The 72089-nt window shown below is 36.1% G+C and overlaps 3 protein-coding genes and 1 pseudogene across 13 annotated transcripts in view; 2 read left to right on the forward strand and 2 right to left on the reverse strand.

Moving 5' to 3' along the window:
• Nucleotides 1-21387: 21387 nt before the first annotated feature.
• On the reverse strand, nucleotides 21388-26422 carry LOC143587600 (common plant regulatory factor 1-like; annotated as a pseudogene). Its single transcript, XR_013144920.1, has 12 exons — nucleotides 26406-26422; nucleotides 24903-25021; nucleotides 24761-24811; nucleotides 24564-24659; nucleotides 24418-24486; nucleotides 24186-24331; nucleotides 24014-24062; nucleotides 23391-23439; nucleotides 23098-23285; nucleotides 22927-23005; nucleotides 22718-22843; nucleotides 21388-22000 (listed from the first exon to the last, which is right to left on the reverse strand). The product of XR_013144920.1 is annotated as a common plant regulatory factor 1-like (transcript).
• Nucleotides 26423-54257: 27835 nt separating this feature from the next.
• LOC143587609 (protein CURVATURE THYLAKOID 1A, chloroplastic-like) lies at nucleotides 54258-56845 on the forward strand. Its single transcript, XM_077068857.1, has 5 exons — nucleotides 54258-54465; nucleotides 55631-55725; nucleotides 55813-55920; nucleotides 56038-56109; nucleotides 56624-56845. The coding sequence occupies exons 1-5, from the start codon at nucleotides 54309-54311 to the stop codon at nucleotides 56687-56689; spliced, it is 498 nt and encodes a 165-aa protein (XP_076924972.1). The 5' UTR covers nucleotides 54258-54308; the 3' UTR covers nucleotides 56690-56845.
• A 5663-nt stretch (nucleotides 56846-62508) lies between these two features.
• LOC143587601 (BTB/POZ domain-containing protein POB1-like) lies at nucleotides 62509-67836 on the reverse strand. 2 transcript variants are annotated; one of them, XM_077068848.1, is made up of 7 exons: nucleotides 67504-67836; nucleotides 64707-64775; nucleotides 64279-64404; nucleotides 64070-64191; nucleotides 63914-63977; nucleotides 63543-63822; nucleotides 62509-63462 (listed from the first exon to the last, which is right to left on the reverse strand). In XM_077068848.1, the coding sequence occupies exons 1-7, from the start codon at nucleotides 67760-67762 to the stop codon at nucleotides 62649-62651; spliced, it is 1734 nt and encodes a 577-aa protein (XP_076924963.1). In that variant the 5' UTR covers nucleotides 67763-67836; the 3' UTR covers nucleotides 62509-62648. The 2 variants fall into 2 exon arrangements, with proteins under 2 accessions (XP_076924963.1, XP_076924964.1); XM_077068849.1 differs by lacking the exon at nucleotides 64707-64775 and having other exon boundaries at nucleotides 62511-63462.
• A 2738-nt stretch (nucleotides 67837-70574) lies between these two features.
• Nucleotides 70575-72089, forward strand: part of LOC143587602 (DEAD-box ATP-dependent RNA helicase 42-like) — a 5288-nt gene continuing 3773 nt past the window's right edge. For 8 of the 9 annotated variants that reach the window (XR_013144921.1, XR_013144924.1, XR_013144922.1 and 5 more), the window contains exons 1-3: nucleotides 70575-70779; nucleotides 70870-70922; nucleotides 71305-72089. The exon at nucleotides 71305-72089 is cut by the window's right edge. Coding sequence is in view for 5 of the 9 variants with exons in the window: in XM_077068854.1 (XP_076924969.1) it covers nucleotides 71318-72089 (772 nt within the window). In the remaining 4 variants the exon portion in view is untranslated. Of the gene's footprint in view, nucleotides 70780-70869; nucleotides 70923-71299 lie in introns of all 9 variants that reach the window. The other variant, XM_077068851.1, reaches the window with a different exon arrangement.

Genomic DNA, 72089 nt, shown 5'->3' on the forward strand with positions numbered 1-72089 from the left:
CATCTTATGAGAACTATATCAAAGGTAAAATAGTCGACCCTGCAACTTTGGATGAAGACTATGATCAGATCGATGCTGATGATTTAGAAGAGATGGATTTGCAGTGGCAAATGGCTATGATAGTAAGAAGGGTTAAGAGATTCATGAAGAAAACGGGTAGAAGTTCGTTGGAGAAAGACCAGGGTTTGACAAATCAAAGGTTAGATGTTACAACTGTCAACAAAATGGTCACTTTGCCAAGGAATGTGCAAATGAGAGAGTCGAACGCAGTCAGAACAGGCCTGCACAACAGAATGGGGGAGGTAGTGAGAATAGGGCTATGGTATCTAGACAGAATGGTGGATACAACTGGAATCTGCAAGTTGAGGAAGTGTTCGAACAGGCTAATTTGGTAAACATCGAAACTGGAGGGAGCGAGAGAGAGACGGGAGAAAATCAAGCATATATGGCAGAAGTGAACGATCAGCTCTCTGAGGTAAGTTCTGAACTTCATTGTATGCAATGTGAGAATCTGTCTGAACAATTGAAAACAGTAACAGATCAGTTTGTTAGTTTGGACGCACAATTTAAAACGTTAAAAGAAGATCATCACTACACTAAAACTAGAGAAAACAGTTACTCGGTAAAAATAAAAGCTAGTGAAAAAGATATCAGAAGTCTTAAAGCCAGTCTAGCTGATAAAATTCAAGTAATTGATCTTAGTTATGAAGTGTTAGAAGAAAAAAACCAAACTAATTGCTGAAAGAGATAAACAGATAGCTGATTACCAGGTAAAAGTGGTGAACTAAACAGAAAAATTGAACAATTTAGAAATTCCTCAGCAATGCTTGATCACATCATAAGTGTTCAACGTTCCCCAGTTAACAAAGGGGGAATTGGATTTTCTGAAGTTCCACTACCGTATAACAATAACTATACTTATAATCCTAGTAATCAGAAATCTGCTGATATTGAGATTAGTCAGACAGTTCCAGTCAAAATTTCGACTAAAGAACCTGAAGTTAATAAGAGCGAAACGAGTAAGCCAATTTCTAATGTAGAGATTTCTGTTCCTAGCTCTGTCTCATCAAATTCGAACAAGTCATCCGAATCGGGTGAGATAAAAGATGAGGTAGTGTTACTGAAACGAGGGGAGGGATATAAGCCAAATGAAAAGAATTCTTCCCTAAATCCGTTTGTCCCACCATATGTTAGACAAACGGGTAGTAATGCAACCTCAACATCTGAAACAACTGTTGAGACGAAAGTTGAACACAGAAGTTGTTTTAGATGCAATCAAGTAGGACACCTTATTGCTGATTGTCCTTTAAACCAGAGAAAATTTGGAGGTATGAGGCCTCCGAAAACTGAGAATAAAACGAATAGTAATTATTATACTGGTAAGAATGCTACCTCACCAAATTTCAGACAATGGACAAATCCAAGATTTCAAAGAAATCGGTCTCATTTTTCCCGGCTCACAAAAATTATAATTCAGTCAATTCACTAAGGTTTGGAAGGCCTCATAGTCAATCCTCGAGAAGGTTTCCTTTCAGAACTTACAAAAATCATCCTCAAACTGACTTTGGGAAACCAAAGTACTGGATGCCGTTCAACAGATTTAATCGACCCAAGACCAGTAGGTCTTGGGTCCTTAGATTTTAATCTTTTCTTTAACTGTGCAGGAACAGTTGAACAGGGCAGTAAACAATCTGTGGGTTGTGGACAGTGGCTGTTCCCGGCACATGACTGGTAACAAGAATTTGTTACATTAATGGAAACCTGTTCAATGAGGTAGGTTTAGTTTCGCTGGAGAGAGTTGAGGTAGAATCACTGGTATAGGAACTGTGACAAATGGGAAAATGAAGTTAGAGAAGGTGAATTTTGTTGAAGAATTGAAGCATAATTTGTTGAGTGTGTCTCAGATTTGTGACAAAGAATACACGGTGCATTTCACTAAAAATGAGGCAATCGTTCTTTATCCTGGTTTCAAGATACCGGAGGCATGGGTGGTGATAAGAGCTCCAAGAGAAAAGAACACATATGTAATGGATATGAGGTCAACTGAGATAACAACCGAAGAATCATGTCTTCTGTCAAAGGCAACTGAGTTCGAGTCCGAGTTATGGCATCGAAGAATGGGACATATACATCTTCGTAAAATGAATTACATTGTCAAGAATGGGCTAGTGCTTGGAGTTCCCTTGAAGAATTTTAACTTTGAAGATCAATGCTTATCGTGCAAGAAGGGAAAGCAACACAAAAAATCTCATTACTCCAAGAAGGTTAACTCAATTGTCAGTGCCCTAGATCTACTTCACATGGATCTCTTTGGTCCCGTGAATGTAAAGAGTCTAGGCGGAATTTCATACTGCTTGGTAGTAACCGATGATTACTCTCGATACTCTTGGGTATACTTTCTGAAGGCAAAAGATGAGACGGTTCAGTTGGTAATTAACTTGATTACCAAGGTTGAAAATATTGTTGGAAGAAAGGTTAAGTACATCAGGAGTGATAATGGGACAGAGTTCAAGAACTACCAGATGGATATTTTCTGCTTACAGAAAGGGATAGACCATCAATACAGCGCCCCGTATACTCCGCAACAAAATGGGGTGGCTGAGAGAAAGAATAGAACGCTAATTGAAGGAGCCAGAACTATGCTGGCTGATGCTAAACTTCCCGTGGTGTTCTGGGTTGAAGCTGTTGCCACAACCTGTTATATCCTTAATCGTGTTTTAACTGTTAAAAGATTGAATAAAACTTTTTATGAACTTATGCATGGTAGAAAGCCAAACTTGAATGGTCTCGAACCTTTCGGGTCCCCATGTACGATATTAAAGACAAACTCAAAATTTGGTGAGAAAGCCGACGAAGGTATTTTAGTCGGATATGTTGTTGGTACACCCAACAGAAGAGTCTTTAATTTATCGAACAGCAAGGTTGAGGTGGTATGTAACACGGACATTACAAGTTACAAATCACCAAAGCCTAGCACGGGACCCGCTGAAGCTTTCGACTACGATAAACTTTTCAAATCTTTTAATATGCCTTACTTGGATTTTGCAGAAGTTGATGAGAAAATTGCTTCACAGATTCTGTATGACGAGGAGGAAAATGTTGTGCAACGTCCGCGATACGATGAAAGTCAACCTTCTTCGGTAAGTGTTGTTGATACTTCAGCGGCCCCTACTGAAGAAGAATTCTACAATCCATTTCACTCTCAACATCAATCACCCATAGATGAACTCTCTTCGAACTTAGAAAACAATCTGGAGGTCGGTCCGGTTCCGACTACTGGAATTCACAAAAATCACCCGTTGGAGAACGTGATAGGTGATTTGTCTGACGGTGTTCAAACAAGAAGAATTTTGAATGAGCACACCTGTGTTTACGCTAGCATTAAAGAAACGGGTATCCTAAATGAATGCGTGTACACCTGCTTCATCAGCCAGATTGAACCGAAGAACTATCAAATGGCTCTAAAGTATAGCTCGTGGGTCGAAGCCATGCAAGAAGAGTTAGCACAGTTCGAAAAGATGGAAGTATGGAAATTAGTTGCAAAACCGAAGAATGTACATGCTATTGGCACAAAGTGGGTTTTTAAATGTAAGAGAGATGAGAAAGGGATAATTATAAGGAATAAGGCGAGGCTGATAGTAAAAGGATTTAATCAGCAAAAAGGAATCGACTACAATGAAGTGTTTGCTCCTGTGGCAAGATTGGAGGCAATTAGACTATTTTTGGCATTTGCTGCACACAATGAGATGAAGGTGTTCCAGTTAGATGTGACAAGTGCCTTTCTTAATGGTAAGTCGATGAGGTGGTGTACGTTGAACCACCTCCGGGTTTCCCTGACCCTGATTTTCCTGATCATGTGTACAAACTAAGTAAAGTGTTGTATGGGCTACATCAGGCCCCTCGTGCCTGGTACGCAACCTTGTCTGATTACTTGCTTGAGAATGGGTTTGAAAGAGGAAAGATCGACAGCACGCTGTTTGTCAAGAGAAAAGGGGGAGATTTTCTACTAGTGCAAGTCTATGTGGACGACATCATTTTTGCTGCATCAAAAGTCGCCATGTGTCAGGAATTTGAAGAAGTCATGAAAAAGAGGTTTGAAATGAGCGCAATGGGCGAATTAAATTTCTTTTTGGGTTTGCAGGTAGATCAGAAGAAAGATGGGATGTTTATTCATCAAACAAAATATGTCTATGATGTGCTCAAACGCTTCAAGATGGAAGATAGCACCCCATTTGATACTCCAGTTTGTGTCAACCACAAACTGGGTGCTGATTCAGACAGTGATGAAGACGTGGACCCCACCCAATATCGAGCAATCATAGGTTCTTTAATATATTTAACTGCATCGAGACCTGATATTATGTTTGCAGTTTGTCTCTGTGCTCGTTTTCAGGCAAGTCTAAAGGAATCTCACATGAAGGGAGTGAAGAGAATATTGAGGTATCTCAAAGGCAAGCCTAAGATGGGATTGTGGTACACGAAAGGGGGAGAACTGGATTTTGTAGCTTTCACAGGTTCTGACTATGGAGGTTGCAATCAGAACAGGAAGTCGACAACCGGTGGATGTCAGTTTCTGGGAGAAAGATTGGTGTCATGGCAGTGCAAGAAGCAGACCTCAGTAGCCATTTCCACCTGTGAAGCAGAGTACATGGCAGCATCAAACTGCTGCTCCCAGGTTATTTGGATACAACAGCAATTGCGCGATTACGGTCTGAATTTCACTCAAACTCCTATTTGCATTGATAACACTGCCGCAATCTCAGTAACTAACAATCCCATCAAACACAGTAAAACTAAACACATTGACATTCGTCATCATTTTATACGGGATTGTGCTGAGAAGAAATTAATAGTACTAGAAAAAGTTGATTCGTTGGATAATTTCGCCGATCTTTTTACTAAAGCGTTTGACCGAACACGTTTTCAAAATCTTGTTGAACTTAATGGGATGATCAATCCCGAGTAACCTGGTTTTTCGTTTATTAAAAAAAATAATCTTTATCGCTTAGAATTATGTCGGTTGTTTCAGTTTGAAGGACATATATTCGGATACGTTTGGTCCTTACTTCTACTAGTAGATTATGAGGATAGCCATTAACCAGATGACTGAACGTGACCGGGGCGGTTTAAGATGTGTTTTTATTCTTTCGCTGAAAAATAGTCGTTCATACTTAGTTAGAAGGACACATACTCGTATGTGGTATGTCCAGCTGATCCATTGGATCTTCAGGATAGCCGTTTACCTGAAGACTTTGACTTGATCGTGGCGATAGAATTTAAAATTTTTTTGGGAGATGATATAATTTTTCAAGTCTATAACTTCGTAAGAAGTTTCAATACAATGTTTAAAAGAAAATTGATCCAACCTTGGAAAGTGATAGAAATACTATTTCTGTGTGCTGAACTAGTGAAGTAATTAGGCCTAAAAGACTCTAGAACAGCCATTGTATGTTATGATAGCTTTTAATGGTGCGTAAAAGTAGAAGTGATACTAACTAAATCTCCTCGATTTAAAGTGGAGACTCATTCAGAGCTGTGCATGTCTCCATATACATCTTTCCGAATGATAGACAGAAAAGTGATTACCCAGTCATACACGAGCCCGTGAGTGTTCTGATTCCCGAGAAGATAGTGCGTCAAGTACCTGCAGTGATCCAGATTCGGGACTTGCAGTCGTCTACTATTTGAAGTTGTAGGAATATCTTTATTAAAAAAAAAGTGTTGTTAAGCCTTCTGGAGCTTATGTTATTTCAAACATCAATCAAGAGGCAAGAAAGAGAACGAGAAGAAAACTCTAAAGATCGATATGTACTTACTGTTTAATCAGACACTACGGGTCGAGGTCAACTCGGGGTGACTTGGGGAAAACCAAATACGCTTTGAGAATAGATAGGAGGCATCACAATCTCTAATGTGATGTCCATCTAAAATTTTGAGCTTAATTGAACCTAAATCGTATCACAGAAGCGATGAAAACCATACTAAGTTGTATACCTGCTACAACCTGTTTCTTTATGTCATAATACCGCTGAACATGGATCTATGTGACAGCCTTTTAATTAGTATGATTCCTGTTCGGATCTTTTCTAAAACATGTTGGTCCCCGTCAAGACTGAAATTTGATCCCGTTTATTTAATTACTAAAATTTAAAGTTGCGTATTTTATTTTATAGTTTAAAACTTGGTTACTTGGTTCTTTGATCGTAAAGTTTAAATGTTTAACGAAGAATTTTAAAAGAATGTTGAACTTTGATCTAATGTATAAGGGCCTGTTTTGTAAGTTTAATACTAAGCGAAGTTGTGCAGGGGCGAAGTTAAGGGCAAGCGAAGTTAACCTTAACTTCGCCTGTGCATATTCAAACATATATAAGGGTCAATCTAATCAAACCCATTATTTTTTTTTTCAAAACAACAGCGAACTTAAACTCCTATAAACCTCGGCGAACTTAATCCTCGTATCGAACCAAACCTTGTTATTATTTGTTTTCAATCCAAGTTAAAGGTGTGTAGGGTCGGTATTACTTATAATTCTTGTCAATGATGTTAATCAGATGCCGTTTTGGTCCGATTTGTAACCTCGTTCATGCAACCCTTAAACACCCGCTAACCAATCTCTTTCTAAAATGTTCATAACTAATTTGATCGTCTAGACCTTCATAGTAACATCCTTGTATATTATCAATCACCAATTCTCTGATCAAACCTTGATCTGACCTGTGTTAATATGCCGTTTCATATTCAGGCGAAGTTAGCTTTAGGCGAAGTTGTTCTCAACTTCGCCCAAGGCATAACTTCGCCTGCCTTTTAATTAATTAATTATACTAAGTTGCTCAGGGGCGAAGTTAGGATTAGGCGAAGTTATCCTCAACTTCGCCTTATACTTAACTTCGCCTACTGATCATCTTATTGACTTAAAGGTTTTACTTTGTTATCAGGCGAAGTTAGGGTTAAGGCGAAGTTGTACTCAACTTCGCCGTATGTTTAACTTCGCTTACACATTAGAAGTTATCATAACTTCGCTCATGGTAACAAGCGAAGTTATGATCTGCTTTGTCGATGTTCTAACTAAGACCGTTTGTTGTGCAGATATGGCTGCTGTAGCAGGAGCTGGTGGTGCTGGTGGTGACGAAGGGGGTGACAACAACCGACATTTTTTTCCGGGTCACAACATGTATATCACGTTGGATCCAGATGCTAGTGATGTCGATGATTATCGCGAGATCATCTCCTTCCTTGTTCGCTCACGTATCTTCCACGCGATTACTACAACTCTCCCCATTTCTCTACCGAATATTGAAGATTTCTGGCGAACGGTAGAGTATGACTGTAGAGTTGAGCCCCCGGTTATGCGCGCCACAGTGAACAATCAGGTGGTGCAGTTCTCAGCAAATCAGATCAGGGCCGCCTTGCAGTTCGGGGCTGAATCTACAAATGATCCAACCGACTTTCCGGCTCCATTCAGAGATGGTGCATTTTTACGAATGGGCTATTCGGGTCCATTGGGTGACACACAGAGGAGAAAGGGGTTCTTACTGGATCAGTGGCGTTTTCTGATGCACGTAATGATTGTGTGCATGTCGGGTCGTAAAGCTGGTACTGACGGTATGAGAGAGACAATGCAATCTGCCATGACCGCCCTGACTTACAACAAGCCATACAACTTCAGTCAGATGGTGTTTTACGAAATCGATCGTCAGAGACGTGCGGTCGCTCGTGAAAGATTCTTAATGTACCCAAGATTCTTACAGATGATCTTGAATCATGTAGCTCTTATGCTACCTCAACGCCGTCCCATTCGATATGTAGAGAGTGTAAGTAAGAGGATCTTTGCGCAATGCAGGTCGTCGAGTGCTCGCAGTAAACCGGAGCTTCGTCCACGACATACTCCATTATTTGGTTATTTGATAAATCCTGCTTATGTTGCTCCTCTTGGAGATGAATTTCGGTACCCGGCACCGCAACAGGCTGATGTTCCTCAACCACCACCTGTGGTACAGCAAGCATTGCCTGCTGATCCTGTTGTGGCACCGGAGGAATAGGTAGACCTTGAAGCTGCTTTTGGTGGCCAAGGGTTCTTTGATATGGAGCGAGTTGATCCTGCTACAGAGGTTCAAGTCTCAGTAGCAGAGGTGTCTGGTGTAAATGTATCAATGGTAGCTACGTCTGTAGCTGATTCTGAGAGAACCGACTCTGACTCCTCCGCTGATGATGTTGCTGAAGCACGACAGATTCTGGTCACACAGGAAAGAATACATGGAAAAAGAAAGAAAAACTCGGATGACAGTGAATCTGACTTTGAGGAGGAGTTAGACCAGTTGATACGTCAATCGAAAAGGGTCAGAACTGGTGAAGGTTCGGGAGCTGGTGAAAGCTCAAGGGTGGTGCGTTTCTCCCCACCCGCTCTATCTGGTATGACTATGGTTCTTGCGTCGATGACTGTGACTTGACCGATCATCTCAAGTGCTCCCGTGATAACTACATCATCATCATTTGGCATTCCACCTACCACATTTCAGTTTTCGACTCCAGAGATAGTTTCCTTGCCACCTCCTACCCTTACTCCATCGGAGGTTGTAGCAAGATTTGTTGAGTCGACATTAGTTGCTACTGCGGGGTTAACTGTCACAATACCACCCGCGGTTACTTTTCAGCCTGTTTCAGACATTCCAGCTAGTTTGGGAATACCTCCACCTTATGCTCAAGACGTTTCTCATATGCAGTTTGATTTTGACGCTACCTTATCTGATTCTGAAAGGATAGCGGCTCTTGAAAGGGTGGTGGCTGAACAATCAAGAATCAATCTGATCCAGACTCAAGCTATCCAGCGCCTTGTTGCAGAAAATCAGATTCAGTCGTCCTTCCTGGTTGAGCACGGTAAACTTTTTGATGCTTTAAAGCAATTCTTAGCATCTCAGGGGGAGACGAGCTGCAAGGGCGATGAGTTGAGAACAAAAAAAAGACATGATAGAGACGATGATCCCAATGCATCGAAAGGTGCAGGTGGTGAGTTGCCAAGAACCGAACAAACTCTTGGGACTTCCACATCTCAGGGGGAGTCAATGGGTACAACAGGTGGATCAGGAGGTGAAGATGTTGTGGTAGTAGATGATGAGGAGATATTGGATGATGATGTTATGGGTGATGATGATGTGTTACCAATTGAGGAGATTGAAAAGATAGGAGCTGAGATTGTGATTGATAGGGAGATTGAAGAGGGAGAGATTGTTGATGACAATGTTGAACACGATATCCCAGAAGTTGATAAGGAAAATGTGGGTCAAGATATGGAAAGTGATGAGTCTGAATGGGAAGAGCAGCCGAGATGGAAAGAAGGCTACGCTCAGTGGTTTGTAAAGACTAAGAAGCCAGCGGTTCCGACCATGTTCAAGAAAAATTACAATATCAATGGGTATGATGAGTCAAAGAAGGGTATTATATGCTGGTTGTATGATGAGCAGTTGAGATTATTTGTGATTAAATGTTTTGATGGGATTCAATACTTTAAGATATTGTTGAGATATTTGAATACCTTGTCTGAGTGTGAGGTGAAGGATGTGGCTAAGTTGGGGTTGATTAATAGAAGTGATGATAATATGGCCAGAATCATTGGGAAGATTGTGTGGAAAGAAAGTATCAAAGAGAAAAGTTTGAGTTGTTAAAGCCGCAGAAAGGGAAGCTAGTTGAAGATAAGGAAAGAGGAATGAGAGCTGATGGCAAACCTTGGATGGTAATGAAGTATAAGCCGATTCGGTGTTTGAAAGAAGTGCCGATGAAGACAATACCCAAGGATGTTTTGAAGAATCTAAAGTGGTGGTATGTCGATAGCCAAACAGCTGAAGCGGTCATGGAAGATGAAGATGAACAAGAAATTCTGAGAGTGTATGATCCCATGCACTTGGTAAATTTGTCTCAAGCTGACTTGCAGGTGCTAAACGAGAAAAAGATATTCTATATTCCTGCATGGAAAGATGAAGCCAAGAAATATCAGAGAGTGGTTTCTGTTTGTGTCAAAGAGGGCGTTCATGCTTGAAGACTGGTGACTCGAGATTTTTGGATTACAAGACACGTGATTGAAGATAGAGATATGAAGCTACTGCCAAGGTGGAGTCTGTTGGTGCATAATGTCAGTAGTTCAGTATCTAGTGATTTGTATGTGTCTGTAATCGTATTAGAGTGTTTGTTTTGGTTTTAGGTAAGTTGTTACACAAGTTCGCCTGATGTAAGCGAACTTGTGGAGAAGCGAAGTTAAGACAACTTCGCCTAGTCTGTTAGGCGAAGTTGTCAAAGCCTATATAAGGTTAGCTTACGGCTTGTGTTGAAAAATGATTCCAGGACGTGTTTTTGTGATTGAATATCACGTGTTGAATAGTTGCAATACAACGTGTCTTATCAGTATTGTAACGTGTGTTTGTATTTGGTTTTAACGTATTATACATCTTACGCTCGTATCGTGTTACGTAGGGATTCCGCACCTACGTACTACGAGATACTCCTGTGTAAATCCTGCTGGGAACCTACAATTGTATTATCTAAAAAATTAACAAAGGTGGTGAATGAAATCAACCAAAAATAATAAAATATTCAAATTGAAATTTTGAATATTTAGTTTTCGAAACTATAGCTACGATTTTAAAATATTACATTAATTAGAATATTCAAAATGAAAAATTAAACATTAAATAAAAGATGAAAGATAATACTTTAATAGCATTGATGAATCTTATTTTGATATATTATTGATTTATTTTATTAAAATGAAAATTAGAGAAGCCATTGATATACATGGAAAGTATGAGAATCAACCAATAAGAAGGGGGAATTGACTTAAAGCCTGTTACTTTAATAGTATAGTTAAATATCTATACCTTTTATACTTGAAGTATTTACCAAAAAAATTTACTGACTAATTATTAATCTTTATTTATTTAACACTATTAGTTAATTTATTATCAACATATATTTAATGAATATATTACTAAAATATAAATATATATGCTTTAATCTTGGCAATTTTAAGGGGTACTTTGGTATACATTTTTTATGTTTTTAATTGACTGGTCATATATTTAGGTAGTGTTTGGTATGATGGAATAAAATGTGGAATGGAATGAATGATTTCAATGGAATGAATTAAAGCATGTTTGGTTGTCATATGTTAAAGAATTGGGTTATTCCTTAAGGAATTAAACTCCTTTCATTTATAGGATTTTCATTCCTTTAAGAATGGGTGTTTTTTTCATTCCTTCAAGGAATGGAATGAACCAATAATAATAATAATATATATCAATATTATGTTATAATTATTAATTTATATATTGTTATTGTATATTATCAATATTATTATAATAATATATTATTATTAGTTTGCATATTATAATATCACTGTTATTATATTTAAATTTTGAGAAATTAACATTTCACAACGTACATGTGTGATTCAACGTTTTTACGAGTATGTTTATTTGGTTAAATAATCTCGTTGTAAGGCGTGGGTCTTAAAAACTAGTTATTATGAATAATAATATTAATAATTAATATTATTATTATTATTCAACATTTTTACAAGTATGTTTATTAGTATTATTTACTAATAATAATATTCACTAATGATAATAATTATTATCATTGGTGAATAATTATAATAATAATAAAAAGTGAAGAATCATTTCATTCTTATATGGTAACAAAACATGACAGTGGAATGATAATAATTTATTTTATTTCTTTGTTCATTCTATTACCATTTTCATTTCATTCATTCATTCATTCATTCATTCAATTACCTCATACCAGACAGAAACTTATGAGTATAATAAAAACAAGACAGAAATACAAATTTTGTCCTTTAAACATAACAGATTTACGGATCATGTCCTTTAAAAAGTTTACTTTCAGGCGGCGTCCTTTATATGCTATGTTTATTCGTTTTTTGTCCTTTAAGTTAACTGTCATCCATTCCCGTTAAGTTGATGTGAGGGTGTTTTGGTCTTTTAACATTTCTCTTCTCCCTGTTCCCTCTCAAACACCAGATCCCAAAAACCCTTTTAACCCCCTTTCTTTTCCCAAATTCCCGATCAGTAACACAATCTAAACCCTAAAGTGCTAACCAAGAACATTCAGATGAACGATTGAAAGAATCATGGAACCTCGATTCTACATTCGTGAAGCCCTCGATCAAGCAGAAGTTGAAGGATTCTATGGTAAGTTCAACTTTCTAGGGTTTACGATATTAATGTTCTAGTCCTATTTAGCTAAAATTATGGTAGTTACTGACTAATTAATGTTATTTTTGTGGAGATGATAACAATCATCAACCTACAAATGAAGGTAATTGTGGGGGAGATGATGGAAGTGGAGATGATAATAATGGAGATTGTACAGTTGATGAGGGGGGTGATGGTACTGATGAGGAAGATAGTGATTTCAGGTTTGAAGACGGTGACATAACAAATGATGTGGAAGTAGATATGAGGGATTTTAGGTTGCATACTGATATTGATGTTGATCACCAAGATACCATTGGCAGTTTGGAAATGGAAATGGAAGAAGTAATGTTGGATAATGATAAATTTTATGGAGAAGAAGTGAATGAGAGAGACATAGATTCTCTTTTCTATAAGGGTCAAGTGTTTGGTACAAAAGAAGAGGTGAAGAAAATGATGCTGTGGAAACAATAAGACAAATTAGGATTCGAAAAGATGATCATGCCATGCTGTAGTGTAGAATTAATCTTTTGGGATGTAATGTTTATCCATGGAACAATATTTTGGGTTGTCTTTTAGGTTGTCTTTTGGGCTGTAATATGTATTGAAAACTGTTTTTAGGTTGTTACTACTTTGAATTGTCCATGGAACAATTATAATTTGTTTAGTATTAATCTACCAGGTACTACTTTGAATGGTTGATGTTTATTTTGTCAATATTTGGTTCTTTAAATTTTTGGTTGTTCATATACTTGAATACATTTATTAAATTGTTGGTTGTTGATGTGTTGCTACCAGGGGTATATTGGTCATTTGGACAACCATTTGATTTCTGGGCACATGGTCAATCTTAGCATTTTTAATATAGTTGACTTTTTTGGGGTTAAACAATTATTCTAGGCATCTTTGACTTTTTTTGGTCACCATTGGATTAGCAAAACTGATGGTACTACTTGGTTAGATTATAGTGGGCAGCTTATGAACCTGTTGACTTTGTCTGGATCAGTTGACTTTTTCTGGTCAACTGATGGTACTACTTGGTTAGATTATGTCACCTTAAGAAATTGTTGTTTAATTATGATCAATATGCATTTTGTATCTTAAAGGGCAAATTGGTCATTTGGCCAGTTTGTGATGATAAATTTCATGACAGAAGTGAAGAGTTGGTTGAATTGGAATGGTAGTAAGATATGGATTAATGATAAAGAGTTGGTTGAATTGGTCATTTGGTCATAAGTATTAGATCTAGTCATTCCATGAGTTATTTTACCTGAACCACAGGTTGTAGATAACGCAATTGAAGTATTAAAAAAATATACTTTGTTGAAAAGCCGAGTCACATTAGGACCTACAGTTTGGTATTAATCAATATATAAATGGAGCAATAGTGTTATTAATCAAATATATAAATTCATTGATCAAACATGTTTCTGCAACTTGGGTTATAGTTTATATAGTTTGACTCTCATTTGGTCAAACATGTGTCTGCAACTTTCTTTTTATTTGTGACATAATTGAATGGACTTCCTTCCTTAGGTAACATAATCAAATTTAAAATGGTCGTGTACCTGCCAGCGCGTTGGCTCATGCAGACACCAAATTACAAAGAAAAACCAACCACGAAACCAAACCGACAACGGGTGGGCTGGGTCGGGATGGCTGCGAGTCAACATGGGTTCGGGTCGAAACGGGTTGTTTTGAAACCGGTTTGTAAAATAACCATATAAATTTTTAACATCACATGAACATGGTGTTTTCACCATTTAAAAGTCAAGCTAACATTCAAAATACTTCCAAACTAACAACCAAAATACATTGTATAGTGATGATTATAGTCATCGGAACGAGATTACATAAACAGTCAATATTGCATCGAGCCTAATTTTGGATGTATGAATTGAGCCCTAGTTGGGATCTGAAAGGTGGAAAAGAAAGGGGGTTAAAGGGTTTTTGGGATCTGTTGTCTGAGAGAGAGCAGGGAGAAGATTAACATAGCATAGACACCGCCTTAGAGTAAACTTTTTAAAGGATATGATCCGTAAATCTGTCATGTTTAAAGGACAAAATTTGTATTTCAAAAACCAAAACTAATATAACTTATTCGTGACTACATGTCCTGGTCCTATATATGTGAAAACACGATAACCACATGTTGTATTTTTTAAGGAGCGAATAATTTGAATTAATATTCTTTAAAAGCAATTAGATTATTTTAAGTTTATTAATATAAAAATATATATATTATTCTTTATTACAGAAAATGTTATTTTCTTATAAACGTCACTCCTCAGGGTAACAGCTTCACATGGAGTAATGGGTTGCCGGCGTTTATTCCGCGACGGTTTTGATGGTGGTCTCCGGCATTTTTTATTTTTCGTATGGACACATGTGTGTAATTCACGTGCATGGACTGCACACTGCACAATCAACAAATTAGCAAGTGTTTTGAATGTCTATACCATATACTGGACGAATGTCCGCGCGATGCAGTGGGAATACAAAACCTTGATAATCACGTAATAGATTTATGGGTGTTCATTGTTCAGTGTTCCATTTTAAACCGTGAAACTGTTTATTGGTATAGGTAGATTAGTAATTCTTATTTTAAACTCAATTTAGTATCGAAGTACAAACGAAACCGGAACCTAACCATTGCTAATGGTTTGGTTTTGTTGAGTTAAAATTTCAACGGTCCGGTTTTAATTTTTGACGACAAAAACGTTATTAACAGCTTGACTCACAGTTTAGTTTAAAACCATCAAAAACGAACCACAAATACATATACGTAAAATGTTATTTTTAACTGAAAAAAAAACTATGACAATATCATACTCAAATTAAAGAGAATTAAATGCTCGTTTTTATGGTGCAATTTTTTTTAAAAAAATATTAACGTACGAAAAAGTTATGACCGTTTAAAAATCGCGGGTGAATTTGGGTTAAAAGTGAAAATATAAAGAATACATGCATAAAAGATGAAGGATCAAAATTGTAACTATTATTTAATTTTACAAAAGTTAAGGAGTAAATATTGTAAATGTTTTGGAAAATTATGAAATGCACGTACGTTTTTATGTTAAAAAGACTACTTTATCCTTCTTTATACTTGTACCATATGCTTAAAAATTTGTAATTCCTTTAAAACCACCGTCTTAATTTACCCTTCACTGCCACATTATATATAGTATAGATAATACACCAAACAACGGCAAATTAAGACACACATTTTTAAGTAATTTACAACACTTAAAGCATGAGTTACATGTGTTAGTAAGGGTAAACATGCATTTTAAACACAATTCATTCAACTTACAAGTTTGGTCCCTCATCTTTAATTATATTATGTTTTTAATTTAACTTGTAAACTAACTTCCTATCCATGATTTTTAAACGACTATAGCCTTTTGATACGTTAATATTTTTATAAACAAATTGCACTATAAAAACGAGCATTTTATTCTCTTTAATTTGGATATGATATTGTTGTATTTTTTCATTTTAAATAAATTAATATGTTACGTAAGGGTGTTCAGTGTCGGTTTTGATGGTTTTTAAGTTAAACTTGTGAGTCAAACCGTTAATACTGGTTTTTTGTCGTCCAAAACCAAACTCAACCATTGAAAGTTGAAACTGAATCGTTACTAACGGCCTGGTTCCAGTTTGGTTTCACAGTTTAAACTTTAATCATAAATTTAGTTTAAAATAATTAATAATATAAATGTACCATTAATTTTAACTAAAAACCAACATAATATGATACTTGAGATGATCATAAGTAAAAAAATGATAATTTTAACCACATAAATGGTAAATATTAATGGAAGATTTAGGACGTGAAATAATAACAACAAATATTATAAAAGGAATCGTATTGCAATTAGGTTAATTTACACTCTTTTCTGATTTCATATGGCCGGTTGCCGATATAAACCGCGAACCAATCGTTCACTACGTTTTGAAAATTTTGAAACCGACCAACAAATCTAAAGTAATAAAGAAAAAGAAAAAAGAAATCAAACCAATGACCGATTTAAACAATTTCAAGGTTTTAACCGAACCATAAACACTTATATTTGTACGTGATTAACATGTTCAAACACCCGCTGCATCACGCTGGCACACGTCTATATATATACATAGTCCTAATATTTCTTTCATTTGCTTCCACACATGAAAACGGAGTAATTAAAACATGTAAAATTTATTACAAGTATGTAAGAGCATTTTCATCCAATGTCCTAGTTTATGTAAGGATTTTTTATAATTTAAAAAGTGATTTAAGATGTTGTAAGAAAAGAGTTTTTATGTTTTAGAAAATCCAGTTATTTTTCTGCACATTTGAGAAATTATTGTTGACAAACTATAATTTATTAAATATATTTTGAAAGTGGTTGTGAGTGAAGGAAAGAAACTGTAATCATAAAGGTATAAAAAACTATTTATTTAATTGCAATGAGAAAAAAATTTAATAATTTTTAATATAACTTTTTATTTGAAGATAGGGATTGGATGTGAATGCTTTAAAAGGCACTCACTTTCTTTAAAAAAACACATGATTGTTAAACTAACAATATAATTGTTATTTAATTTTTTTTTACATATAAAGTTGTGAGTGATTACCGGTAATTACGACTATGAGTATTAAAAAACTACAAAACAAAACTATAAGCAATAATCAATGTGTAGTTTACCGGTAATTAAAAAACTACAAAACAAAACTATAAGCAATAATCAATGTGTAGCTTACCGGTAATTACGACTATGAGTAAAACTACAAAACAAAACTTTGTAGAAGACATGTTTTATGATATTTTAGTGTATTGAAATAAAATAACTGTGCAATGAATTAGTGAAATGCTACTTTTATTCTCGCAATTTTGTTGATATATTAAAAAAAGCATGCCTTAATATTAAATAACAATTTAATGACGAAAATAACAATAAATGCATGTTATTAATGATATTACAAAACTAGCTTTTGAAGTTTGAACCCATGGATTTGCTATATAAAAGTTGATAAAGTAAATTATTTGAAATAAAGACACACAATAAAAGATAAAAAGAAATTAAATATATAATACAAATAATAAGTACATAATCTCAAATTTACATTCATATAGAAAATATATAAAATTATTAAATATTGTTATGAATTCAATCCTGCTATGGGTTCAAGGAAACAATAAAAACAAATCAAGCGGATTCACAACAATAATAAAACCAAATAATTATAAATACATAGAATAATTTGGTACATGTTATATGAAATTAACTGTCATGAAAAGTTATTTTTGTATATGATCCTAATTATGTTGTTCAAATTGAGTGCGCGATAAATATTTGTGAAAAAATAAAATATGGAATTGATGGTTTCCAAAAAAGAAACAAGTTGGATTATAATTTTTCTAAAAAAACATGAATTGCAGGGTCTAAAAATGTTGAATTCACGAGACCTATCTTAATTTCACATAAGTTACATATCACTCATTTTTTTCTCTTTCACTCTATGTCATCCAAAGGAAATGGTTTAACCCATTTAACACATAATTAATATAACAAATCAATTAGTAATTAATACATAATTAATACATATTGTTTATTTTAACCCATTAAAAGCATAACTCATGGGTCATTTTAACACACTTAACACAAGTGGGGAGTGGTTTAATCTATCTTTAAAGTGTCATGTCATTTTAACCTATTTAGGGGTTAGAGTATACCCCATGGCCTTATTGTTAAAAAAAAGTTGATTTTTTAATAAGTAAGATATACATTGAACATAGTTGTATTTTAGGTATTGAATTGTTGTAAATGATCATTAATGTTGTCATTAATGTTTTCACCCATGACTCATGGATAGCATTGATTAAGGAAAAGAGATATTAGAAGATTAAGAGGGAATTTTATGCTAGGATTGAATGTGGTTTTTTTTTTTTTCGAACGGTGACTTTCGCAGTTAAGATATATCACACTACTCGGTCCAACAGGAGGAGGAGCCCCGCCACCCCACTCGGGCCAGACTATGTTGACATAATCGGGATCCACGCTGGTATCCGAGCTTGGCTTGGCCGTTCCCGGTAAAACCCAGTTGGCTCACCCCGCCAGAAGGCACGACAGGTTGTTTTGCTCTGGGAAAATCCGGTCGGAATCAGGACTCGAACCCGGGACATCCAGGTCATCCATCATGTTCCTAGCCATTGGGGCAAGCCCCGCTGGTTAGGATTGAATGTGGTTAGGACAACTAATAATCATTATTTATGTTTATTAGTATACCGGGGAATCCCTCAATGGGTGGACCGCTAGGGGCTCCGTCCGTCCGGACTCGTGGCCAGCTCGGGCTACAGTGGGGGGCGCGTACGGAGTACCCGGCGTTACTTAGTTGGTCGTTCCAAAAAAAAGTATAGTAAGATAAGATAATAAGAAGTGTTGTATAACAAATACGAAAAATAAATTATTAATATATTAAAAAGATTCACAAACTAATCCAACGAGTATTACTAAGTGACGAAAAATATTTAAGTGATATTCTTTTCACAGAGATTTTAAAGATAAAACATTATATTATATTATTAAATGTTGTGCAATTATATAAAACAAACATAATATTATTCAGCATACACTTATACTAGAGTGTATGTGACACTTCTTTATAAAGACGTTACCGACCTATTACGGCGGTTTCAGTTAATAAGTTTTCAAGGTTATAGCAAGTTGGTGAATCGTAACCAAAAAATTGTAAGCGGTCTAAAAGTTGGGCACATATATAAAAAAAATGAAATAACATAATCATGTCAAAATATATAATTTATAATACTAATACCAAATATTCAAAAAAGGACATTATATATTCCAAGTTTCCAACAATGAAATTCAAGTTAGTTAGATAACAAACTTTGAACTTTAAACATCAAAATGATATAATTAGATAACATGTTTTATGTTTGGTAGAAATTAATCTCAAACATGCTATCGATTAAACAAATAAGTCGGATTACAAACGTCATAATATTCCCTACTTTTGGTAGTTTTGTCTCGAAATAAAGAAGAAGACGTGGATACTTGGTCCTTATTTGGTCTCCACGTTCCTAAGTAAATTCCACTTCACGCTTCAATTCCTAACGAACTTTAATAGAGGAATACGGTTTCTCGAAGTTTGCTTGTCTTTACGATCCATGATCTCAACAGGTTTCTCTACAAAGTGCATGGTCTCATTAACTTGCACTTCATCGAGAGGAATGTGAAGATTCTCATCGGCTAAACACTTTTTGAGGCTGGACACGTGAAAAGTGGAATGAATATTGCTAAGCTCTTGAGGTAGCTCGAGTCTTTATGCCACATTCCATCCTTTTCAAGAAATTTGAATGGACCAACGTATCAGGATGCTAGTTTCTCTTTCTTCCCGAATCGGACATGAGCACGGTTGATAATAACAAATGATAGCCTAGATTTGGATCAACTCGATCTCTTTGTCGTTTTCTTTCTAAACCTGAGTAACACGCTAACACTCATGACAATGTGTACATCTTTGAACAATGTTGTTGGAACATCATTAGCTTTGGGGAAACCATAACTGACTTAAGAAGGATCAATGGGAGCAACAATCGATTTTAACATAGAACTTTCAAAATTCTCAAACAAAGATGTTTCGAGTGGCTTTACAAATTCAACCATATTTTAATGAGTTTTGACATAGTGATATGCGGCTTTATGATCGATCTATTGCTATAAGATCCATCACTACAATGATAGAAGAGGTCTTGGGAGGTCCTAAAGCTTTGTTATAAGAATGATATGCTTATTCAATAGTGTGACACCTTTGATTACTTAACAAAGTAACAGTTGGTGAAGAATAAACAAGCATCATTTCAATGACTTGAGTTAAAATTAGTTGTCATCGTTTTGTTAGATTTGTGAAGAGGAATTGGGCTCTAAATTGAGGGCTGTTTTAGGCCCATATTTTGTTATTTTGCTAATTAAGTTATTAAAGCTAATTAGTCTCCATTTTAGATACTCGCTAGGGGTGAGCAATTTAACCATCATAACCGTTAATCGAATCACAAACGTCATAACCGAACCGATTTTAACCGATAACCGTCATAACCGGTGGGTCGATTTTAATGAATTTTTGAAAACCGTCAAATACGGGTCGGTTTTGGTTAAAGATACTTCCAAACCCGCCATAACCGAACCGACCCATTTATTTAACCAACAATATGTTTGGGATTTATTTTTAACAAACATATTGTCAGATTATACCATTTTGATGTGTTCGGTTCAACTTTTGTTGTCAAATTAACTTAAATTTCATTGTTAGATTATATAATGTGTTTTTTTCAATATTTGATATTAATATTATGGATTATGTATTTTGTTGCTTAATGTCAAGTCATTTTATTCTAATATTTGGCATCAAACTTTTAGGCCCAATTATACTGTTTTGGTTACGGTTAACCGACCCTAACCGACTCTCTTTAACCTTTAAAACCGATTAACCGAACCGCCATAACGGATCGGTTATGGTTATGATTATCCATTAACCGACATATCGGTTATGGTTATGGGTTTGGCTCAAAACAACTCTAAACCGACTCATGCAAACCCCTAATACTCGCTATTGTAATTGTAATATTGTCTAAGCTAATAAAGAAGAAACCGTATTTGCGTCGTGGATGCATGTTACAATGATCGCACCACGTCATTTCTTGTGTCTTTTATTTTTGCTTTCGTTTGCTTGTGTGATAGTGTTTCCGCTAAATTGTCGCTCTAATAAGTGCCTACCATGTTTAAACTTAAAACATTCCCTAACGCCCTTTCAATAGCAACGTCCAAGATTAGGCTAATACTACCATATGAGCTAATACATTGAATGTGAGATCAAGAAGATTAGCATATAAGTTTTAATTTTATTTTTATTTATAATCTAGTATGATATTTTTTTATTAAAAAATAGTATTTACATAAATACAAAAGACATAAGACCAGGTAAGAAGTTGTTTAAAATAACATTCATAGGATGAGAGTAACTTTAAAGGATCTAATCGGTGTAGACCTGTTAATAACGTTATGCTCATTCAGTAATGAAACCTGACCCATTGTCATCCCTACTTAATGCCCACTCCCATAAACACAATACACATCCGTCAAAAAAGGCATGTAGCAAAACCAAGACAGCCACAAAATCATATTTATGCAAAACCATCATTAAAAATATAATTGAAGTCACACCCATCCAATAATATTATCATCCCATGTATTACACACAACATATATATAATATATGTTCCATCAGTATTCTCATCTCTCCAGTTCTTAACAATCATATAAGATAAACCGTCGGTGGCTAATTTCGTAGCAAACTCAGAAACTAAAAACACGTTTCAGGTTCACCAACGAAATTTCAAAGCACAACCAGACATGTTTAAAAATCGCAATCGCGTCATCATTTACTAACGTTAGCATAACAGCAATTTCAGCTTCAAAATGACGCCGAAATCACATTAATAATTAGCTTTAAAAAACTAAGGTAAGCAAACAGGGTACTTATTACGGTGTCTTTAGGTTATTTCTGATTTCATCAATAATTAGCTTGCAACAACAGCATCAGCCCGTGGGCTAGCGTCCAGAAGTTGACGCAGCTTTGCACCAGATTTTTGGTTATTATTGTTACTTTCGTAAACTTCACCTTCTCCACCAGAATTTGAACTTGACCCGTTGTCGACCCGTGAAAGTAGGTTAGCTGTCGGGTTGGGTCTAGGGTCTTCGGGCTCTTGTTCTAGCTGAGCAGTTTTAAGTTTCTCCTGTGGTTGAAAAGGAAATGTTATATTAAGAAAAGAACTAATCGAGCCCGCTTAATATATGATTATGTTTTAGGGTAAAGTTAAAATACAAAAGGGAACAAAAATGAGAAGGATGAGAAGGATTTGTGACCACACAAAAAACCCCTTAAAAATAAATTCAGAAAAAAAAATCATAACTCAAAATATAAATAAAAAACGAAAAAAATTAAAAAAACTAAAATGTTTCCGCCATCATTCCCGTTCAAAACAAAAAACAAAAAAATAAAAAAAAATCGACGAAAAGACACAATGACAGAAATGAACAAAAGACACAATTATAACTAAAAAAAGACACAATAGATTGCAAAATATAACACAATGCCGAACAAAATATAGCACAATGTTGAGTAATATAACACAATATATAGAAAAAAAGACATAATGTTAAGAAAAAAAGACAAAATCAATGACGAAAATAAACACAAAACACAATGATAAACAAAAAGACACGACTTTTTTCACTTACCATTGTGTGTTTTTTTTATGAGAACGAGAAAAACGGTGGAAACATTTTTATGTTTTTACTTTTTTCATTTTTTTATTAAATTTTGAGTTATGAATTTTTTATTTAATTTTTTTAAATTTTTTTTGAGAGATTTTTTTGTTTGGCTAGAAATCCTTTCATCCTTCTCATATTCCCCTTTGTAGAATAACTTGACCCTATGTTTTATGTCTTACCATTAGTATAGTATTTTGAAGCTTCAGTTTCTCTGATGTGTCGGTCAACCGATTAATCTCGGATTTAAGGTTCAAATTTTCAGAAGTCAAGGCTTCAACTTTTATTGCAAGTTCTTCAGCTTCAGCCTAAATATTTGAAATTTTAGACATTTAAATAAATAATTTCATTTTGATATAAATTTTAATATTATAAAACAAGAAACCGGTACCTGTTTCCTTAATCTAGACCGCCTGGCAGATTCTCGGTTAAGACTGTTTTCTCCTCTCGCGTTTAAGTTCTCGCTCGCTCTATCACAATTTACAAAAATGATATAAATTCAGAAAACAATGTTCTCGAGGCAACGAGCTAGTATTACCAAATAAAAATTAATAAAACGGACCAGTAACAGGGCTTCACTTGGCACTACTGCAAGAGTAGCTGATGCCATCTCGGTGGGAGATTTCTTCATTTCAGAATCAGAGGCCTTGTAAGCGGTTACAGTGAGTGGAGTCAACTTCTTGGAAGCTTCATTTTGGTCAACAGGAAAGAGTTGATCGGTGAATGGCTCGGTCCTGCCAACTTCAGCAGCTGGTGTAATCATGTAATAAGCAGAAGAGTTGTAAACAACAAGTATGTACAGATCAATTCCAAATAAAAATATTAGTGAAAAACTTGATAGATTGTTGAACTTACGCGCATTTGGTGATTCTTCACGGCTCCTTTTTCCATTATTTTGACCACCCTGAAAAACAAGTGAAAAGATTTAGGATTGATTTCATAAATACCCTTACAAACTTGAAAATTTTCATATATACCCAATTAAAACTAAAAATATTATATATACCCAACTTCAATGAATTTTTACTTACTGACCATACTACCCCTTTCCATTTTATATGTTTAAACCTATTTTTGTTTAATTTTTTTATCGACTTTGATGATAAGCAAGATGAGCATATATGAGATTTTAAAGTTTCAAAAAAGTAAGGGTAAAATGGTCATTATTAAATTGTTTTTAATGATATGCTCATCTTAATGACCATTTTACCCTTACTTTTTTGAAACTTTAAAATCTCATATTTGGGTACATTTAGTACTTTAACTACTTTGTATGGGCATACATGATATTTTAGATTTGCATGGGTATATATGATATTTTCCAAGTTTATAGCGGTATATGAAATTGCCTTGTGTTACTTATTTAGCTAAAACATTGACCCTAACATAACCGTTTCTTGTTAGCTAAACTGTGATTCAACCCGAAAGAAGGTAAATGATTTATATCTAAGAACTTCAACTCTTTGTATTGTCATTACCTCAGTTGTATTGCCATCACTTCCTTCGCTAGAACCTTCCGTCTCTCCACTGTCATTAAAAAATGTTATATATCTATTAGATAAGCTCAACTTTATGTAGCTGGAAATAGTTATATAGTTGAATATATGGTCAACGTTTTGAATATATTAATACTGAGAAAAAGGTTAGTACCTGTGAGAATTCCCATCTTCATTAGCATTACCATTTCCATTGCCTATTGACATTGCCAATCCGTCAAATCCTTTCAGTTTCTTCATCAATCCATGGTCAGAATTCCCTGATGACTTAGCAGGAGAATCAATGCTCATAGGACTCGCCTGCATCATAATTCCAAAAATGATTTAACAACTAAATTTACAAGTTCTAATATAATACTTTAAATTATTTTTGATAAAAGACTTACAATAGGAACTCCAGGATGTGGATAAACACCTCCATGTGGATACATCGCAGCATACGGTGGCATCATATGCTGAAATTACAATCACAGACAAAAGTCAACAACATATATACTTTCAACATACATAACCGAACCGTATCGTACTGTACCTGTGGTGGTCCCCACATGTACGGTGGAGGGGCATGACCAGATGCAACTGCCGAGTTGAAGTATGGTGGCACCGCCATTCTAGGCCCATAATAAGCCTGCAAAAAGAAAAGATCAAATTAGATTCGGTTTCAAGTTTCATGAAACAAAAACAATACTTTAGAATTTAGATGACAATAACATGTGTAATTAAGCAAACCTGCATGGCTGCCCAGTCGGGATACGCATGAACACCAACCTGCTGATGCTCCTGCAACAATTAGTAATAGATTTTCATAAACAAAATACTTACTGAAACAAATCTAAATTAATTGTGATATATGAATGATATTCAAGCTTACAGGTGGAGGAGGAGGTGAAGATGATTTTTCAGGTTTACAAGCCTTAGTTTCTTCACAACTGCCCATGGGCAAAAACGTCAACAGATTCAAAGAATAACCGGTCAACGCTGGTCAAAGTCCTGCAATGCAAGTCAGAAATGTCAAGGCATCAATAATCTTCAGCTACAAACTTAAACCACTACTAATCAACAAAAAACCATAAACAAAATATAATGTGTCGGTACTCGGTTTCTTCTTCAAGACCATCTTTTACCATATTTTTTGCTTCTAAAGTGTAATACTCTGTATTTGTTACAAAGCATATATGGTCTTATGGATAATATTATCATATAGTAACATTCAAAAACTATATTTACTAAACTGGAAACTGTAACTACCAGTAACAACAAGAGCGGTTTCACAACGTAAACTAGCTTCAATTTTAATCTTACGCTTCTAATCAGTAGGGGTGTACACGAGCCGACCCAACCCGACCTCGAGCTTGGCACGTTTTGACTTACGAGAGCTCGAGTTCGAGCTTATGAGAAGTTTTTTCAAGCTCAAACTCGGCTCGATCATTATTTATTAATAAATTTATAATTTTATATACATGTTTAATTATTTTATATATATTGACAATAACCTTAAAACGCGCCTAATCTCGGCTCGAGCTCGTGTACAGTCCTTAAACGAGACAAAGCTCGGCTGTGCAGAGTGTAAAACTATTGGTTAGAATTTCAAAAGAGTTAAAACTTAAAAATACACAAGGCTCGAGCAGTCAAGCTCGGTTGCTAAAAAAAGCTTCGTTTGAGGCTCGAGCTCGGGCTTGAAAAGACTCAGTTCATTTCAAGGTTTTTATCTCGAGTAGCTCAGCTCGTTTGCACCCCTACTGGTTAGAAGCATAAACTTAAATCCAGTAATCACTAATTAATCGGTTTCGACGTATCCGTAACAGTTAATTAACCGGATCTGGTAAATCTCAATTCAAATCAAACATGTGGAAAGTAACAGACAGCATCCAACAAACTCCAACAGAATTACAGTTACCGATCCAATGAATCAATTTACAAAATTGCCCTCGAATTCATCCCAATTATTACATAACCAAAATTTAATAATAATAATAATTACTTGTCCAATTTCATAAAACAAAATAAAATAAAATAAAACAAATTCAGTTAGTTTTGAATTTTGATAGTTGGTGCTTATTTTGCCCAATTATTATGAGTCTTCTGAATTCTGATCTTCTTTCTCTCTCTCCCACACACACACACACACAGTCACATGTATGTGAATTTATATATCAATATATTTTTCTAAATAATAATAATAATAATAAACATGAATCAGTTATAGATAAATCAACAGAAAGAAACAATAAGGGCAGGAATTTATTTCTACACCGATTTTTAAAACAAAAATAATAATTACATAAATTTGTGAGGACTTATGAGTAGGTAATTAATTGTGTAGTATAGAGCATATAACTGTAGAGAAGAAATTTGAACGGAGTATAAGGCGTACCTGAGTTGGAATAATAATGATAATAATAATAATAATAATAATAATAATAATAATAATAATAATAATAATAATTTGATAGTTTTTTAGAAGCATATTTTTTCTCTCTCTAGAGTTTGAGTTTCTCTCTCTAAAAGGAGACGGAGGAAGAGCGGATGGAGGAAAGAGGGTGTGGCCATTTTGCAGCTGAAGCTAGTGAGAGAAAACAACGTTCCACGTCACCAGACACGTCTTCCTGGGTAATTAACATAAAATACTTTATATATGGGTATTGAAAATAATTTATCTTTACGGTCTGTAGAGGACTATACATCTGTATAGGATTTGAGTTATGTCAGTTTGTGTTGGACTCTATTTGAGTTGTTGAATTTTTATACGGTTTGTGTAGGGGCTATACAGAGCGGATATGTGGAATAAACTGTTTTATTTCCCCCTACATACACTTGTTAGTTATGTGTAGCCGTTAGGGTGAGCAACATAACAGTATTAACCTTTAATTAAACCGATTTGAACCGATAACCAACATAACTGGTGGGTCAATTTAGTGAACTTTTGAAAACCGTAAAATTTCGGTTTGTTTTGGTTAAAGATATTCTAAACCCGTTGTAACTGAACGATCCATCTATGTAACCACCAATATGGTTGCTGGTTGGGATTAACTTTCACTAATCATATTGTCAGGTTATACTATTTTGGCGTTTTAGGTTCATCGTTTGTTATCGAAATAACTTGATTTTCGTTGTCAGATTATATAATGTCGTTTTTTTGAATATTGGTATTGATATTACGGATTATATATTTTGCTAGATTATGTCATTTAGTTTTTTTTAATTATTATTATTATTTGGTACCAAACTTTTAGTCCCTATTACATTGTTTTGGTTATGGTTAACCGACTCGCTCTAACCTTCAAAACCAATTAACAGAAACCATCACAGCGGATCGATTATAGTTATGGCTATGTATTATCTGACACGTCAGTTATGGGTTTGGCCAAAAACCTCCCAAATCGACCAACTCACACCCCTTGGCTCTGTATATACCTGTACAGTCACAATGCGTAAAAAAGACAAACCGTATGTTGTTCTAATTATGGCGGTACACTACCGGTTCGAAATCGATATTGAAAGACGCTTGACAATATTGAACCAACTAATTTGAAAACCACTAAAATGATGAATATTGGTACCAATGTTGTTCTCTTTAGTACCGGTACGTTATGAGCACTTGATAAAGAAATGTTTGTCTCTATTTGGAAATACTTAGCACTCGTCTCAACAATTTTTTCAGTGTTACAATACAAATAACATTAATACTGTATTCTTGAATTTTTTATTTAAGGGTTTAAAAAAAAACTTCTTTTTTTTATTCTTGAGTTTTTTTATTAAAAGAAAATAAAGGGAATGCAAAGAAAACTTAGGCCTTTTTTTCTTCAAAACTTTCCTGTCAAATATGGCATGATTGTGAAGGAAAGTTTATAGACCATTACAATATTACTAATTTGCCCTATTTTAATTATATTTTTCATGTTACTATGAGGACATAATTGTAAAGTTACAATTTCTTTCCCTATCGTTTACTTCCGATCTAACTCAAGAATGTAATCAACATTTTCTTTTCTTTTCTTTTCTTTTAATTCATGAATTCCTTTTAACTAAATGAAATCTTTTCATTTCTTCTCCTATCTAATCTTATCATTTTTTTCTTGTATTTTAAACCCGATAATACAGTGTAAGTAGTTACATACCTTCATTGGGTAATCGAAGTACGTGATTACATCTAGTCGAAATATCAGACAAAACACGTGGTGAAAGGCATTTACTATACAAAAAGTTATTTAACTTTGACTACTGTTCCCTTTTTAATCATTTGTATCGGAACGTCGATAACATTTTTTTAACGTAATTGTATATTTAGAACATTTTAAAATGTTAACGAACAAAGTTATTAGAGAAAATCAAACTATATCATAAATGAAATTTATTTAAAAAATTATTTAAATAGTCGACCGTATTATTGTAGTAATCGCTTCATTACTCATATATATATATATATATATATATATATATATATATATATATATATATATATTTGTTTGAATAGATAGTTTCTAAAATGTATATAAAACAAATACTGGACAACATAATAAATAAAGATCAGAAAAAAGAAAACGTTAAAAGTTTGAAATCTTTTTAAGTTAAAGGTGATAGTATGAAACCTAGATCTTTTTTTCTTACTATTAGTACACTACGCAAAACATAGTGCGGATAATATTAAGATTTTTGTCTATATAGATTATGATTTTTTTTCTCTCATTAATTGGGTAATGCGAAAGTATACGGAAATTAAATACATAGTATTATTATTAGTTTGAATTAAATAAAAATGAAATTAACATGTTAATTATAATAATCAAGTATAGTAATTAACTAATTATATATGCATGTAATATAATTATGAAATTACATTATAAAGTTCTTACATCATTACTATACTTGTATATATAATTACTCTACTTGATTCTTACAATTAACACGTTAAATTCATTTGCACGTTAATTTTCCACGTATTATTATCAAAGGATTTGTTATTTTATACAGTCCTTTATAAGTTTAACAACGTAATTAACATGGTAATTATAAAACACAAAAATATCAAATCATAAACAAATAACACAGGTTGATGCTAATTATATAAAAACAAGGTCAAAGGTTTATTCGACGAGTCACTATATTAAAAAATGCTCTTTTAAGTAAGTTTAAATGAACATATTAAATCCTTTCAGAAAAATAAAAATAAAAAATAACATATTAAATTATGCAGCGAGAAAAGTGGTCGTTGAGCTGGCCCATTGATATCGTGCTGGCCGTTCGAATTGTTTTCTAAATAATTGTTGATACTGATACAAATAAACCTTTCAAATTTACCCTCTCTATATTGGCTATAATGACTCTTTAGTCCTTTTAAAGTTATTATTTACACCATAGAGCATCCGTCACCCGGTTTATGCTTTTGGATGGTAACTTTGTATTGGTTAACAAAGTTGAAGTTCGGTCCTCTTCGTATACTTGTCAGCTATCGTAAAGTATTGTTCAATAGTAGATTTCCCGTAGATAATTATAAAGTTTATATACATTATATGTAATCAAAACCTTTGTAATCTAAACCGAAATATGTTTGATCTTAAACCATTATTAGTTTACTCATTTACTGTTCATACATTTTCAGAATGTGGTGGTATTCGTTGAGCGTATGTAGCTAGTTTAAGATCATATAAAAACGGAAAATTGGTTTTGAATACTCCCAACTATGATGTGTTAGCAAATAACAGGCCCAACTTTACACTTGGCTGGTGATGGTCCAAACTAAAAACGTATTTGTTTTTAACAGTCCGCGACTAATGGATTCATAACTCCGTTAGTATGATGTTGAGTTGGCCATCCTAGCTGTTAAAACCATTTGACGTGGAACGTTTACGTGGCTGTAAACTCTATATAAACATCAGTGACATAATTGAACAAAATTATAACCCTAAAATCACCCAATTGAGCAACTGAAGAACACTAAAATACCCAATTTTGTGGCCGTTCACTCATCAACGACTCATCCTTTGCCGTTAAAGTTATTGAAAAACGTCCACTATAGATCCGTCAATGGAGCCACGTCTAGTCCGTGAAGTGGCCGCTATGCAGCGGCTGAATCACCTCAACATACTCAAACTACACGAGGTGTTAGCAACAAAAACGAAAATTTATCTAATTATAGAGCTTGCCGCTGGCAGTGAGCTGTTCACGCAGCTCGCACGCCTGCGTACGGATGAAGGAAGCCACGACACAGCGGTTTTTTCAACAGATTATGTCGACGCTGCATTTCTGTCACCCAAACGGTGTAACTAACAGAGAATTTGAAGCAACAAAATTTGATCATGGATAACTATGGTAATTTGGAGATATCTGGTATCGGACAATCAGCGTTGCCTGAGTCTTGTAAAGATGGGCTTTTTAACATAGCGTGTGGGAATCCGGCGTACACTGCGTCAGAGATTGTTTGTAGGAAAGGGTATAACAACTAGGATTCTTCAGTTGCTCAGTTGCTTGATTTTAGGGTTCTTCAGTTGCTCAATTAGGTGGTTTTGGGTTATGATTTTGTTCAATTATGTCACTGATGTTAATAAAGAGTTCACAGCCACGTAAGCGTTCCACGTCAGATGGTTATTAACAGTTAGTCGCGGACTGTTAAAAACAAATACCTCTTTAGTTTGGACCATCACCAGCCAAGTGTAAAGTTGAGCCTGTTATTTGCCAACACATTATAGTTGGGAGTATTTAAAACCAATTTTCCTATAAAAACACATTATCGAACTTTCACCTTAAACGAGGTAAAGTTACACGCATATATCCCATAAAGATCTGTTTGCTTGACTTAAAGATCTATTTTAAAAACTCTACCCACTGTTTTTATTCTACTAATGTTTGTCATTACCAAAAGCACCACCACTATGAAGTCTACATCTGAATTGACTAAAAGTTTTGTTTTGTAAAACCGTATTCCATCACATTGTAGTGTACACATAAACAAAGCATCAGATTCTAAATTAACATGTTGCTCGAAATTGATGAAATAAACAATATGTAACTTACCCATACAAGTTATAACCATACGTAATCATATACGATCATCACTCTTACACTGTTAAATTGTTTGTTATCAACTGATATCAACATTGTTCATACACATACATAAACTTTATGTTCACAAGTACTATTGTCGCCTTAAATTAATAAAATAATCGATGCTTAACTAAACCATACAACCATACGTAATCAGATACGATCATCACTCTTACACTGTTAAAATGTTTGTTATCAACTAATGTCAACATTGTTAAAACACATGCATAAATCTTTATGTTAAAGTATTATTTTCAAAACTAAGGGACCATTTATGTTTATTATAAAACTAAAAGGAGGCATATCGATCAATTTAAATAAAAGGCCGGTGCAACGTGTAAATAATAAAATGTGTACGATACTTACACTGTTGATCACCGTACACGTGTCCGAATCTGGGTCGATCTACGCGTCGTGAAGAATTGGACAACTAACGCCACCAGTGGTCATTTTAAGCCACCTTATTAAATTAAAATAAATATTAAATTATAAGTCAAGATAAATAAAATATTTATAAAGTGTATTTTATGAAATGTTTCACGTCCGGATGTGTCATCTGATTGAAAATTACGGTTTTGCCCATGGATCTCCAACTACTCCCCCCTCACAAGTCCAACGTTTTTGTGACACTTTATCTTTAGTTTTATTAATAGAGTTTAAATAATGTTTTTAGTATCTTTGTGAATTACAAATGTTTATTTCATTATAAAATTTGTATTTTAGTAATTCCAACTTAACTCAATTGGTCGGTAATGATTTCAATTTGGAAAATATCACTATTTGTTATCAATTTGACCTCCGTTAAAAAAAGCTTAACGACGTTAGGTTTTTTTTTCCAGATTTCAGATTGATGTATTATGACTTTTGATTGGACTGAGATTAGGAATCGATTGATGTAAATCTTAACTCGAAACAATGCTCCAAACAACTTGATTTTTGTTAATTAAAAGTTTAAACACTAGCATTGAAGCACCCTTTAATGGTTTGGACTATTGTTTCGAGTTAAGTTTTACATCAACCGATTCTTATTCTCATTCCAATCAAAAGCTATAAAACGTCAAATTTAAATTTGGAAAAAAAATAATGTCAAATTTATAAAACGAAGGTCCAATAAAAACAAATAGTTTGAAAGTTGGTCCCAGCGGTGATGGTAGTGGTGATGAAGATGATGATTACAACGAGCGGAGTTGTTGCCAGCGACGCTTTAGCTGACGACCTGTTTATGCCAACGATGCAATGTTTTTAAAACATGTTCAAATCGGCTTGCATTACCGGATGTATTTGCTAAAGTAGACATCATAGGTATAATAGATCTCGGTCTAATTAGAGTGTCAGTCTAGTTTTCGAAACCACAAGAAAATCCAGTATTATCGGTGCGTGCATATGAACCGGTTTATACTAATGTTAAACTTTTGAGTTTTTATTTTCAAACTCTCCGTTATAACCTGGCGGCTTTTCAATTCCCATCACTCAAATTTACTATATTGGTAACTAAAACTTCTTATTTCATATTGTTGAAAGTGAAAAGATTGATGTTCATGTTAACGGTGTAGACAATGATGGTGAATTTCATCTTTTAAACGGTCATGAGCTAGATGCATTCAACACCTAAATGTCATAAGCGTATTGTAGACGTTTAATTATAAAAAAAAACTTTGTTGGAAGTTGATTATTGATTATGGAATTATGTAGTATCGGACATTTTTTTAGTTGAAGTTATATTTTAAAAACTAGTTTAAACCGGTCGGTATTACCGATTGTGTCGTTTATGAGCCCGACCCCGTACGGTAAAATCCGAATATTAAAACATTGTGATGGTGTTAGTGGCGACGACGATCAAGGTAAGAGAAAGACAATGGTCATGAACAATATCGACCCTTGAACATATTTAAGTTAGCCCGATTTATAATAGTTACTCGTTTTAACATGTATGATTTTAGTAGATCCAAACTTACATGTCGTGTGTGATTATTCTACTGAATGTGTATCAACTTTATAAAACAAATAATTTATTTTTCATAACGTGATATGATTGCCACATGTAACATTAGCGTATAAAACCTACAATTTAAGCTTGCAAAGTTAGCCAAATGTCTTTTAGGAATACAAGAATTGTATCTATTATGTCTACAAATCATTAGTGATAGGCATGAAAAATTATTGATCATCATGTGATGCATTGTTGATCAACTTTGATATAAATGATGAAAAATACATGCATGTATAACATATATGATATATGATGATGATATGAATATCTAGTTTAGCCATTTGTAATAACTTACAAGTTATAATCACAAATCACGATTTATTCTCTGTTTTCTCTCTAGATTAGAGTAGTTTATTTCATAGATTATATTTTGCTTTATATAAAGTTTACATTAAAAAAAACAAGGAAACCAATACTGACTTTCTAAAACGAATCGGGTTGACGGTCCATTAACAAAGACATAGCTTTTAGAAAATATTAAAGGGTTAAGAAGTCTTTTATTCAAGTCTACCCGATGATAGAAATACGCAGTTCAACTTCAAATAAAAAAGAAATATTGGCTTTCAAAATATTAATTTCGATAACTTGTTTTATCAAGGTTAACACATGAAAATAGTCAAACATGGTTTACGCTGTTTGGAATTTGGATTTTCCACATGGTTTATGCTGTTATGGTTTTCAGTTGTAAAACTAATGTTACCGTGCTTCATGATATTATTTGATTAGATTTTCTCAATAATTGTTTTCGTGAAATCAAAATATAAATTATTGATTAGTAATTCATAATATCAGTTTTCATTATTTAATTTGGTATTAAAGCTTAGAGTTGTTGACTTATTATTTCTCTTCCTTCCTTCACGTCTTGCCTTAGGGACGTTTGTACACACATATAATAGGTTTTCGATACTTTTCACCATGCTAAGTCGCCTCCACCTAGCCACGGCCCAGATGGCGCCTCCAAATCTCCAATCATCTTTGATTGGTTAATTATCGCTAATATCTCTACAATTTGTGTCGCCACAGTTGTAGCTCCTCCATCGATGCCTAGTCGTAATCCTTTGACCATGATCCATCTGTTGTCGATCTTCTTTGATCGGCCAACCAACGCTGATCTATCTTCATTTTTCGCCACTAGAAGCATAGTTCTTTTTGGTTGTCACCATGCTCAGTAGCGAAGCCTGAACATACACGTCGAGGGCCAGCCTCAATATTTAAAAAAAAAATTCATAAACTAGAGGGGGGTGATCTAAAATTTCCGTCAGAAACGGGTAAATTACACCATGTATAAAAATTTTCGGTCGAAAAAGGAAATTTACACTACTGAGCGAAAAACAAAGGGGCCGAGTTCAAAATTTCGGTCGGAAACGAGAAAATTTACACTATGTATACAAATTTTCAGCTGAAAAAAGATAATTTACACTACCGAGCAAAAAACAGAGGAGGCCGGACTCAAAATTTCAGTCAGAAACGAGTAAATTTACACTATGTATACAAATTTTCGTAAAAGGATAAATTTACCCTAACAGGCGAAAAACGGATGGAGGCGAGGCCAACCCAACCCTGGCCCCAACTAACCCACGCCCCTGACCATGCTCAATCGTAGCCAACAACAATGTCCTTCTTGTATCTTCATAGTCTTTCACTCAAACTTGAGCGCTTGATTTTCTCCCGCTTCTACCGTGAGGGAGTATTATATAAAAATATCAAGGTTTATTATTATATAATTATCATATTTTAAATATTGTAGGGGTATGGTACTAAAACCCGGTTCTACGACCCTAAATCTATTATGTTTGGCTTATTTTATTATATGGACTAATACAATGTTATTGGGCTGAGGGGGTTTTGTGGAGGTAACCCTAATTGGGCTAGGCCCATTAGGGTACCATGATGGTGGCCATGAGACTCTCTATATAAGGAGGTCTCCACCTCCTTGTTAGAGGGCATGCTCAATAAGAGCCACCACCACTTTTTGTGTCTGTAAACAAGAAATCCTCAGGATATCTTAGCAGTCGCCTCCACACCCCCAAAAGCCATTGCAGGTCCGCCGCAGCTGATGAAGAAGATCAAGACGTGGTTCGTTCATCTCGAAAATCCGTGGAAACATAGTCATGGATCAGGTTAGATTCATTTCGTGCTTCGACATTGGCGCCATCCGTGGGACGGCAACGAACTGGCCCTTCGATCTTCATCTCGGCCGTCGGATCTCTCCCAGGAAAAACCCAGATCTGGAGGTTTACAGAAAAAGGCTTCAAGGCTTGTTCTATCAAAGCTCAAAAAGATCCTTAGATCTAAAAAGAGGCTTCCAGATCTGGGCAAGAAGAAACGACCTGATTCGAATGATCAGGTCTCCGGATTTGTGATGGTTTTAAATCTGCTCCGGGCTTCAGGTCTGTCCAGATCTGATTTACAGATCTAGGTCTAGATTACAGACCTGGATTTTAGGTCTAAAGTTGCAGATCTGACTCTAAAATTGCAGATCCAGAAATTACCAGACTTCCGCCGCCATGTACGCGCGCCCGCGGATTCTCACTCCGTAGCCGTGCATGTGCCACCGCGGAAACCACCATCTGGGTTTTGCGCAAGAGACCTCCGCCATGCACGCGCACTCACGGGTCACCACTCCATCGCCGTGCATGCGCGCATCAGGCCACGCGCCAAACTTAAAGGTTGGGAACCCTCATAATATCCCATATGGCTCCGCGCCAAACTTCAAGGTTGGGAATCCTCATAATATCCCATATGGCTCCGCGCCAAACTTAAAGGCTGGGAATCCTCATAATATCCCATATGGCTCCACGCCAAACTTCAAGGTTGGGAATCCTCATAATATCCCATATGGCTCCGCGCCAAACTTCAAGGTTGGCATAATATCCCATATGGCTCCGCGCCAAACTTAAAGGTTGGGAATCCTCATAATATCCCATATGGCTCCGCGCCAAACTTAAAGGTTGGGAATCCTCATAATATCCCGTATGGCTACACGCCAAACTTAAAGGTTGGGAATCCTCATAATATCCCGTATGGCTACGCGCCAAACTTGAAGGTTGGGAATCTTCATAATATCCCATATGGCTACGCGCCAAACTTAAAGGTTGGGAATCCTCTTACCACATGCTCATGCACCACATATGCTCACGCATCACATATGCTCACGCATATTACACATGCTTACGCATCACATGCTCACACATCACAGTCTACACGCACGCGCATGCAACATCTGCGAGTGGCGCATAACACAAAACCAAAGTCTACGCGCACGCGCATGCAACATCTGCACGTGGCGCGGGACATAAAGTAGCTTTTATTATTCTTACAAGCTCGTAAGTCGCCTCACGCGCAGGTTTTATTATTCATATAGCTCATAAGACGCCTCACGCGCAAGCTTTATTATTCACACAGCTCATAAGACGCCTCGCGCGCAAGCTGTTATTATTCTTACAAGCCCGTAAGTTGCCTCACGCGTAGGTTTTATTATTCACACAGCTCATAAGACGCCTCGCGTGCAAGCTGTTATTATTCTTACAAGCCCGTAAGTCGCCTCACGCGCAGGTTTTATTATTCATACAACTCATAAGACGCCTCGCGCGCAAGCTGTTATTATTCTTATAGCCCGTAAGTCGCCTCACGCGCAGGTTTTATTATTCACACAGCTCATAAGACGCCTCGCGCGCAAGCTGTTATTATTCTTACAAGCCCGTAAGTCGCCTCACGCGCAGGTTTTATTATTCACACAGCTCATAAGACGCCTCGCGCGCAAGCCGTTATTATTCTTACAAGCCCGTAAGTCGCCTCACGCGCAGGTTTTATTATTCACACAGCTCATAAGACGCCTCGCGCGCAAGCTGTTATTATTCTTACAAGCCCGTAAGTCGCCTCACGCGCAGGTTTTATTATTCATACAGCTCATAAGACGCCTCGCGCGCAAGCTGTTATTATTCTTATAGCTCGTAAGACGCCTCACGCGCAAGCTTTATTATTCACACAGCTCATAAGACACCTCGCGCGCAAGCTGTCATTATTCTTACAGCCCGTAAGTCGCCTCGCGCGCAGGCCTTATTATTCTTAGCTCGTAAGACGCCTCCCGCGCGCAGGCATTACTATTCTCATAGCTCGTAAGGCGCCTCACGCGCAGGCTATATCATTCTCAGCTCGTAAGACGCCCCTCGCGCGCAGGTTTTATTATTCTTAGCCCGTAAGTCGCCTTACGCGCAGGCATTATTAGTCTTAGCTCGTAAGACGCCTCACGCGCAGGCTTTATTATGCTACAGCTCGTAAGACGCCCCTCGCGCGCAGGCTTCATTATTCTCAGCTTGTAAGTCGCCCCGCGCGTCAGCTTAATTATTATTCTCAAAGCTCATAAGACGCCTCTCGCGCACAAGCTCTGTTATTCTCATAGCTCGTAAGCCGCCTTACGCGCCAGCTCAATTATTATTCTCAAAGCTCATAAGACGCCTCTCGCGCGCAAGCTTTATTACTCTCACAGCTCGTATGCCGCCTCACGCGCCAGCTCAATTATTATTCTCAAAGCTCATAAGACGCCTCTCGCGCGCAAGCTTTATTATTCTTAGCTCGTAAGTCGCCTCTCGCGCGCAGGCTTTATTATTCTTAGCTCGTAAGACGCCTCTCGCGCGCAGGCATTATTATTCTCATAGCTCGCAAGTCGCCTCACGCGCAAGCTTCATTATTATTACAGCTCGTAAGCCGCAACTCGCGCAGGCTCTATTATTATAGCTCGTAAGCCGCCTCACGCGCAGGTTTCATTATTTTTACAGCTTGTCACCATCATGGGGAAAACCTCCCAAAACTCAGATAATAAAGACAAGGCCAAAGAAAAGGAAAAAAACCGCCTCACACCTTATAAAGTCCAGCGCTCCACCTAGACGCTTGCGCGCCCAGGAGCAACACTGGACTTGGGGGGGCTTGTAGGGGTATGGTACTAAAACCCGGTTCTACGACCCTAAATCTATTATGTTTGGCTTATTTTATTATATGGACTAATACAATGTTATTGGGCTGAGGGGGTTTTGTGGAGGTAACACTAATTGGGCTAGGCCCATTAGGGTACCATGATGGTGGCCATGAGACTCTCTATATAAGGAGGTCTCCACCTCCTTGTTAGAGGGCATGCTCAATAAGAGCCACCACCACTTTTTGTGTCTGTAAACAAGAAATCCTCAGGATATCTTAGCAGTCGCCTCCACACCCCCAAAAGCCATTGCAGGTGTAACATCCCGAAATTTTAAGATAATATTAATTATATTACTTAATAATAGAGGGAAAGTTTACTCGGGTTATCAGGAAATAAATAAAAGAATAGGAGTTGGTATGGGTCGGGCTAGTGTTGGGTAATGGATGTGGGTTGTGGACTTGGATTAATTAGGATGGGTTAAATGAGAATGGGCCTTAGGTCCATGGGATCTCAGGGATATAAATACCCTAACACCCCAAAATATCTTCATTCTATCTTTGTCCAAGCACACTCCACACACATACACACACACCAAGCACACCCAAAACCGCCGCCGGCCGGGCCGAGAAAGAAGGAAGGATCGAGCGAGGTCCGGGTAAGAGAGAAAGATTAGTGGTGATACCAAGATAAACGAGATCCAAACAATCTCAAAAGGTATGATTCTTGATCTTGGAAGTTTAAAGATCTGAGCTTTTAGTGTATAAACGACCGAAAATGGTCGGGAAGTGTAGTGGGTGGTATTGAACCTTAACAAGGGTGTTAAAATCGCCCGAAATGTTGATCAGAAACCGAAACAGCGGACATCTGGGCAACCTCGCCTTCATCTGGGCAACTTCGCCTTCATCTGGGCAACTTCGCCTTCAAGCGATGAACTTCGCCTGCAAGCTAAGTTCGCCTGATGAACTTCGCCTGCAAGCTAAGTTCGCCTGATGATAAGTTCGCCTGAGGTTTAACTTCGCCTAAAGCTAAGTTCGCCTGAGGTTTAACTTCGCCTAAAGCTAAGTTCGCCTGAGGTTTAACTTCGCCTAAAGCCAAGTTCGATTAGAAAATAAATTAAAAACCTAATGAAAAATGTGTTAAGACAGTTAATGGAAATAAAATTTTTTCAAGCTGACCTGGCAGCTCGACCCCAGCCAGGGGCTCTGCCCCTTGGACCCTGCTAGGGGCTGCCGCCCCTAGACCCCGCTGCCAGGGGCGCTGCCCCCGGACCCCCGTTCGTTGTGGGTAGTAGTTAAGACTGGAAAGATGATATGAGTAGTGATAGTTGTTTGATACGTGTATTTGTTATACAGTCAGCCGTGCACAGCTGAAGGAAGGGATTACGATTAACGGTGAACGTAACCGTGTTCAGGTGAGTTTCTAGCCCCATTCCTTGTTATGTTTTCGGGGCTGTGTGCATACTCGATGTGTTGTTAATACATTTATCCTAAGTGATAAGTGTATGTCATATGTGATATGTGTGATAGATATGAATGATTGTTTGTCGGTACGCGAACGATCTTCGGATATTGCGCGTACTGTCAGGTTAAAAATAAAGGTACGAATATTATATATCGAAGATGTATGAATATTTCGAATGACTACTTGTCGGGGCTTGAACGATCTTCGGATATTGCACGTAACGACAAGGGGTATGGTTGTTAAATGAATGAGGTAAAGAATGCCTAGAGTGTTCTTATGTTATAATGTAAGTATGTGTATTTAGGTACACGAATGGCATGTGAGTTCTACGTTCGACATAGTAAGTTAGGATGGCAAATCCCTCTAGCTTCTGTCGGACATAGACTCGGCTGGTGATGGCGTAGTTAAGGACTGCGAGCCTTATACGTGAAGTAGATGATATATGTAAACGTAGATAAGGACTGCGAACCTTATACGTAATGTAGATAGGTGTCAGCATAGGAAAGGACTGTGAACCTTATACGTGCTGTATTTGTAGCATAGGGGAGGACTGCGAACCTCGTACGTGCTATGAATTAGGTTGCAACATAGGGAAGGACTGCGAACCTTGTACGTGTTGTGGATGTATGTCAGCATAGGAAAGGACTGTGAACCTTATACGTGCTGTATTTGTAGCATAGGGGAGGACTGCGAACCTCGTACGTGCTATGAATTAGGTTGCAACATAGGGAAGGACTGCGAACCTTGTACGTGTTGTGGATGTATGTCAGCATAGGAAAGGACTGTGAACCTTATACGTGCTGATTTTGTAGCATAGGGGAGGACTGCGAACCTCGTACGTGCTATGAATTAGGTTGCAACATAGGGAAGGGCTGTGAACCTTGTACGTGTTGTGGATGTATTATGGTATAGGGAAGGACCGCGAACCTTGTACGTACCATAAATGGTGAACATAGGTAAGGACTGCGAACCTTGTACGTGTTCACGACCTTGAGTGCAGGTATAGATGGTGAACTATGAACGTACTCTCGGTAGACTGAGGTTAGTGATTGTAGATATGTATGTATGTATGGTAGCAAGTATGTATGTAGAACAGAAGGGTAACTAGTGAAGTATGGATATGTATCTACGGATATGTTTGTATGTGTATGTATTGTATGGCGTTCGATTAACTAGAACTCACTCAGCGTAGCTGACTTTTAGTATGCACGCAGGTGAGCTGATTATAGAGTTAGCATGAGGATGACACACGGCATGGATTGAACGGCTGGCATCTGAAGAAAGAAGTAAAGATGTTTTAAATATAAAGTTTTGTGTTATGGTATCAAAGAAAAGATTTAATGTTTTGTAACAAATGATTGATGTTTTATATTCCGCGAAAAGTTTTAATAAACTCTGATTTGAAGAACTGTGTTTATGAGTAAATCCGACGCTAAATTAGGGCCACCGGGTTCGGGGCCTTACAGCAGGTCCGCCGCAGCTGATGAAGAAGATCAAGACGTGGTTCGTTCATCTCGAAAATCCGTGGAAACATAGTCATGGATCAGGTTAGATTTATTTCGTGCTTCGACAAATATGTTATTTGATTTTGTTTCATTCTTAATCGTTGTCATTATATTCATATGTATAATTGATTAACAATAAGCAATATATCTTATATGGTTTTCATTATTATATATGGCTCATCATGTATCCAATTCTTACGTGTTAATCCATACATTATAATTTAGTACGTGTAGCTTTAACTTATGGTCTTTGTAGTTGCTCATATACACCAAACTTAATTTCATTTTCAATGCATCTCTTGTTTCTTTTTGTTCTTTAAATCAAATTGAATTAGGCCTTTCTATATTTAGATGTTACTTCACTAATTAGCATTATGCATAATTAAATTACGTATTAAGTTTCGACGATGCTGATGACCGTCGTTTGAGTCAATCAAAAATCTAATTATTCTAAATAGATAGAGCAAGTAGGGTATCGTATCACAAGGAGTATGTGGTCAATGCAATTCGTGTAACAGATTTATAATTATGAAGTAACTGGTTTTAGTGCTGATCACACAAGCAATATTTTGAATTAAGAAAACTGAGCAACGAACAAGTAAACGAGTTGTAAGCAATTAACAAAGCAAACCACACCCGGGAATTCAAGTAAGCAACCAAACAATATCTCATGCAACCTAACAAATTGATTATTAACGATTAACTAAAAACTGATCAACCAGACAAAACCTTAGACGTCAACAATTACTTTACACACGACACTGGTTATCAAATAGTCCTTGCCAGTGTGACTCGGTTAATGGTAATTGTACGTTTTATCGTATTCAATCTAACCAAACAGTTATATGACTAATTATCTAACAACTGGTAACAGATCGTTCAGACCAACGTAAACCTAAACCGATCGAACACACAGAAATATTAAACATCAATAATCATATATCAATCTTCAATAACAAAACATAAGTATTCTTAATCACATGAGAAAAACTGTAAATGGTTACAAACTATACATCCAGGTGCGATTCTAGGAGATTAGCCGAGCCGCGACATCATCGAATCTTCAATAGGATGATATAGATCATAGATATATTAACACGAGCTAGGGTAGTGGAAATCGCCTCTTGGTTGTAAAAACGGAGTTAGGGTCTTTTAGGATGAAAAATAACATATAAACCTAACATTCCCTACCGCGACGGGTCTTCAAAGGTCAATCGCGCACCGCGATTGACCAAAAAGTCAACACAATTATTTACTACCCATCGCGGTACGCGATGGGTACTTCAGCAGGCCCATCGCGTACCGCGATGGGACCTTGTTATAGCAATCTTCATTTTCTTCATCGTTTTGCGTGCTGGACATCCTGGGTCTTCATTCCGTGTCACAAAAGGTCCATAATGAGGACTTTAACGCCTGTGACCTGAAATCCAATGAAACACGTATGAAGTATCGATAGTTCTCGAATTAACAATTAAAACTAAATAATAAACGAACTAAAACATATACAAATTAACCGACCATCAGATACATGGTTACCAAAGCATATTGTGGAATTTTCTCGTCATTGGTGAGTGAAAGTTGTCGATTTGATTGTTGTTTCATAACAAGAAGTTTAATCGGATGCATGCTATTGATTTGATCACCGCTATTTCGATAAAGATACGATTATCCAAAATGATGGGTCATAGGAAACATATGTGATATGTTTAATTAAGGCACTCTACGGCGTACATTCTAGTTCCAGTTAAAACAAAATATTTATACTAGGAACAAGTTTATATACACATTCGTGGCTTCATGCATACTTTTATATTAACTGAATAAAAAAATTTAATATCAAACATGCTTTATTACATAAAATTAATGATGTAATAATTATAATCGATCAACATGAAGAAGCCACAACGGTACCTAGACCCCCCCCCCCCCGGGCCATACATGCCTTGTCACCTTAACCATTTTGCTTCTTCATCCGCTCCATGTCCCATCCATATGTTATTGTTTTTTCGTTATATTTCGTACTTTCGTATTATATTACAAGTTATATTTCTAACTTTCATATCATCAAATATCCATATGTTATGTAGATATTATGATTTTTTTAGTAGATAATACGATGGTATAAAGCTTTGGAAAATTATATTAAACTGTCCATTTATATAACTTAATACATAAATTAAATTTTAAAAAATGTGTTATAATTTGTATAAAATATAAGGCATAACTTGAATTACATCGTAACGTTTGGACAATACTGACTTTAGGTATGAGTCTAGTGTCGAGAACTTCAATCTCATGTCTGATTATAAAATATGCTTATACCGGTTGGGTAGCCAATACTCGCTTTCATTAGGTTCATGGGCATCCCGTTATCTATAGTAGTTAATTACTATTCATTGCAGATGCCCATTACTTGAAACAATTTTAAACTCACTAGAGTTTGTATTTGTGAAAGCTAACTTATGTTCATTTATGTTTGTTCAGTTATACTCATTCATGTTAAATTGTTTAAATTTTAAACGAACAGTTTACGAACGTATCTCATTTTCTAAATTAACGGATTTTAAAATCAAATTTTCAATTATAGGTTATGTTTATTCGATTCGTTTACAGGACTAACTTATTGACATGTTTTAACTTTTACTTTAGCTTTCTGAAGTGAAATTGCACTAATTTTGAGGTTATTTTACTAATCTCGTGAAAATAACGTTAAAAGTGACGGACGGTTAATCAGGCATCATGTAGTGGCGTTGATAGCCGAAAGACAAGGGTACATGCACCGATCAGCCGTTGTCTCGATGATTGAGTGCTATGTGCCTTATGTCCAAGGCTTGATGCAAAACTACTATCGAGCCGGGGGTCTCACCGAAAGCAGCCTCTCTATTCTTATAGGGTAGAGGTAAGGCTGTCTACATCTTACCCTCCTCAGACCCTACCATAGCTTTGCTATTGGTGGGATATAGTGAGTACGATGATGATTAGCTTTCTGAAGATAGAAAAAGGTTATGAAGTGGGACCCACTTATCGAAACAGCCGACGCGGCGTGACTCAATCCCAGCCGTCCATTTGCTTATGCTGAATCAGCACGCTTTCTATCTCACCACCTCCCACCAGACCAATAGTTGATCCCACTGCCTTTATCAAACCATTTTTATTTTTATTATCCTTTATTCTTTTTAAATTAATTAATTAACTAATCCTAAACGATAATATTTGCTACATCATCAACTAAATTATTTGATGCCCTGCTTGCGGTGCGCGCATATAATGTATATATGTGTGAACCCTCGGGTGGGTAAAAGTAAAATTGCACTAATTTTGACGTTATTTTACTAATCTCGTGAAAATAACATTAAAAGTGGCGGAAGGTTAATCAGGCATCATGTGGTGGCGTTGATAGCCGAAAGACAAGGGCACATGCACCGATCAGCCGGTGTCCCGATGATTGAGTGCTATGTGCCTTATGTCCAAGGCTTGATGCAAAACTACTATCGAGCCGGGGGTCTCACCGGAAGCAGCCTCTCTATCCCTATGGGATAGAGGTAAGGCTGTCTACATCTTACCCTCCTCAGACCCTACCATAGCATTGCTATTGGTGGGATATACTGAGTACGATGATGATGATGATCAACTAAATTATTTGGCAGCAACCAACAATTCCTTTACAGGTTTTTGTAGATAAGTTTTTAATGACATTTGTTATTTTGGCGTCACTTGTGAGAACTTGAATGCCAATTTAACATGGTAGACCCATGAACCTTAAAATGACTAATGGATTTTAGTAAAAGTTTATTTTCTTGCATTTGTTTTATATAGATGGTATGAAAATAAAAAAGTTTAATTTTGTAAGCGAGCTTATTACGTTTGTAAATTTTAACGATTAAAACTTAAAATTCACAGACCCTAAAAAAAATGGCTGCTTTATTTTATTTGCCCTAGGGTCGGCCCTCGGCTCAGCTAATCAATGTTGTGCTTGGCAGCGCCCTTGATTCTTAATGAAGTTGAGAAAATTAGAATAAGATTTTCTATGGGATCGCGATAATTTAAATAATAAAATAGTTTGGGTGATGTGGGAAAAGGTAATAGCTCCAATGAACGTCGGGGGTCTATTGAGGTGGGAAGTCTCTTGTCGTCTAATCTCACTCTACTTACTAAAGTGGTGGTGTAGGTATAAGTCGAAAAGTCTAGTACTTGTGGAAAAAAGTCACCTTGTCAATCCACTCAAACAAAAGAGTGTGGCATTTTTATCCGGTCAAGAAGGGCGTTAATGGCATATGAAAACAATATATCATTATGATTAACCAAGAACTTGAAAAACTGTATATTGCATTTAAGGCCTTTGCGAAACGAAAAGTAGGAGATGATGAAGAATTGGACCATTGATCGAGCCAAGTATGTCTAAAAAAGACAAAATTACAACTTTTGTCTTTCAAACATGGCTAATTTATGGATCGAGTCTTTTAGAAATTTTACTTTTAATAATTGTCCTTTAAATTATAAATGCCTTTGTTTCAGCCCTTTACACTAACGACCGTTAAATTTTTCAGTAAAATAATCACACGTGCATTGCATACGAGGGCATTTCGGCCTTTTCTACCTTTTAAGGTTATTTGTGTAACAAAATAAAAGGTGTTATTTCTACTAAGAAATTACAAGGGCTATTTATGTTAAAATAAACCATGAACACACAATAAATTGACTTGGAATTAGAAATGGAAAATGGGGATGCTTTCACATAATGAGGTTCAAGAACTATAACAATGTTTTTAAAATTATATGCACATAAACGATAACAAGGTACAATGGTTTTGGAATTTGGAAAGGACACGATTTTGGGGAACATTAAGTATAGTCCATCAAACGATTAATTGAAACATAATCGTACCACACAAATGGTTGCATACACCATTGGGTTATTAGGGTATCGATTAACTTTATCTGTTTTAGCTACAACATAATCCTAACGGTGGATTCGCTTCTCAAGCGCGAGATCAGTGTTACATTAACTGGCTATGTTTTCTACTTCAACAAATCACGCCTGGGTTATGGGATATTCAATCATAGAATTTCTTAAAGATATAAGGTGCTAAAAGAGATATACATGAACTCTTTCACGTAGATTAGAAATGCTCATAGCTACATGAAAATTTCATTGTCGTATGTATACTCTTGAAAGTTGAAATGCTCATAGCTACTTGCTATAATTCTTTTTATTTGATCATTTTATAGAATCTAGAAAGCATATCGCTCAAAAACCTTTTATATAATTCATAACTAAAATAGATCTAGATTAACTTAATGTTATATCATCTAAATTATTAAATAAGTGACTAGTCAATTTAAATTTAACCATGCCCTTTTGTAGTGTTACAAGAAATATTTGTGTTAAAAGACATGTTTTTTAAAGCATCAATTAGATTAAAAGGAGAAAATAGTAAATAACTGTGTGCAATCACTACGAGTTTTCGTGGGACCTTTGTCTACATCAAAAAGATAATCCAGATTACGTCACGAGAAACCACAAAACGAAAGGCATCGTAGAAATAATTTGGCCGACCCACCATTGCTAATGTTGGTTCAATTTGTGATCCAGATCATTAACGTGTTTTCTTAATGATCAAATTATATTAATAACAATAATATATATTGTTTTTTTAATATATCCACACCCTAATATTTTTCTTCCAATGAATTTGACGTAAAAAGGTCATAGTAAATAAAGACAGTTCACTAACTAATAATCAAGAACTCTTAAATTTAGGTTATTAAAAAGGTAATATTTAAATAGTAACCAATATTCATATATGTTTCAGTATTTTCACTTAACTTAAAAAAATAAAACAGTTTATAAAATATTTATATGGGACCGAAACACCCAAGGAAAGTTTTGATGGAGAAAAAAAACTTTCATTAATGATACGCTAGCAAAAAACTTGATTAGTAATGTGTAGTTAGCTAATCAAAGTTAAAGAATGGTATGTATCATGTAACCTAATGGTATATAGGTGCATAAATGACATTTCTTTCAAGTTGTAATAGTTAAGTCCGGTTATGAACAAAATAATGTAAATTTACGAGTAAGTTTGTGTATAAATTTGAAGTAGAAATTCAACTGCTAACTGAATTAATCAAAAAATTCTTTCCGCTATCAAGTAACTATAACGTTTATAACCGAAATGATATGTTAATAATTCTACATATCAAAGTCGATTATAACTTCATTTTTTTGTTTCTTAATAACGAACTAAATATATTTTTTTTAAAACAGCCAACTAGCAAGACACTAGACTCGCCTATTTACAACAAACACAAATAAAGCACCGGCTCAAAAACACATACAAGATCACCCAAACAACATTATAACATCATTTTTGAGTCATAAAGTAAACGAAGCATGCTCTATGGATATTGTATGAATGATTAGAAATCCAGCTCATAACAAAAGAAAAGCTGCTATGGCCTCACGAGTCATGACACGTCAGCAAAGTCCAGCTCATCAATGGTACTTTCCTCAAATCTTCCATTTGGGACCATGTGGCACATAGGTTCCACGTGCTCTTGGCCCACGTGTCACACTTTTACTCCTTGAACATTATGGGCTTGCCCTATCTATTTAGGTAGCACATCAACTTGGATGTTTCCTCTTAACTTTAATATTTAAATATGATCTTAGCCTAAGTTACGTTAAAGAGTTTCGACTCTTGTGATTGTACGACTGGTGTCAAGTGACATCAGATAAGATGGTTCCTTTGAGGACGTTGGAGGATCCGAGAACCAGGAGTTATGTCATTCGGGTGAAACTCTATCGGGGTTTCAAACTGGGGTCGCCGCAAACCGATCTGCAACTACCCAGTCATAACCGTAGATTGTCGTTGTTCTAAAAAATATATTTTTATTAGATATTTGCAATGGCTTGATTAGGTTTAATAGATAGCTTTGGCTTAAAAGTCGTTTGAAATAACTTTGATTAAAAGCTCACACCATCGCTCGAATTTTTTATGAAGTTTGAGTAGAGTTCAAGTTCAAATTTTAGCTCAGTAATTGTTTTCGAGCCAAACCGACTCACCCTGCTTCATGTCTGAAATTAAACTTGTACGATTACAATGTATACGTTACACGATATAAACATGTGTTGGTTATACGTGTAAACGAACCAACAAACTAATTTATTAATAATTTTCTTTTAATTTTAGATCCATCATTGTGATATTGCATTAATTAATCCATATCCACATACCAAGGGAGTAAACAAGTGAGCAGTGTGTGAGCTACTTGAGATCGGTTCGTAAAAAGCTTAAACTGATCCGAGCTTAAACATGTCTGGACCTGAACTTAAAATTAAGCATGTTTAATACACGAGCACGAGCTTGGTCCAGCTCACGAGCCTAGATAAGCTCGAGTATATATATATATATGTATATATAGAGGTGCACAAATCGGGTTTTCTAAATACCCAGGTTCGAGTATAGAACCGGGTTCGGGTATGACCGGGTACGGGTATGACTGGGTATTGGTAATAATCGGGTAGGGTTCGGGTCGGGTATTGTCTCTAAAAATCATACCATATGCATCGGGTTCGGGTCGGGTATAGAACCGGGTATTCTAAAACCGGGTATTTGAATACCTTATTATCGGGTATTGAAAAAACTCTATTTACGGGTTTTTTCGGGTTTTTTTCTGGTATTTTTTTATATAGATTGGATTTTTTAAAAGTTTACACTTTTTAGAGGTATTATTCGGGTATTTTTAAGGTATTTTTCGGGTATACATTGGGTATTTGAAATACCCGGTTTCGGGTATTAGAAAACCTCGGTTCCGGGTTTGGGTATTACCGGGTACAAATCGGGTTTTCGGGTATTACCGGGTACAAATCGGGTCCGGTTCGGGTTCGGGTTTTAGTGCCAAAATGCATACCCTATCCGTACCCTACGGTAGGGTCGGGTTCGGGTATTAAAAACACGGGTATTAGAAAAACCGGTTCCGGGTATTTATTTCGGTCCGGTTCCGGGTTTGGGTTTTTTGTGCACCTCTATATATATATAGATTTTATCTAATGTATTTATAATATATTTTTATAATACTATAATAAATTTATATTTATATAATACTATAATAATGTATTTATGATATATTTATATAATACAATATTTATATCTAATGTATTTATTATATATTTATATAATACTATAATAAATTTATAATTATAATATGCGTATGTATAGATTAAATAATAGATATTTAACAAGCGGAGCCCGAGCTTTAGAAATATAGCACGAAGGGAGCTGAGCTCAAGCTCGAGCTACTTGTAACTAAAACTAGCTGAGCTTGAACCTAGTCGGGCTCGGATTGGCTCACTTACATCCCAACGTATACGTCTCATTTATATGTGTTTCATAACCAAGTAATTTAATTGAATCAATACAAAAATAGCTGGGGTTTGGGGCCCACTTAAACCCATTATTTCGCCCAACAAATATGGGCCATTGATAGCACAAAAGGCCCGAACCACCTAACCCATACAAAGAAACTAAACGATACTATCTTGCCGGGTCCGTTATATACTTATATAGTAGCACTAGACTAGACCATCAAATGTAACATAAATACATTGCTCTTGTTGGACTTAGGGGTGCAAACGAGTCGAGCCCGAGCTTGACTTCACTTGAGCTCGGCTCGTTTTGACTTGTAAGAGATCGAGCTCGGCTTGTGGGTTGTTTTCTTTATGCTCGAGCTTGTCTCGGTCACGGTTCATTTATTATATATTAAATTACTTACATACATTTTTAGTATATATTTTGAGAAACCTAAAACAAGCCTAAGATCGGCTTGAGCTCGTGTGTAGTACATTGAACGAACCAGACCTCGACTCAAGCTCAACTATACAGTGTGAAATTATTGTAATAGAAGTCCTAAAGAGTTAAAAACTTCAAAACACACCAGACTCGCTAAGGTTCAACGCTTAAACGATCTTCCTATACAAGGCCCAAACTCATAAATGATAACTAAATAAACTTTATTTGAAGCTCGAACTATTTATCAGTTCGATTTCCATTAACTCGTGAGTGACTCAGCTTGTTTGCACCCTTAATTGGACTTTGGCTAGAGGTGCACAAACCCGAAACACTAACTGGTTAGTATCTGGTCCCAAGAAAACTGGTTAGTAACTGATTCAACCCAGTGGTTAGAAACCGGTTTATAGTATTGATTTTCGAAACCATATTTTTTTTAAAGCGGTTTTTTCTGGTTAGCCAGTTCGGTTATACCCGAAACCGGTTATACCGGGTAGAGGTTTTATCACTAAAAACCAGTTAGTACCCTAACCGGTTATTAGGATAACCGGGTAGTTTACTGCATGGACCTTAACCGGTTTTGAAAATAACCGGTTTGTACACCACTAAATTGTCTTAGGCTAAAGTGCTAAACAAGCACACTATTTCAAAAGAAAGTCCTTGAAACCGAAATAAACGAAACCATATTCTCAAGACTCAAGGCCCAATAAATATGGCCCAAACCAAGTATATTCTACAATTCTGTTGAATCTATTCTATGTTCTTTCAACTATGAACCTTTCAAATAGAGATGTTCAACGAAACCGGTTCCTGGAACCGAATCGGTGGACCCGAACCGGACCCGAACCGGTTCCTACCCGTTTTTTGTAGGAACCGGACCCTATCTGATTCAACCCGATGATCCGTGACCGGTTCTTGCATTTCTGAGTGGGGGCGGGTAGGAACCGGAACCGAACCGGAACCGGTTCTGGAACCGAACCATCCGGAACCGGTTCCTAACCGGTTCTAGCCGTTGGATCGAATATAGCCGTTGGAAATCGTTTTTTTGGCCGTTTTTTGACCGTTGGGGTCAAAAATAGCCGTTTTTTGGCTCCCCCAAGCACCCCACTACTAGTATAAATATGTATTTGGAGTCATGGGTTCATCACAACACTCAAAACGCAAACCCGAACGCAAAAAAATACAAAAAAACGCTATTACAACGTTTTGAGTTCTCTAATCTCTTGTTTTCTCTTCTTCTATATTCATATTTGTTGTTATGGCTGCCTCACAATCATCGGTTGGTCAAGGTTCCAACGCCGAACCAAGTTTCGTTCGTATTGTACCTCATAATCGTAATCAAGAGATTTGGTGCAATTGGGATTTGGTTGAATTGAGTGATGACCATTCATTGAAGGCTCGGTGCAAGTTTTGTGGGATTTATTTAAACCCACTTTCGAATTCAAATTTGAAGAAACAAATCGAAAAACCGTATTGCAAGGCATTGAAAAAGAACGTCGATTCGCAACAAACGCAAATGGATAGTGAAGGCGGAATATTTACATACCAAATTGATCGAGTTCAAGATCGTATGGCGAAGTTTGTGATTCAAGAAGCTTTGCCGTTTAGCCACTTCGACAACCCTCGCTTAACCGCCATGATTCGAGATACGCTTCAACCACAATACACTCACGTAAGTCGTCATACTCTTAAACGTTATTGTTTAAAATTGTGGAAGAAGGCCAAAGAGGTACTAATTGCATATTTTGAAAATATAAATACGGGAATAAACTTAACTAGTGATGTTTGGTCGGCTCCACATGGTCTACCCGAATCTTATCTTTGTGTCACCGCTCATTGGGTAGACCCGTCATCGTGGGAAATGATGAAATGCACCATTGCTTTCGAACTCTTTGAGTATCCACATACGGGAGATAATTTGTTTGAAATTTTAGATTATGTTATAAAAACTTATAAACTAGAAAATAAAATATTTTCAATGGCATTTGATAACGCGTCGAATAATACATCGGCGGTTGATAAATTAAAATTAAAATATACGCCGATTTGCAATGGTGTATTTTTTCACTCAAGGTGTGTTGCACATATCATTAATTTAATCGTGCAAGACGGACTTGCTTCGGATGAGGTTACATCGGTTATAAACGATTTTAGACTAATGATACATGAAGTTTTTAAGAAAAGTAAAAAAAGACAAATGGAATATAGAAAATTTTGTAAAGATACGGGAAGAAAAGCTTTGGGAGCTAATTGGGATGTACCTCATCGATGGAATTCCACTTGCATAATGTTTCAAAGTGCTTTGAAACAAAGAGAAACTTTACAAATGTTTCATTCTAGTCTTGCCGAGAATGATTTGGCAATCCCCTTTTCAAATGAGAAATGGGAAATTATCAATGACTTATCGACTTTTCTTGAAGTTTTTAAAACATCAACTACGAAACTATCGGGAACGTATTATCCGACACGTCCCTTGGTTCTTTCGGAGTTATTTTTAATCGTTAACAATCTTAAAGAATTTGAAAATAAAAGTCCAATGTTTTCAAACATCATATTACCAATGAAGTTTAAATTAAAAAAATACTTTCTTGAATTGTCACCGGTTTTCACTTGCGCCGCCGCTTTAAACCCAATGTTAAATGTTACGGGGGTTGAATGTGTGATAGACGAAATTTTTTCAGCCTTAGATATGCATGAAGTTGACCCAAACTTTTCAACAGAGGCAAAAAATGATTTTAACTTGAATTTTAAATTTATGTATGACTTTTATTTAAATAAATATGGGTCAAACATACACATGCCTATGCCGGGGGGGTCTTCATCAAGTTCAAGTGCTACTAGAGTACGAGATCCCATGATTAGCCTTATGAACACCGTTCGCAACGTAACGGCTAAAAAACAAAGGGGTAACACCCCTTCAAGCGAACTAGGAAGGTATAGTGCAAATGATTACTCTACCGGTTTATCCGAAGAGGAATATGGCACTTTTGATGTTTTGGCTTGGTGGAAGGTAAAGGAAACCGAGTTTCCGATTCTTGCCACCATGGCCCGTGATTTACTAACCGTCCAAGCTTCTACGGTAGCTTCGGAATCCGCTTTTTCTCTTAGTGGCAGGGTAATATCGGTGAGAAGAATAAGACTAAATTCGGAGTCGGTGGAGATGTGCATTTGCTTAAAGGATCACTTGGACTCAATCGATCGTATTCAACACGTAACCACTCTCGAAGATGAAACACCACTTGATGTTCGAGTGCACGACGAACAAGAAGGCATTTCTACAAGTAATTCCGAGGAAGAAGTCGCCGCTCAATAATTACGACGAACAAGAAGACTTTTCTATAAATAATATGTCAAAACTTTATATTTATAAGTTTAATGTTTTGTTAGTTTGTTTTTTAAGATTTTAAAACATGTAACCTTTTTTTTTTTGAACTTCTTAAAGTAAATAAAATGAATTTTATGTTAATTGTTTTGTTTATTTTTCATGCTATACAAATACGAATCGTAGTTTAGAATCCAAATCGCAAACGAAAATCGAAAAAAAAAAAACTAAATGCACTTGTATTGCAAATCCAATGAACAAGTTTACATTGTACAATGGTTACATATTTAACTGATGATGTTCCAACTGATGAAACTCTGCAACTGATGTGTCACTGATTCATATTTTGCATCAGTGACAACAAACTCTGCAACTGATGAATGTTCCCACTGATGAGTATTCCTCATCAGTGGCAACCTTCAGTAGTTGTCATCAGTGGCATCTTTCCCACTGATTCAACTGATGACTGTTCCCACTGATTCAACTGATGACTGTTCCCACTGATGAGTATTCCTCATCAGTGGCAGCTTTCCCACTGATGAGTATTCCTCATCAGTGGCAGTCTTCAGTAGTTGTGATCAGTGGCAACCTTCAGTAGCTGTCATCAGTGGCAACCTTCAGTAGTTATCATCAGTGGCAACCTTCATTAGTTGTCAACTTGTCATTAGTGGCAACCTTCAGTAGTTGTCTTCAGTGGCAACCTTCAGTAGTTGTCTTCAGTGGCAAACATCTTCAGTAGTTGTCCTTTCTTCATCAGTTAATTGTTTATTTTTATGTTAATTGTTTTTTTTATTTTTCATGTTATACAAATACGAATAGTAGTTTAGAATCCAAATCGCAAACGAAAAACGAAAAAAAAAAATATTTTTTTTACTGTAACCGGTTGGAACCAGTTACGGTACAGGAACCGGGTTAGGAACCGGTAAGAACCGGATAAATAGGTTAGGGGTCCGAGGGTGGGAAAACCGGTTCGGTTCCCTAACCGGTTCGAGCCTGGAACCGGTTTAAAAGGGGGTTTTGAATATAGGAACCGGTTAAGAACCGGTTCCGGTTCCTAGTCCCAAACCGTTTTGAACATGCCTACTTTCAAACGTGGATTAAGAAGATAAACAACCAACCAATCAAAAACCATTATACCTCCACGTGTCACAACAAAATCTACACTTTTAATTTTATAACAATAACAATAATAAAAACTTAACAAAACAAAAACACTCTGAATAGATTAGACTTTGTGCGGATAGCATTTGTGCAATGGCGTCGACGGTTTATGCGGCGGCTAATTCAACCTCCATGGCGGCTACTGCCGTCATGTTACCACGTATTCCGACCAGACCTACTATTACCCGTTGCTCTGTCTTGCCTTCACTCCCTGCTCGCTCGTTTTCGACTTCTGTTTTGCGGGTTTCAGGTAGTTTGTTTCTTTCAGGCATTTCGTCGAACACTTGGTGGGTGTGAAGAGTTTGGTTGAGTTAATGGTTAGGTTGTTGTTAAGAACGTGTATAGAGATTCTGGGGTTTGAGTAATATGTAATTCAAGTGGTTAACCTGAAGTAGAAATTGTTATTTGTTTGTTTGTGTCTTTCAAGCATTTCGTCGAACACTTGGTGTGTGTCAAGAGTTTGGTTGAGCTAATGGTTAGGTTGTTGTTAAGAACGTGTATAAAGGTTCTGGGTGCTTGAGTTATCCACAATTCAAGTGTTTAATAGTAAAAAAATTCGATTTGTTTGTTTGTTTCTTTCAAGCATTTTGTTGAACACTTGGTGTGTGTGAAGGTTTTGGTTGAGTTAATGGTTAGGTTGTTGATAAGAGCGAATATGGAGATTCTGGGGTTTGAGTAATCCGTAATTCAATTGTTTAACTGGAGAGTTTACTGTTAAAAATATATTTTTTGGTAGTATGTTTCTTTCAAGCATTTCGTCGAACACTTGGTGTGTGTGGGAAGATTTTGGTTAGGTTGTTGATAAGAACGTGTATAAAGGTTTTGGGTGCTTGAGGTATCCATAATTCAAGTGTTTACCCTGAAGTAGAATTGTAGAAATTTGTTATTTGTTTGTTTGTGTCTTTCAAACATTTCGTCGAACACTTGGTGTGTGTGAGGAGTTTGGTTGATTTAATGGTTAGGTTGTTGATAAGAGCGAATATGGAGATTATGGGGTTTGAGTAATCCGTAATTCAAGTGTTTAACTGGAGAGTTTACCATTAAAAAATTTGTTTTTTGGTATGTTTCTTTCTGATTTTGTCGAACACTTGGTGTGTGTGTGATGATTTTGGTTAGGTTAATGGTTAGGTTGTTGATAAGAACGTGTATAAAGATTTTTTGGGCGTGGGTTATTTATAATTCAAGTGTTTGTTTGTTTCAAGCATCTCGTTGAACACTTGGTGTGTGACTATTTTGATGCGGTAAACAATTATATTGCTGATTATAAAACATAGATAGAGTTTGTGACTTTAAGTAATACATAATTTAAGTGCACACTAATCATATTTACTCGAAATTCAATGAATTTAAGCATAGACTGATTTTTGCAGCACTGAGTTTATCTCATTTCTGTTTCATGTTTCTGTGGATACCAGGGTCAAAAAGGTCAAATCTTTTCCAGATAAAGGTTTCAGAAGACGCATCGTCCGCCCCAGATGCAAATGAGTTGTTCAATGACCTTAAAGAAAAGGTAAACATGATTCTAAAAGTCTAAAACATTTAAACGTTTTATTTTTCATATCTTAATGTTCGTTTCTTTTTTGTTTATTATTTGCAGTGGGATGCAGTTGAAAACAAGTCCACCGTCCTAATCTATGGTGGAGGTGCAATTGTTGCAGTTTGGCTATCCTCAATCGTTGTTGGTGCAATCAACTCCGTGCCGTTGGTAAGTAGTAGCATAAGTTTTAATGTTTGATATTATTGTAAAAACATATTTTAGCAACTTTAAAATCTTTTCTGATTTGTTTTTTTGTTTTTTTTTTTGGTTTCATAAAAAATTCAGCTTCCGAAGATCATGGAGTTAGTAGGACTCGGATATAGTGGATGGTTTGTCTACCGATATCTACTCTTCAAGGTAAGAAATAAAAGATTAAAAATATTGCAAGATATTTTTCTTGTAATGGTTATACGGTCCGGTCCTGACTAGGGGTGTGCAAGAAACCGAAAAATCCAAACCGAAACAAAAACCGACGGTTTGGTTTTAAGTTTTTGTAAAAACCGAACCGAACCGAATTCCTAAATTTATGTTCTTTAATATTTTATATTAAGTAATTCATAAGAATCTAAAAAATATGTAACTCAAATATTTTTGGTAAAATGTATAATAGTCTGTCATTTACAATTAATAAAACTATTTATAATTAAATTCATTTAGTTTTGCCAACTTTTTTTCGGCCTAACTTTTTCAAGATCAAATGGCAAAAACCGCAATAAACCGAAATCAAAACCAAAACCAAAACCGAAAACACCGAAACCAGTCTGTTGCGTAGAGCGTTGACCAGTCTGTTGACTGGGCCCTAGCTCTTAAGTTCACATACAGTTAGTATAGATGTCGAATGACCGATGGTGTCATGTTTTTTGTGCCACAGTCGAGCAGAAAAGAGCTAGCGACAGATATCGAGTCCATAAAGAAGAAGATTGCAGGCACTGAATAGATGGTCGTTGTTTCAGTCTATAATCCTACATTTACTTTGTTTGTTGAATTCGACTTCATGTGTTTTTTTTCCCATAAAATTTATGTACAAGAAGCATATATGGTCTTGTAATGTAGTATAGTATCTTATATGTGGAATTTGCCAAGCTTGAGTAAACCGAGTCGGTTGTATGTTGTATAAACGAGTCTGGTTCCTTTTAATGATGAATCCACAAACACATATAGCTAAACAGGTTGTGTTCTTGTCAACATGATGGCTGACGGGCTTGCAAATTAACTCGTTCGACCCGTTATATATTTACTTTGTATTAATGTTTATATGCCATAAATTCAACTATATGGATGTTTGTTTTTTTCGCTAAAGTTTGAAAGTAAACTGCTGGAATATTGTTTGTTCAAAAGGCAAACATGTAATTTGAAAGTTATAATAAGCACACACAAAAAAAAGGTTTGGTTTAAAATATTGTGTTTGTATAATATTTTGGGCGTGATCAAGTTCATATGGTTGACACGCTTTTTGGTTTCGTGGCAGTAACATGCGGCAGTTCTCGCATCAGAACATTCACAGGAACTCTAGTAAATTTTCTGTCACATGTTTAGAATACTAGACCAGTAAACTGTAAAAACCTACATAATAATGGCATGGCATTGTCACTAACATGCCAACCATGTTTATATTATCCCAAAAATAATATGAATCAAAAGTTAATATTATCCCAAACAATAAGATGAGATGATACAATAATTGATCAATGTTCAACAAAATTTTCATGAACAAAACTGAAGGTCATTTATTGAATGGGTGATGAGATCTAACAAACTAAAAGCAAACCAGCCGACACCATACGGCTGAACCTGCAAACACCAGAAGTCGATACCATGTATGAACCTGCATCAATCAAAAGAAAGACTCGTAAAGACCAAATATTGGCTAATAACAAGTTCTTGATCATCTAACACAAACTAGATATACATTTGCTGAAACAAACCAAGGCTGGAACTGGAAGTTCGTTTGTGTTCGTAAACCGTTCACAAACAAGTTCGTTTCCTTAATACACGAACAAGAACCTTCATTCGGTTAATTATTCGTGAACCGTCCGCTTGTCCGATAGAAGCAAACGAACATAAACAATGCCTTGTTCGGTTCGGTTCTATTCGTTTACAACCCTATGCAGTTCTATTAAAACCAATTTCAAAAATCCGCATATAATAAAAGCCACAAATCAATGTCATTATTAAAGAAATTCCACATTCAACAAAGAAACCGATTTCTGACCCATCCTACTTTAAAAAAACTGATTAGGGCAAAACTAGTTTGAACCCGACCCGACCCGCCCTGCAGATTCATATACCACTTCGTAGTCACATTCAACGAAACCTGTTTTGTACCAGAACTGATTTAAAAAATTCCCGACCCAGAACCAAATCGATTTGATAGGTTCGCTTAATATTCCTCCTAACCATTTAAAACCCGAACCAGTTATTTACAAACTGATTTTCATAACCCGTCGACCAACCGACTCGTCTACAATCCAAACCATCAAAAGAAAGACTCGTAAAGACCAAATATTGGCTAATAACAAGTTCTTGATCATCTAACACAAACTAGATATACATTTGCTGAAACAAACCAAGGCTGGAACTAGAAGTTCGTTTGTGTTCGTAAACCGTTCACAAACAAGTTCGTTTCCTTAATACACGAACAAGAACCTTCATTCGGTTAATTATTCGTGAACCGTCCGCTTGCCCGATAGAAGCAAACGAACATAAACAATGCCTTGTTCGGTTCGGTTCTATTCGTTTACAACCCTATGCAGTTCTATTAAAACCAATTTCAAAAATCCGCATATAATAAAAGCCACAAATCAATGTCATTATTAAAGAAATCCCACACTCAACAAAGAAACCGATTTCTGACCCATCCTACTTTAAAAAAACTGATTAGGGCAAAACTGGTTTGAACCCGACCCGACCCGCCCTGCAGATTCATATACCACTTCGTAGTCACATTCAACGAAACCTGTTTTGTACCAGAACTGATTTAAAAAATTCCCGAACCAGAACCAAATCGATTTGATAGGTTCGCTTAATATTCCTCCTAACCATTTAAAACCCGAACCAGTTATTTACAAACTGATTTTCATAACCCGTCGACCAACCCGACTCGTCTACAATCCAAACCAGTTTCGTCCATCTCCAAAATCAAGTTCAAGACTCCATCCATACTCAACAAAATATCAATGGCTAACAAATCATAAAGACTCATAAAGATCAAAGATTGGCTAACAACAAGTTCTTGATCATCTAACACAAACTAAATACGCATTCATAATAAACAAACCAAACGTTCAGCGAACCGTTCGTTTATGCTCGTGAACTATTCACAAACAAGTTCATTTCCTTAATAAACGAACACAAACAACTTTCGTCCCGTCCCATTCGGTTCGTTTACAACCCTATGCATTTCCATTGCGAACAAGCTCAACAATCAATATTCAAGAATGCATATACCAAATACTCCCTCCGTCCCATTTAAAATGTCCACGTTTCCTTTTTTATTTGTCCCACTACAAATGTCCACTTTCAAAATTTTTTAGCCAATTTCCAGATTTACCCTTAAACACACACAACTAACATTAATAAACAATATTTATGGACCAATTTCCAAGGGCATTATTGTCATTTAGTAAGCAAAAAAAAACAATAATTTAATCTACCTTAAACTTTGTTAAACTAAGACACTTTAACCGATACGGAGGGAGTATTAACATAACATTATTACCCTAACCTTACCGCTCATCGAAGCTTGGCCTGAATCGAACTCTGCCTCTTCGCCGCCTCCTTCACCTTCTCAATATACCCTTCAATCGGCGGGGTCAACGTCGCCATAAACCTATTAACCGGAAACGGCGTCATATCCGGCACCAACGCCTTCTCCCTCAACTCATCCAGCAACGCCTGGATCGCCTCCTTCTTACACTTCAACAACGCGGTCTCCGCCGCCTGCCTCGCCCTATTCTTCCTCATTAATATCCTACTATACTCCTTAGCCAACTTCCTCCCATCCTCAATAGTCAACTCATATTTCGGTACCTTATCGCCATCGACAACGCCTAATGTTATCAAATCCAATCCTTCTGGTCCAATTAACCCTAACTTATTATTATTATTACTATCATTATTATTATTTTTTATATTTTTTTTGAAATTTGTGATTTCTAGTTTCCGGTCTTCGGATAACAATCCCATTTTCTCACGTTCGGCTTCTCGTGCACGTTCTTTGGGGGTTAGGTGACGTACGGGTGCCTTGGCTTGCAAGCAACCGTCGATTAGTACTTCTAATTGGCTTCTTCTCGGGCCGGATTTCGAATCGGATGGATCTGGTTTCTGTTGCTGGCCTTTTTTGATGGTGATTTTGGACCGGGTTAGGGTTTTGCCGTCTTTGAGCTTGCCTTTGCCTTTGGCCGTGCCGCTGACGGTACGGCGTTGGAGGATTTGTGAGTTAGGGTTAGGGTTTGGAGTTTGGTGATGCGGTTCATGGTGGATGTGGTGGTGGTTGGATGGATGGAGTTAGGGTTTTGTGGAAGTGATGATGGGGTTGAACTTGTTAAAATGAAACTTTGGGGGTTATAAAATGAACAGGTCTCGAGCTCGGCTCATGAAATGTTTTTATAAGTCGTGTGTGTCGGGATTTCTGTTAAAAAGGAAACCCTGTTAGTAGGGGTGCGGTTCGGTACGGTTTTGGTTAAAACTGAACTGAAAACCAAAACTTCGGATTTTGGAGTATTTGAAAGCGCTCGGTTTCGGTTTTTGTCGTTTGATCTTGAAAATTTTACGTCAAAATTATTTTTTCAAAAAAATAATTAATTTAGGTATAAATAATTTTGTTAATTGTAAAATAAGAGACTATTAAACATTTAATCAAAAATATTTGAGTTACATGTTTATTAAATATTCTTATAAATTACGTAATATATAAAAAACAAAAAACAAAAATTTAGGATTTCGGTTCGGTTCTTTCGGTTTTTGTTATATGCAAAACCGTTAGTTCGGTCTTTACAAAAACATAAACCAAACCGTCATTAGTTTTTTTACGGATCCTTTTGAAGGGAGGTGTACTTTACGGCCAGCTGATATTATTGTGTTCGGGTGGGCGGGGGGAAACACGCATGTGTGGATCTTATAGGAGTGTCTCCTTTTGTTGGGCTCATGGACCGTAGGTTTGTTGTGGGTCAGGTTGAATCGGGCAAAGTTATTAAACACGAGAAAGACTTTAGAGAATCAACATGTGTTTCTTCGTTTATTATTTATTAATTAATTTATATATTTAATTATTTATTATTATATATTTTTAGAAAAAACTTAAACGATCTAAAGCTCGGCTACACAAGACAAATTAATATATGGAGGTTCAAATGAGGTCGAGCTAAAAAGTAAATGAGAATACTTAAGGCTCGATGAGCCTAACAAGCTTCCCATTATGGCTCAATAACTAAACGAGCTTTATTTGAGGTTCAGACTCAGCTCGAGCTCTAAAAGCTCGGCCCGTTTCAAGGTTAATTATTGCACCATTAGTTGTGTTGACCGCTACTCTACAACATCCTACATGATATACAATCTAAGACAAAAAATGCTTTTTTTGTTAAGAGAAATCTCTTGTCATTCATTAATTATCACCTAAGCATTAAAATCTTCTCTAATTATTAGGGTGAAGTACCCAAAGTATCCAATAAAAAATATAAAGTGGTCTTTTAATGTTTGTGAAATAATTAAAGTAAAAAAAAGTATAGTGGTTTTTACGGTTTTTACTAAATAACTTGTAGCCCAATGGTATCAAAGTGTTTATTGATATGGAGTATCTTTCAAATTGTAAGGGTTTGTAGCAAAGCAAGAAATGCGAGACTTTTGTTGTTTGGTTTTTTTTCTTATCGGGTGGTGGGTGTAAAAAAAACCCGAACCGTAGGGTTATAACCAGATTAATCCTATGGCATTAAACCGCCAAACATGAACAAAAGTCTAACCCGGTTTTATACTCGATCTTTGACTTACTTCAAACAGGTACCAACCCGGACCGGTTTGGAAAAAGAAAAAACTGGTTTTGTACACTCATGAAGGAATAGGCTGGACTCAAAGGCAGAATGACAAGTATGAGATTGATGGAAACAAAGATAGGCTAGTTTTATTAGAAAAAGAAGATGATAGTGGCCCGATTCGAGAGGGGCACAGTCTCCGTTTACAATGGAAAGAGTCAAAAGACAGACATAAAACTTGAATGAAAATACTGATAAATAAGCTTGCTATTTAAAACATCCAGACCCTAAATTAGTGTGGCTTGCTCCTTAATTTTCGGGAAGACCATTGATTGATTTGACAGCTAGTTTACCATAATAGTTATAACCGAATCAATTAAGTCGATTTCCCATAAATAGAATCCAGCTGTCCCATATTGCGAGCTGTGACTCTATCACAGAATTTGTCCAAAAACAAGTATAGAATGTTCTTAAACATGCAACAACTTAACCATCAATACTTCTTCCAACAGGCGTTCGTAAACTGGTGAAACGATCAACTCGTCTCAACACAACTAAGTCGATCGACTTATAGTCTAGAAACCAGGTTTGGCGACTTGAATCCAGGCATGTAAACCGTCCGAATACTTAAGTTACATATACAGAATTTAGTTTGCAAAAAAGTTACTAAACCATCTAAGCCCGTTTTTGTCGGTTTGACAGGTTGCTTAATTTGGTTTACCGTTTTTCAAAACTTAGTAATTCGATCTAAATATGTAAAAACGTTCGATTGAGCTGTCATTATAAGACAGTAAATTATAAATACAGGCATATTAAGGTCCATAATACCAATTTACATTTCCTCTTTTATCTTTTCAAAGCACACAAGTTTTGATTCAGTTCTCATATCACAACATTTGAAGTTAGAAATATTAATTAACTACTATATTTTTAATGCCTGATGGTAAGCTCGGCCCGAAGATGAAGTACGCCATTGATGAAGTAAAGACTATCCTCAGCCATAAACGAGGTCCATGGGATCGCAAACAAGTTTCTGTAACCAACCGCCTTTCCACCCGTAAACGTATAATTCCCTTTATACTTGCTAATATACTCTTCTGTCGGCTTTGACCGAGCTGAAAACTCGTAGTCAACCGCAAATGTCACCGACCCTTTTTCCTGCATCCCTAAAAACAGCCCGAAACAATGAAACGAGCTTTGTTGGTCCATGTTACAATGAGCTGATAAGAAAAACCCTTGACCGCCTAAATGAAACGCTTGAGAGTAGACCCGGCCTGACGGGAACAAATTCTCGCACTCTTCGCGTTTCAGATCTAGGTATACTACACACTGCTGGCGTGGCTGTTCGAACTCCACAACCTTAACGGGGCGGTACTTGTAGGCCCGTTCGATGAACCGGCGGTTTGGGTGAGGGTTTTCATCAGCGGCTAGGGTGCGTTGTCGGTGTGGGGCCTCGGCTTTGAAGAAGAGGGCTTCAACCACTACTTTTTGTGCAAACTCGTGGTCGAAGTCGTTGCATGCCATGACTTTTCTGAGCTTTCTGCAGGTCATGTAGGGGAACCGGATGAACTGAGCTAGACGTGTGGCTAGGATCTCACGGCGTTCTTCTATTTTAGGGTACTGAAGTCTGGACCATTTGAGAACAAAATCATAAACCACATCTTCTGATGCCACTTGGAGATCATCACTTGCGAGAATTGCTTCAACTCCAGCAAGAGGTAAGTTGAGTACCTCATCTTGAAACCTGATATTATTATATCGAAATTTAAAAACCGAAAACTAATTATCCTTTTTTACAATAAATGTAATATGAAATGATCTTACTTGGTGATATCTTTGTATCGGACAGCAAGAAACTGTTTTGCTGCATCGGTCAACGGTTGAACGGCTTCCGCCATTAAAACACTAGATGGAAGATCAAGATAGAGTAGTGCGGAATCGGGCGTCATATCCAGACCTCTCAATGCACGGCTGCAATATCGCATGCAAGAAGCCACCTCAAACTTATCAGCAGCCATTAATACATCCAGCAAAGCAGGAGCAGTTGTCACGGTTAAGGTATTGCTGTACATAAAGTTGAGGAGTTCCATAAGTGCAGCTTCCTCTGTTCCAAAAAAAAGGTGAGAAATCTAAAGAATCGTTACCAGTTTTAGCCTTTTAGGTATAGAAAGCTCAAAATAAAATGAAATATGTACCTGATGCATTGATACGCAATGTTACATGTCGTTGCTCTGACTCCCTCATACCATTAGAGAAAAGCTGCATTGGAGATAAATGGAAATGAATATTGTAAATTAAAAAAATTTAATGACAGAAAAAAAGTATACTCATTCGTAAATTGGGAGTTTCACCAGGTAAAAGAATGGACTTTTTGCTGCCAAAATTGGAGAGCTAATGTGTAGAGTTTTTACTCTCACGACTGTCGAACACTCCATGCTCCAGTTTGAATCAAGGTCGTTTGCACCTTCATCTCCTGTAAAGTGGAATAGAAGAACACACTTATTTACAGAAACACAAGATAAAAAATTATTTACAGAAACAATAGGAAAAATTATCAAACCTGATGGTGGTTCTTCAATCATTGCTGCGGTCTCCTCATCCTGGTTTTCAGTGTCCAAGTCATCAGGAATGTTATCAGGCTGATTCAGAATTTGTTCCTCTGGACCAACAGCAGACATGTCTACAGCTGTGAACACCAAATGTCAAGGTCAATGAATACGTTTTTGTTCAGATTAACCAAACTATAACCATCTCAAATAAACATCAAGCAAAGCCTAAATGAGTACAGAAAAAAAATTATTTTGTGTTTCCTGTGTTCTTGTTAGTTGTTATGAGTTGAAACTCAGAAACAAATCTTGACAAGTGACAAGGCATACTTTTATGATGTTCTATCGCTCTTCAAAGATGAATAAACTCGATCAATAAATGCATGCAAAAATATTCTAAAGTTTGACTCCAATCTTCCTACACTAGTAAAGAGACATGCACCTTGTGGAAGACACTCATTCAATAAGAAACATGACTTCCACCAGAAAAGAGTCAAGTATAACCATGATTCTGCAATTAATGACCACATTACAGATCATGTCAGCAGTAATTTGCCCATACGAGAACAAAAAACAGGAAATATCATATTCCCATCCCGACCCTTACCACCTGTACCAAAGCTTTTATAAATGACAAACTTTCTTAAAATCCTCCCCCTTTCTCCTCGGCCCTCCCTATGTCCAGATTACCTCAACTGTCTGTCGTATTTATTATTATGCTTTGTTTAATCTAGAAGGCTGGCCCTAAACCATACATACTCTCCCAACAGAGCTGACTAGCCCAACCATACATGAGATGATCTATTTTGTGGATTAAATAACTAGAACCCTGCTATTTATTTTATAAAAACTGTTTTAAGAATAGAACCCTAGAAAAACTAATCACTGAACGAGAGTAACCTATATACCCCTCAAGCTTTTATGCTAAAAGGTTTTTCAAAATACCAACCCTTCTCACTTCCTCCTGTTGTCCACCTAGAATATTCTTTTTCAGTCTACATAATGGCAATCAAATTGGCAGCAGCACCAAGAATCACATTCACAAGAAGCCAAAGACAGCGTAAAAGAGTAATCCTTTGTGTATAGTGATGTACACATGTACCAATTAAACTTGCTATCAACAGACTAGGAAATGACCATTGCAGTGTGTCAGATATGCCCTAAAAATCTAAAAACAACTATCTCAAAAAAACAGACATGTGCAGCATCCATACCGCACTTGTTATTAGACAGTTGCAATCTTCATATCAAGCAACAATCCCCAAATTGGATATGTTAACAAATATCAAGCCAATAGCTCAAGGAACACTCTTTAAGAAAGTAAATTGGCAATAACAAGTTCCATTACGCAAACTATACCTGTCAAGAGTCAGACTACCAAGCCAAGAGCTCAAGGAATGCTCTTTGAGAAAGTAAACCAGCAATAACAAGTTCCATTATGAAAACTATATTTGTCATACTACTTGAGTTTCAGTATAACATATCAAATTCTCTAATAATTGGAAAATAAACCTATATTCAAGTAGAAACCTAAGATAGAGAGAGAAAAGGCCAAAAAGGTACATATACAAGATATTAAGTAATGTTTTATGAGCTATGACACTGAATGTCTTGAGTTCAGTTCTCCACCAGCAACATCTTTCTATCACATCTAACTTCCATACCAAATTATACATGTGAACTTGATAACTCAATGTCTAATCACTTAATACTGTCAAAAATAAGCTTCACGATTAATAAAAGTATGCTCTGTGAGCATATCATTAAGAAAATAGCTCTAGGATTGCCCTTAAGAAAGTAAACTAGAAATAACTTGTTCCATTATGCAAACTATATTTGTTAAGACTACTTGATTTTCAGAATATCATATCAGATCCTCCAATAATTGGAAAATAAACCTGTATTCATCTAGAAACCTAACTACTTAAGATAGAGAGTTAGAGACAGAAAAAGGTACATATACAATATATTAAGTGTCGTTTACTAATTATAACCATCTTATCAGTTCATTCATGTCAAATAACTTACCAGCAACATATTTCTCTCACATCTCACTTTTATACCATATAAACATGATAACTCAATGTCTAATCACTTAATAAATCACAAAATAAGCTTCACAGTAACTTAAAACAGACTCCTAAGACAAAAATAATCATCAAATTCTTCACATCTTACACTATTCACCTAATCTCACACATTGTATCATGAAGTTTATCTCTTAATCAACTTCAGATGCTATTTATTGCTTTAATAATAATAATAATAATAATAATAATAATAACAACTCACAAACAGTTCTTCAAATCAAGCACATCAACAGCACAAGCAATTAACCAACAATCAATCAATCAATAAACCTCTAATTAACATAAAATTAATAATTGAAAAAAAATATATATAAAAAACCAATTAATAAATAGTAAACGAGCCGAGCTCTAGCTTGAAAATCTACTCACCAGCCGAGCTCTAGCTTCACGGTCACTTAAAACAGCTTCCTAACATAATAGCAATCATAAAATTCATCACATCTTACACTATTCCCCTAATTTCACAAAGTGTATCATGAAGTTTATCTGCTTATCAACTTCAGATGCTATTTATTGCTTTAATAATAATACTAATAATAATAATAGAACAACAACAACCAATCAATCAATAAACCTCTAATTAACATAGAACTATAATCGAAAAAAAATATAAACAATTATAAATATATAAAAAACTAATTAATAATAAATAGTAAACAAGCCGAGCTTGAGCTTGAAAATCTAACCACGAGCCAAGCTCTAGCTTTGAAAACAGAGCACCGAAAGAGCTCCGTGTAAGTTAAACGAGCCTCGAGCTCGGCTCGGCTCGTTTGCAAACAACAATCAATCAATCAATCAATTAACTTAAACAACTCATAAACACTTCTTCAAATCAAACACAACATCAACAGCAAAAGAAATTAAACAACAACAACAACAACTATAATCAATTAATCAATCAATCAATCAATAAACCTCTAATTAACATAAAATTATAATTGAAAAAAATATATAAAACAATTATAAATATATAAAAAAACTAATTAATAAACATTAAACTAGCTGAGCTCGAGCTTGAAAATCTACTCACTGGCCGAGCTCTAGCTTTGAAAATAGCTAGAGCTCAGCTCGAGCTCCGTGTAAGTTAAACGAGCTCGGCTCGGCTCGTTTGCAAACAGCAATCAATTAACCTATAAACAAACAATATACCATTCTCTCGCTTAATATCCTCTCGCCTTCGCTTCCGATTTCTCGCCCAATCAGCTAAACTAGTGCAACCTTCACCATCACCTCTACTCTCCTCATCCTCCGTAGACTCTGAAACAATCTCAATTCGAAGTATCCGATCCGAGAAGTTGCTGTCGTTGAACGCGAATCCGAAGTCGCCGTCGCCGCCGGAAGGAGTGTACTCCGATGACTCCATTATTGCTGTCCGTGGATCGAATAGATCCAGATTTGAATCACGCATGGTGTATTGATTTGAATTTGAAACCCTAGGTTTTTTGGTTAGCTGATGAAAGTTGAAATGTGTGTGTGTGTGTGTGTGTGAGGTCGTCAAGATAGAAGACTGTTTGTGTGTTTATTTATAGTAGGTAGTTAAATTTTTAAATTTAAAATTTACCGTGTATGTAGGTTGTTTTTTTTAACGAAATTTCGAGCCCCTGCCACTTGACATGAGTTGCCGTCCACAAGAGCAAGCTCTCTGGGAAGAGACACTCTAATAGAAAACTCGCATCGCCATCAAGATTCGAACTTGAAAGGCCAACCGGCATCAAGCTCTTACCCATCATTTGGTTGGCCACTTGAGCTAGCCCAAGTGGTTTACCATGTATGTAGTTACACTAAATAAAAAATAATATATATATTTTTCTCTTTTTTAATTAAATAGTATTTCTTTTACACATTTATCAGTATCTTTTCGCTTATGTGGCCTTTGTGATTCAAAAGTTGACTCGGTTGAGCATGTCTTCTCGGGTTGCTTAGTAGCTTTGAAGGTTTGGGAGTTTGTGGGCTCGTGGTGTAAAATTCCCTCGATCTATGCTTTTTCGGTCAGAGATTTATTGGAGATTCATAAGACCCTGGGCTGGGGTCCAGGAAAGGGACGTTTTTCATGGCATAGTGATTATCGCTTGCTGGAGACTATGGAAATATGGAAAGCCCGTAATGAGAGGATATTTGAAGACAAATAAGTAAAGATAGAGAAAGTAGTAGGTGATATTAGGTCTCTCGTTTTTTTATGGTTCAAGAACAGGTCCAAATGTAAGTCTTTAGTTTGGTCAAAGTGGTGTAATTTCAATTATATGTAATTGTCGGGCTTCTCTCCGGCTTGTGGAGAGGGGTGCTGTCTCTTTGTGACTTTGGTTTTTGTTTGTTTATAATATATATAGTTTGAAAAAAAAATAAGTATCTTTATTTTTCCAGTCTCGACTTATTTTAAAAACCATAAAAAAATTATAAAGTGTGAAGTATTTCTCCAAACTTACTAATCAACAAAAGTTTATCTATCTCCTTCACTCTCAACTACTTTATATAATGAGAACTTACTTGAAATAAAGAGAATATGTTGAAAATACTCTTATTTTTGTGTTTTTGGGATGAGTAGTTTTTTTTTTCAATTGAGTATTTGGACCATTGAGGTTTCACGATTGTGGTTAATGTTGTTTAGATGTTGACTTTGTCATTTTTATTGTTAAAGCAATGGTATATTGTTTTTCGGTTTGTTTACTATTTTATTAGTTTTTTCAAACGATTATAATCAACCCCGAATCATCATACAAGCCACCACACCACCATCACTATGGCCACCCACAACCACACCACCAACTTGACTCGTATTCATAATCTCGAGCTTACATATCAAAACATATTGATTTGGCATATGTTTAATCTACCATGTGATGTATAGCTTGTAGCTATCTCAAATACTAAAATACACGTGTCATTTTGGCTTATTTTACTTTCTAATTAGCAACTTGACCTTCCTAAACAACTCAACAATTAAGATACACTTCATCATTTCATCATTTCATCTTGGTTCTCAAATCAATCTCAAAAGCTACAAAATGTGTAGTTGAGATGACAACGCGACATATTGGGGACTCAATCCCACTAAAGACAAAGAATAATAAGATTACATATCCATTTTCATCCTCAAGCAAAATTAAGGGATTTTCCACCACCCATTATAATTTCGATCGAATGATATGCATATGGACATGGGAACTTTCATTTGATGATATTGACATATATTGATACTCTTATGTTTTCGTTATTTCTCATACTGTGGATATTGTTTTTTTTTTAATATGAGGTGAAACCGTTGATGTTTTTTCTTATATATGGGACACAAGAGAAATGGCATGTGCAAGCCATGATTATAACGAGCAAAGTAACATACATCCTTGTTTTATAGGTCGGCGTGTAAGTTATGATTACAAGATTCGAGGTCTCCCTATCACACAACTGTTGTAGCGTTCATAACCAACCAAGTCAACAAATTTTCAATTAAAGCAAGTACATGTGCCAGATTTTTTAGTTATACAACACCAACAAATCTCTTCAAAACACGAAGCAATAAAATTATCAACATTAACGTAACTAATCATATTGTAACATTCAAATAACCATCACATACAAGCAAAATGCATTTAGTTTGGGTTGGTCAATAACCATTAGGGTATGGAAAAAGGGTGACCGCCAAAAGAATCGATTGTAGAGCTAGAAGAACAACGACAACAACTATTGGAAGTTGAAATCACCTCAACAACCAAAATGGGAAGGACATGTTTACTATTCTCATGTTCTCGACTTGCAATGTTCCAAACTTGACTGATTAGCCTCAAAAGGGGAATTAGATAATGGTAAACACATATCTGACTTTAAAACGAGTTGACTTAAAAATATCAGGTAAACAAGAAAATATAATCATTGAATTCAACAATTACGCATTACTTATAACTAGCTATTCCTTTCAAACACTTTATATTTTCACGTACATCCGTTTACCTTTCAAACATATAAACAACAATATTTCCCCGAACAAACACTAGCAACAAAATCCTTTAATAATAACACCCATCATCATTATTTGTTCGGTTAAAAAACAGTTAAACGAACTCATATATCTCGGGTTACTTCCCAACCTAAAAAAAATCTTCCCACCCTAGAACCCGGTTGGACCCTTGTCAAAACGTATTGCGGATATTATTATTATTATTATTATTATTATTATTATTAATTAATTAATCAGTCGGTGGTGCTTGTAAGTTATAACAGGCTCGATTATTATTATTATTATTATTATTATTATTATTCTAGGTCATCCATCCGTCATCGTCTTCTTATTATCGATTCGGAGCATACTCGTACGCCTTTCAATCAAATATATTCTCTCTCAAATCTGATATCGAGATTCGAATTAGGTTAATATCTGAAGGAATTAGGGTTACAGGGATCTGGGTTTTGATTTAAAAGCAAATCTATCCGGTAATTCATCTGATTTCATATTTATTTAGTTTATTATTCATGTTTATAAATTTTTATGTTATGTTGATTTATTGTTTTGTGTTTTTGCAGGAATAATTAGGGTTACTGGGATCTGGGTTTTCATTCAGAAGCAAATTTATCTGGTAATTAATCTGTTTTTTTATTTTTAATAATATATTTTGATGAACTAAGTAGTTAATGCCGAAAAATATCGGATATCTTGACCGATATCTGAGATACCGGTTATCGCGGTGAAATATCTGTAATTTTAATATCTTGTGAAATTCATAGCAAGTGGTAACTGATTAAGACTTAAACCACTAACATTGGACAATGAAAATGGATAATTAAGACTTAACACTGATATCGGGAATATCAGTGATTTATCGGTCAATATCGCTGAGGGATTGATAACCGATATATCATTGGCGACATCGACTGCATAGTTGATGAATTTGTCTTTTTTTAAAAATCTAAATGGTTATGTTTATGGTTATTAACTTGTTATTGTTTGGTTTAGTGTAGTGAGATTTGAGATATGGAAGATTTGAAGCATAAATCTAGCAAGAAGGATGAATATGTTAAAAAAGACGATGATTTGAAGCGAGGGCATAGAGAGAAGGAGCGGAACGGTGAGAGGCGTAGAGAGCGGGAGCGAGATCGAGATAGGAGTGTCGATGAGAAGTATAAGGAACGAGAGAAGCATAAAGAGAGACATAGAGATAAGGAGAAGGAGAAGGAGAGAGAGCGGAAGGAGAGGGAGAGAGAGAAGGAACGTGAACGGGAACGGGAAAGGTTGAAAGAAAAAGAGAATAGAGAGAAGGAACGTGAACGGGAACGGTTGAAAGAGAAGGAGAACCGAGAGAAGGAGAGGGAGAGGAGGGAGAGGCGAGAGCGGGAGGAGAGAGATAGGGAGAAACGGAGAGAAGCGGAGCGGGATCATAATGTTGATGATGTGAAAGATAGGGATAGAAAGAGGCGAAGACGGGACGATGAGTATAAGGAGAGTAGTAAGGGTTCGAGTAGACGGAGAGAGGATAGTGTGGATAACGGTGAGGTGAAGGATTCTTCGGATAAGAAAGTGTCGAGGACGCGTGAAGAAGATATGGAAGAAGAACAGAGGAAGTTGGATGATGAGATGGAGAAACGGAGGCGGAGAGTGCAGGAATGGCAGGAGAAAAGACGGAAGAAAGAGGAGTCTGAAAGGGAACAGCTTGGAGTGACGGATGAGGCTGCGGGTAAGACGTGGACGTTGGAAGGCGAGTCTGATGATGAAGAAGCTGTTCCTGTGGAGAATGCAGATGTTGAGA

Source organism: Bidens hawaiensis, unplaced genomic scaffold (assembly GCF_021521415.1).
Source record: "Bidens hawaiensis isolate Kalapana, Puna unplaced genomic scaffold, B.hawaiensis_p1.1 tig00035603_1, whole genome shotgun sequence".
Classification (NCBI taxonomy): domain Eukaryota; kingdom Viridiplantae; phylum Streptophyta; class Magnoliopsida; order Asterales; family Asteraceae; genus Bidens; species Bidens hawaiensis.

Bases quoted from the DNA above. Each gene is read 5' to 3' on its own strand.
- LOC143587609 (XM_077068857.1), top strand. From the start codon at position 54,309: ATGGCGTCGACGGTTTATGCGGCGGCTAATTCAACCTCCATGGCGGCT. The intron at 55,726-55,812 runs GTAAACATGATT...TATTATTTGCAG, and splicing joins TCAATGACCTTAAAGAAAAG to TGGGATGCAGTTGAAAACAA. The intron at 56,110-56,623 runs GTAAGAAATAAA...TTTGTGCCACAG, and splicing joins ACCGATATCTACTCTTCAAG to TCGAGCAGAAAAGAGCTAGC.
- LOC143587601 (XM_077068848.1), bottom strand. From the start codon at position 67,762: ATGCGTGATTCAAATCTGGATCTATTCGATCCACGGACAGCAATAATG. The intron at 64,405-64,706 runs GTGCATGTCTCT...TGGTGTTCACAG, and splicing joins GAATGAGTGTCTTCCACAAG to CTGTAGACATGTCTGCTGTT. The intron at 64,192-64,278 runs GTTTGATAATTT...TCCACTTTACAG, and splicing joins GATTGAAGAACCACCATCAG to GAGATGAAGGTGCAAACGAC.